At 43.2% G+C, this 72,089-nt stretch overlaps 1 long non-coding RNA gene across 1 annotated transcript; it reads right to left on the reverse strand.

Moving 5' to 3' along the window:
- Positions 1-10,167: 10,167 nt before the first annotated feature.
- Positions 10,168-27,136, reverse strand: LOC123492601. The gene is made up of 3 exons (XR_006661808.1): positions 27,124-27,136; positions 26,593-26,594; positions 10,168-10,255 (listed from the first exon to the last, which is right to left on the reverse strand). It is a non-coding gene; the product is annotated as an uncharacterized LOC123492601 (long non-coding RNA).
- Between the last annotated feature and the right edge of the window lie 44,953 nt (positions 27,137-72,089).

The raw sequence follows: 72,089 nt of genomic DNA on the forward strand, positions 1-72,089 counted from the left end.
GGGACATATTGGACCAGTCCCTGCTGACCGAGTTCCATCGGGGTCATCCTACGCACCCTGCTCCGCGTCGTCCTGGTCGTCCCCGAGGCCGGGGTCGGCGCACGGCTGGAGCCGCGCGTCAAGGGGGGGGTACTGTCACGGTTTCGGCCGAGGCTGCTCCTCCTCCTTGTTCGGGCAGGCTTCGGCGGTCGTCGTCTCCGGAGTACTAGCTGCCACCGTTCGATGTTTCATGTTTGTTTGGTTTTGTCTGTTTGTAACACCTGTCCCTTGTTAGTGTTTGATTGTGTTCCCTATTTAGTTTCGTCATTTGGGTCAGGTGTTATGTGTGATTATTTTTGTCAGCTGTTCGTGTTCATGGGATTTTGCTCTCTTTCTGTGTATTTTTGAGAGTCCGCACTGCGTGCGCTTTTCCTTGTTTTACGCACTGTGTTGTGTGCGTTTTTGTCGTTCTTGCCTCCCGGTTGGGTTGGCTATTTTCTCCTGTTTGGAGTTGTTTTGCACCACTAAAAGACTGTTGACGAACTCTTGTGTGCCTGCGCTTGATTCCCTACACCACATCCACACTCAGCGTTTGTGACAACGGTGTAGGAATTACAACACTTTTTAAGGGACCAAAAGTAATTGGACAATTGCCTACTCAGTTGTTCCATGGTTAGTCCCTCATTAGTTCATTTACAGGTAAGCAGATAAAAGGTCTAGAGTTGATTTCAAGTGTGGCATTTGCATTTGGTATCTGTTGCTGTTAACCCTCAATATGAAGTCCAAAGAGCTGTCACTGCCAGTGAAGCAAGCCATCATTAGGCTGAAACATTTAAACAAACCCATCAGAGAGATAGCAAAAACATTAGGTGTGGCCAAATCAACTATTTGGTACGTTCTTAAAAAGAAAGAATGCACTGGTGAGCTCAGGAACACCAAAATGCCTGGAAGACCACAGAGAACAACTGTGGTGGATGACAGAATAATTATTTCCCTGTTGAAGAAAAACCCCTTCACAACAGTTGGCCGGATCAAGAACACCCTCCAGGAGGTAGGCGTATCTGTGTCAAAGTCAACAATCAAGAGAAGACACCAGAGTAAATACAGAGGATTTACCACAAGATGTAAAGCCTCAAAAACAGGAAGACCAGATTTTGCCAAATAAAATCTAAAAAAGCCTGTACAGGTCTGGAACAACATCCTATGGTCAGATGAGACAAAGATCAACTTGTACCAGAATGATGGGAAGAGAAGGGAAGGAACTGCTCATGATCCGAAGCATACCACCTCATCTGTGAAGCATGGTGGAGGTAGTGTTATGGCGTGGGCATGTATGGCTGCCAATGGAACGGGTTCCCTTGTATTTATTGATGATGTGACTGCTGACAAAAGCAGCAGGATGTATTCTGAGGTGTTTGGGGCTATATTATCTGCTCAGATTCAGCCAAATGCCTAAAAACTCATTTGACGGCGCTTCACAGTACAGATCGACAATGACCCGAAGCATACTGCGAAGCAACCCAATTATCTTTTAAGGCAAACAAGTGGAATGTTCTGCAATGGCCAAGTCAATCACCTGACCTGAATCCAATTGAGCGTGCATTTCACCTGCTGAAGGCAAAACTGAAGGCAAAACACCCCAAGAACAAGTAGGAACTGAAGATAGCTGCAGTAAAGGCCTGGCAATCTGGTGAAGCTGGATCATCCAAACACACTCTAGCAAACTTCAGACGGGCCTGGACATGTACTGGCTTAAGCAGGGGGACACGTCTGGCACTGCAGGATTTGAGTCCCTGGCGGCGTAGTGTGTTACTGATGGTAGGCTTTGTTACTTTGGTCCCAGCTCTCTGCAGGTCATTCACTAGGTCCCCCCGTGTGGTTCTGGGATTTTTGCTCACCGTTCTTGTGATCATTTTGACCCCACGGGGTGAGATCTTGCGTGGAGCCCCAGATCGAGGGAGATTATCAGTGGTCTTGTATGTCTTCCATTTCCTAATAATTGCTCTCACAGTTGATTTCTTAAAACCAAGCTGCTTACCTATTGCAGATTCAGTCTTCCCAGCCTGGTGCAGGTCTACAATTTTGATTCTGGTGTCCTTTGACAGCTCTTTGGTCTTGGCCATAGTGGAGTTTGGAGTGTGACTGTTTGAGGTTGTGGACAGGTGTCTTTTATACTGATAACAAGTTCAAACAGGTGCCATTAATACAGGTAACGAGTGGAGGACAGAGGAGCCTCTTAAAGAAGAAGTTACAGGTCTGTGAGAGCCAGAAATCTTGCTTGTTTGTAGGTGACCAAATACTTATTTTCCACCATAATTTGCAAATAAATTCATAAAAAATCCTACAATGTGATTTTCAGGATTTTTTTTTCTCATTTTGTCTGTCAAAGTTGATGTGTACCTATGATGAAAATTACAGGCCTCTCTCATCTTTTTAAGTGGGAGAACTTGCACAATTGGTGGCTGACTAAATACTTATTTCCCCCACTGTATACTGGATTGTGGATCCGTCCAGGGATTGTGCCCCACAGTAAATGATCCTGAGCTGGCAGCCTCTATTACTTTATACTGAGGCAATCAGCAGGCCTGACCCCCCTCTCCCTCTATCTTCACACCTCTCCACCCTGTGTGTGGGAGAAAAACAGTCCTTATGTGAGACGGCAGAGGAGAGTGTATTTATGTACAGAATGTTACAGTATATGGGTCTTTCTATAAACTAGGGTATCAGTGAGGATTTCCTACACTGGACAATTATTTCATTACATTAAATTAAGTTATAAGGGGGTGTATGATTCACGTGACAAGATGGCGTATTGAACGCACAGCGGTGCGAATCACCTCAAGATAAAAACATAATATTCAATATCAGTAAGTTAGACTAAATATCAGCACTTGATATACTTGTGAATAATAACATTCAATCTGGATAATAACACAAAACAAATCATAAGGCTAGAGAAATTAATCGACAAATATTACAACAACAAGCAACACTCAAACATGATGGAGGGTAAACGAGGAGAATCAATCTCCAAGAGAAAACTCGACTCCTCGACGGATACAGATGATTTATGCTTTTCACCACTGGGACTGGTAAGTGTGGAAAGCGATCTGTTGAAGTCGATAAATGACAAACTGGGCATACTAGAGTTGGTCAGTAAGGATGTAAAAGAGTTGAAGGCGAGTCTTGAAATGAGTGACGAAAAAGCTACGATAATGGAGAAAGATTGCGATAAAGGGATTGTAATAATAAAACACATTTATAGTATTCATAGTATTTTATAAAGGGATAAGACGGTATTACAAGAAAGGATAACAATCTTCAAATATAACTAATTAGAACACAAGTACTCAATCAACATAGTGGAGATAAAAACATAGCAAACAGAAGACATAGAAGGTACAGTATGTGGGTATGTGTGGATGTATTGTGATGGAAGGTGTGGTGTGCATCTTTGTGTTTGGAAAAGTGTGGCGTTATGTGAGTGAGAAAGGAAATGATTGCATATCCCAGAACCAACGTGTGTCTGTGAATAGGGGTTGTGAGAGAGAGCTTTCAATTTTGTGCAGATGAGGGATAAACATTTTAAAATAAAGTATACATCTAATCTATTATTTTATTGTCCTATCATGATGGAACAGTCCCCAACCCTATATCCTAGACACCCACCGGAGCAACCCATACACCAAAGAGAAGTCCCCATCTGTTTTATGGCCCTGCTGTAAGTTACCTGTATGCAGCCAAAGCAGCACCGCCCCTTCAAGATTTTGAGCCTGCCTGGCAGGGTTGGTCCAACAAAGCCAGAGCCCCCTGATGGGAGAGCATAATATACAAGGAAATTCTCAAAGCTGCTAATGAGAACCTTGACGACCTTGTACCTAGCCAGTGGGGATTCCGGTGGGGTACCCCCACCCAGGTAGTGGCAGTGCTGGCAACACTGGCTGCAGTAACCCATGGGGAGGGGGTCACACTCAGACAATCAGAGAGGGGGCATATTATTGTGGCCCCGGTGGCACAAAATAAGCAAAGGTCTGACTGCTCGGAGATGCTTGGGAAAAACGGGGGACCAGAGTGTTTGTGTCTCAGGGGAAGAGGGTGGCTCTGATCTCCATCACCTAAGACTTTTTGCTCAATCTTGCATGCTTTCTCAAACAGCTGTAACTATATATGCATTCGTAAATCACGTCCTTTCTTGAGTTGGGCTCTGGGATGTAACAACCGTTGAGCATCTGAGCTTATGGTTGATTGTGGAGGAAAGGGGCTGAGTGTGTTAGAGTATGTGTGTGTGTGTATCCCACATCTGTTGCAAGGGGGTAAGGATGTTATGGAGAATATAGGATGAACCACAATAATTGTTTGCTAAAATAAGAATTGCTTGACAAAAATGTAATGTAATACAATGGCGATCCGGGTTATAGATAACAATCCTTCGCATGAACTGCCGACATTATTACGTATATTAATTGATAATGATGGAAATTAAGATATGCAAGATTTGAATAGATATGTATTTTTAATAGTTAATAATAATAATATATATATATATATATATATATATATATATATATATATATATATATATATATATACATATATACAGTGGGGGAAAAAAGTATTTAGTCAGCCACCAATTGTGCAAGTTCTCCCACTTAAAGATGAGAGAGGCCTGTAATTTTCATCATAGGTACACGTCAACTATGACAGACAAATTGAGAATTTTTTTTCCTGAAAATCACATTGTAGGATTTTTAATGAATTTATTTGCAAATTATGGTGGAAAATAAATATTTGTTCACCTACAAACAAGCAAGATTTCTGGCTCTCACAGACCTGTAACTTCTTCTTTAAGAGGCTCCTCTGTCCTCCACTCGTTACCTATATTAATGGCACCTGTTTGAACTTGTTATCAGTATAAAAGACACCTGTCCACAACCTCAAACAGTCACACTCCAAACTCCACTATGGCCAAGACCAAAGAGCTGTCAAAGGACACCAGAAACAAAATTGTAGACCTGCACCAGGCTGGGAAGACTGAATCTGCAATAGGTAAGCAGCTTGGTTTGAAGAAATCAACTGTGGGAGCAATTATTAGGAAATGGTAGACATACAAGACCACTGATAATCTCCCTCGATCTGGGGCTCCACGCAAGATCTCACCCCGTGGGGGTCAAAATGATCACAAGAACGGTGAGCAAAAATCCCAGAACCACACAGGGGGACCTAGTGAATGACCTGCAGAGAGCTGGGACCAAAGTAACAAAGCCTACCATCAGTAACACACTACGCCGCCAGGGACTCAAATCCTGCAGTGCCAGATGTGTCCCCCTGCTTAATCCAGTACATGTCCAGGCCCGTCTGAAGTTTGCTAGAGTGCATTTGGATGATCCAGAAGAGGATTGGGAGAATGTCATATGGTCAGATGAAACCAAAATAGAACTTTTTGGTAAAAACTCAACTCGTCGTGTTTGGAGGACAAAGAATGCTGAGTTGCATCCAAAGAACATCATACCTACTGTGAAGCATGGGGGTGGAAACATCATGCTTTGGGGCTGTTTTTCTGCAAAGGGACCAGGACAACTGATCCGTGTAAAGGAAAGAATGAATGGGGCCATGTATCGTGAGATTTTGAGTGAAAACCTCCTTCCATCAGCAAGGGCATTGAAGATGAAACGTGGCTGGGTCTTTCAGCATGACAATGATCCCAAACACACTGCCCGGGCAACGAAGGAGTGGCTTCGTAAGAAGCATTTCAAGGTCCTGGAGTGGCCTAGCCAGTCTCCAGATCTCAACCCCATAGAAAATCTTTGGAGGGAGTTGAAAGTCTGTGTTGCCCAGCGACAGCCCCAAAACATCACTGCTCTAGAGGAGATCTGCATGGAGGAATGGGCCAAAATACCAGCAACAGTGTGTGAAAACCTTGTGAAGACTTACAGAAAACATTTGACCTGTGTCATTGCCAACAAAGGGTATATAACAAAGTATTGAGAAACTTTTGTTATTGACCAAATACTTATTTTCCACCATAATTTGCAAATAAATTCATTAAAAATCCTACAATGTGATTTTCTGGATTTTTTTCTCTCATTTTGTCTGTCATGGTTGACGTGTACCTATGATGAAAATTACAGTCCTCTCTCATCTTTTTAAGTGGGAGAACTTGCACAATTGGTGGCTGACTAAATACTTTTTTCCCCCACTGTATATATATATATATATATTGAGGTGAGAGCATTGGAAATGCTTTTGGCGGTTGAACTGCTTCTGTTTTGTGGGTGGCACTGTGTGCTGTTTACGAAGGATGGGTCCTGGCCTCTCGGGGGGCCTAGCAATCCGGGGGGACAGGGGTGGTATGCCGATCACTGGGATGACGGCCCAACTTGGGATGGGGAGGGGCTTTAGCGGGGGAATAGTGGAGAACAATTGGAGGGTTACTTAGTAGCAATGCAAATATCATGGTACAGCTATATGGACACTCAATCGCTATGGTATTTTTTATTGGTAAATTTACAAACATATATTATGATGAATAGAAACATGTATCTCATTATGGTAAGTGGTGAAATAAGTATAGCCAGTTATACTTGTAATGGCTTAGCAGTTAATAACAAAAGAAGAACAATATTTACATGGCTCAAAGTGACGGAATATAATATCTATTGTTTACAGGAAACTCATTCAACAATTCCAGATGAAGTTGTGTGGAAAAAGGACTGGGGGGGGGGGGGGCAAATAATGATTATCCACACTTCTTTGACAATATACAGTGAGGGAAAAAAGTATTTGATCCCCTGCTGATTTTGTATGTTTGCCCACTGACAAAGACATGATCAGTCTATAATTTTACAGTTTTTCTCAATTGTTTACACACAAATACTGTACTTGAGACACAATGACCACAACATGTAACTCATGCACCAACCCCCTGAACCAATTCTGCTAAACTACAAGCACAATTCCGGCTTTACACTCAAATTGCAGTTCTACAACACACTTTTTTCAAAACACTACACACAAATCTTTGCATTTGGCACAATTTTCATGCAGAAAATCTCTTGTTTTTCACAATGAACACACTGCCATTCAAATATGCACACTGACTCATCACATGGGCAAACACCCGTCACACAGTTTTACAATTAGCAATCAGAGCTTTAGCATAAAAGGGCAACAGGTGAGCTCTTCTGTTTTGGAGCAATGGATGCCAACATTGGAAACAGAGGCAGAGCCAGAGGAGTGAGAGTAAGAGGAGGAGGACGGGGAGGACAAGGACGAGGACGAGGACGAAGAAGGCCAAGGACCGTAATCTCTGATGAGATCCGAGCCACTTTGGTTGATCATGTGGTCAACCATGGTCTAACAATGAGGGAGGCTGGGCAAAGAGTACAGCCAAATTTGAGCAGGTACACTGTAGCATCCATCATCCGGACATTCCGAAATGGGAATAGGTAAGAAATCTACTCTCACTAGAAAATTGCAGTACTGCATATCAATACAGTACTCAATGAGTACAGTATTGCCTGTGGACTGTTCTGTAGGACTGTAAAAATAAAGTATGTTTCAAGTATTTGGGAAATGTATTTCTACTTTGTATTTACAGCATTTTACTATTTGTTTGGCAGAACTGAAAGATTACCAACACAAGGTGGTCGGGAACGTGTTCTGTCTCCTGAACAGGAAACTGAAATCATGAACATCGTCCTAGAAAATAACGCCATAACATTACGGCAAATACAAAGAAAAATAATAGAAAACAATGAGAGATTTCAAAATATTGATAGGGTAAGCTTATCAATACTCTACCATGTCTTGCGCAGAAATAATCTCAGGATGAAGCAGGTCTACAGGGTGCTATTGTCACACTCTGGCTCTGGGGACTTTATATGTTGAGCCAGGGTGTGTAGATTCCGTGTGTTTATGTGCTGTGTTTTGAGTGTCTAGTTGTTCTATGTCTATGTTGGCCAGAGTGGCTCCCAATCAGAGGCAACGAGTGTCAGCTGTTGTGGGTTGTCTCTGATTGGGAGCCATATTTAAACTGTATGTTTTCCCTTGGGTGTTGTGGGTTTTTGTTCCGTGTTCGGTCATTGTCACTGAGGACTTCACGAGTCGTTTATTGTTTTGTTATTTCGTGTGTATGCTTTAATTAAATAAAGGAAGTATGTTCACTACTAACGCTGTGCTTTGGTCCACTCCTTCATACGACGTTCGTGACAGAAAAACCCACCATAAAAGGACCAAGCAGCGTGTCCAGGAGCAGGCAGACTGGACATGGGAGGAAGCGCCAGGAAAGGAGATGGAGAGGCTGGCGATGGCCCAGGTGGGCAAATCGTGGTCCTGGGAGGACATGCTCGGGGGCAAGGGACCTTGGGGTAGGATTAAGGCCCTGGCGAGAGAGGAGCAGCGGCGTCAGCAGTGCCATCGTCGGACGGACGAGAGGCACCCCCAATAATTTTTTAGGGGGGGGCACACGGCATGGGCGACTGGGCAGCAGGAGGCTGCCACAGGGCGAAATGGGAGACGAGGAGAGAAGGCCACCGGGTTACGGGAGCCATTGGCGAGAGGAGGAAGGAAGTTGTAGAGGCACGGCGAGAGGTACTGAGGTGTATTGCCAGTCCGGTCCGGCCCGTTCCTGATCCCCGTTTAAGGCCAGTGGTGTGTGTTCCCAGTACGGTCCGGCCTGTTCCTGCTCCACGCACCAAGCCTACGGTGTGCGTCGACAGCCCAGCCCGGCCTGTCCCTGCTCCACGCACCAAGCCTACGGTGTGCGTCGCCAGCCCAGCCCGGTCTGTTCCTGCTCCACGCACCAAGCCTACGGTGTGCGTCGCCAGCCCAGCCCGGCCTGTCCCTGCTCCACGCACCAAGCCTACGGTGTGCGTCGACAGCCCAGCCCGGCCTGTTCCTGCTCCACGCACCAAGCCTACGGTGTGCGTCGCCAGCCCAGCCCGGCCTGTCCCTGCTCCACGCACCAAGCCTACGGTGTGCGTCGACAGCCCAGCCCGGCCTGTTCCTGCTCCACGCACCAAGCCTACGGGGTGCGTCGCCAGCCCAGCCCGGCCTGTCCCTGCTCCACGCACCAAGCCTACGGTGTGCGTCGCCAGCCCAGCCCGGCCTGTCCCTGCTCCACGCACCAAGCCTACGGTGTGCGTCGCCAGCCCAGCCCGGCCTGTCCCTGCTCCACGCACCAAGCCAGGGGTGCGAGTCGTCAGCCTGGTTCAGCCCGTTCCTGCCACTCGCACCAAGCCAGGGGTGCGAGTCGTCAGCCTGGTCCAGCCCGTTCCTGCCACTCGCACCAAGTCAGGGGTGCGAGTCGTCAGCCTGGTTCAGCCCGTTCCTGCTACTCGCACCAAGCCGGGTGCGAGTCGTCAGCCAGGTCCGGCCCGTCGCTGCTCCACGCACCAAGCCAAGGGTGCGAGTCGTCCAGTCCGGGTGAGGCCCGTTCGGCTCCACGCACCAAGCCAGGGGTGCGTATCATCAGCCCGGTCCGGTCCGTTGCTGCTCCACGCACCAAGCCAGGGGGGCGCATCGTCAGCCAGGTCCGGTCCGTTCCTGCCTCACGCGCCAAGCCAGGGGTGCGCGTCGTCAGTCCGGTGCCTGATCAGGTACCGGTCAGCTGCTCCACAACGGAGCGTAAGCAATCCGCTCCGTCGATGTCCAGTCCAGATCCAGCCAGCGGGGTCAGACCGGACCAGGGGCGCTACGGGGGAATTATGGAAGGGTGGTGGTCAAGCCTGGAGCCGGAGCCGCCTCCGAGGAGGAATGCCCACCCAGCCCTCCCCTGTTTGGGTTTTGTTGAGGCGCGGTCGCAGTCCGCGCCTTTGGGGGGGGGTACTGTCACACTCTGGCTCTGGGGACTTTATATGTTGAGCCAGGGTGTGTAGATTCCGTGTGTTTATGTGCTGTGTTTTGAGTGTCTAGTTGTTCTATGTCTATGTTGGCCAGAGTGGCTCCCAATCAGAGGCAACGAGTGTCAGCTGTTGTGGGTTGTCTCTGATTGGGAGCCATATTTAAACTGTATGTTTTCCCTTGGGTGTTGTGGGTTTTTGTTCCGTGTTCGGTCATTGTCACTGAGGACTTCACGAGTCGTTTATTGTTTTGTTATTTCGTGTGTATGCTTTAATTAAATAAAGCAAGTATGTTCGCTACTAACGCTGCGCTTTGGTCCACTCCTTCATACGACGTTCGTGACAGCTATTTGAACGCAATTCAGAAAGAGTCAAAGAATTGCGATATAACTATGTGCAAGTGAGTCCTATACAATCCCACAATTGATGCATACTCTCTTTTTGTGGATTCAACCTCACAAAAAGACGAAAGAGGGGAAGGAATATCATCGGCCAGCGTGCCATTGTTCAAGTCCCTGGCCAGCGCGGAGGGAACATCACAATGTGTGCAGCGATTACCCACCACGGCGTCATCCATCACCATGCTACCCTTGGCCCCTACAACATCGCCCATCTGATCACATTCCTGGACACCCTACACAACACACTCATTCCACCAGAGTAGATGGCCCAGAGCAGCTCAGGTACGTTGTCATTTGGGACAACGTAAGTTTCCACAGGGCTGCTCTGGTTCGTAACTGGTTCACTGCCCACTCACGCTTTTTAGTTGTTTATCTCCCTCCATATTCTCCATTCCTCAATCCTATCGAGGAATTTTTTTCTGCCTGGAGATGGAAAGTGTATGACCGAAATCCACAAACGCGTATACCTCTTCTCCAAGCTATGGAAGACGCATGTGGAGATATAGCAGCTGATGCTTTTCATGGCTGGAATCGCCATGCTAGGCGATATTTCCCCCGCTGCTTGGCCAGGGAAAACATTGCTTGTGATGTGGATGAGGTGCTGTGGCCAGACCGCAACAGGAGAGGATGCAGCATTGTTTTTTTATTGTATTTTTTAATTTTGTAATTTTTTTTTACTGTAACTGTATATATTAAATTCTGTTTTGTATGTAGACCAATGTATGTGCAAAAATGAAATATATTTGTTACCGTGTATTTGTGTGTTCTGAGTATAAAAACAATATTCTCAAATATTTTACAACACACTTATGTATGTACTGTCTGTAGTAATGGCAACACTGAACCAAAAAAAGGCCTAAGTCATTATGATGAATGGAGAAGAAGTGTTTTCCATTCATCATAGTGTTTTACATTGAGCACATCAGTGTTCAACTGGTTCTTAAAAATGTCTATCTCATCTCTGCATGTCTGGCAGACATATCAATATGGATGACGGATCACCACCTCAAGCTGAACATCGGCAAGACGGAGCTGCTCTTCCTCCCGGGGAAGGACTGCCCGTTTCATGATCTCGCCATCACGGTTGACAACTCCGTTGTGTCCTCCTCCCAGAGTGCGAAGAGCCTTGGCGTGACCCTGGACAACACCCTGTCGTTCTCCGCTAACATCAAGGCGGTGACCCGATCCTGTAGGTTCATGCTCTACAACATTCGGAGAGTACGACCCTGCCTTACACAGGAAGCGGCACAGGTCCTAATCCAGGCACTTGTCATCTCCCGTCTGGATTACTGCAACTTCGCTGTTGTCTGGGCTCCCTGCCTGTGCCATTAAACCCCTACAACTCATCCAGAATGCCGCAGCCCGTCTGGTGTTCAACCTTCCCAAGTTCTCTCACGTCACCCCCGCTCCTCCGCACACTCCACTGGCTTCCAGTTGAAGCTCGCATCTGCTACAAGACCATGGTGCTTGCCTACGGAGCTGTGAGGGGAACGGCACCTCCGTACCTTCAGGCTCTGATCAGTCCCTACACCCAAACGAGGACACTGCGTTCATCCACCTCTGGCCTGCTGGCTCCCCTACCTCTGCGGAAGCATAGTTCCCGCTCAGCCCAGTCAAAACTGTTCGCTGCTCTGGCACCCCAATGGTGGAACAAGCTCCCTCACGACGCCAGGACAGCGGAGTCACTCACCACCTTCCGGAGACATTTGAAACCCCACCTCTTTAAGGAATACCTGGGATAGGATAAAGTAATCCTTCTACCCCCCCCTTTACTCCAACCCCCCAAAAAAAATAAATAAATAAATAATAATAATAATAATAATAATAATAATAATAATAATAATAAACATTGTAAAGTGGTTATCCCACTGGCTATAAGGTGAATGCACCTATTTGTAAGTCGCTCTGGATAAGAGCGTCTGCTAAATGACGTAAATGTAAATGTAATGTCTATTCTTATGATGGTTTGTGTGTGTCATTTGAAAACAAAATACCATTTTGATAAGAAATAACATTGTTTTGAATGTAAAGTTTCATTTTGCTGGAGAATTGAGGGGTTTTGCCCATTGTGTGTGTGTTTTTTGATTTGTGTGTAGAGTTCTGAGAATATGAGGCATGCTTTCAGAAAATGTGTGTAATCAATCGAGAAAAACTGTAATAGTAGGTTTATTTGAACAGTGAGAGACAGAATAACAACAAAAAAATTCAGAAAAATGCATGTCAAAAATGTTATAAATTTATCTGCATTTTAATGAGGGAAATAAGTATTTGACCCCTCTGCAAAACATGACTTAGTACTTGGTGGCAAAACCCTTGTTGGCAATCACAGAGGTCAGACGTTTCTTGTAGTTGGCCACCAGGTTTGCACACATCTCAGGGGGGATTTTGTTCCACTCCTCTTTACAGATCTTCTCCAAGTCATTAAGGTTTCGAGGCTGACGTTTGGCAACTCGAACCTTCAGCTCCCTCTACAGATTTTCTATGGGATTAAGGTCTGGAGACTGGCTAGGCCACTCCAGGACCTTAATGTGCTTCTTCTTGAGCCACTCCTTTGTTGCCTTGGCCGTGTGTTTTGGGTCATTGTCATGCTGGAATACCCATCCACGACCCATTTTCAATGCCCTGGCTGAGGGAAGGAGGTTCTCACCCAAGATTTGACGGTACATGGCCCCGTCCATCGTCCCTTTGATGGGGTGAAGTTGTCCTGTCCCCTTAGCAGAAAAACACCCCCAAAGCATAATGTTTCCACCTCCATGTATGACGGTGGGGATGGTGTTCTTGGGGTCATAGGCAGCATTCCTCCTCCTCCAAACACGGCGAGTTGAGTTGATGGCAAAGAGCTCGATTTTGGTCTCATCTGAGCACAACATTTTCACCCAGTTCTCCTCTAAATCATTCAGATGTTCATTGGCAAACTTCAGACAGGCCTGTATATGTGCCTTCTTGAGCAGGGGGACCTTGCAGGCGCTGCAGAATTTCAGTCCTTCACGGCGTAGTGTGTTACCGATTGTTTTCTTGGTGACTATGGTCCCAGCTGCCTTGATATCATTGACAAGATCCTCCCGTGTAGTTCTGGGCTGATTCCTCACCGTTCTCATGATCATTGCAACTCCACGAGGTGAGATCTTGCATGGAGCCCCAGGCCGAGGGAGATTGACAGTTATTTTGTGTTTCTTCCATTTGCGAATAATCGCACCAACTGTTGTCACCTTCTCACCAAGCTGCTTGGGTCTTGTAGCCCATTCCAGCCTTGTGTAGGTCTACAATCTTGTCCCTGACATCCTTGGAGAGCTCTTTGGTCTTGGCCATGGTGGAGAGTTTGGAATCTGATTGATTGATTGCTTCTGTGGACAGGTGTCTTTTATACAGGTAACAAGCTGAGATTAGGAGCACTCCCTTTAAGAGTGTGCTCCTAATCTCAGCTCGTTACCTGTATAAAAGACACCTGGGAGCCAGAAATCAATCAGACAGGTTTTTACATGGACGATACATTGGAGATAATATAAGGCAAGTACTGGAAACAATAGAACACTATGAAAAATCTGGGAAACCAGGCCTGCTATTCATAGCAGATTTTGAAAAGGCATTTGATAAAGTACGACTGGAGTTTATATATAAATGCCTGGAGCATTTCAATTTGGGAGAATCTCTTATAAAATGGGCTAAATCATGTATAGTAACCCTAGGTGTAAAATAGTAAATAATGGCTATTTCTCAGAAAGTTTTAAACTGTCAAGAGGAGTAAACAAGGTTATCCACTATCGGCATATCTATTTATTATGGCCATCGAAATGTTAGCTATTAAAAATCAGATCCAACAATAATATCAAGGGATTAGAAATCCAGGGCTTAAAAACAAAGGTGTCATTGTATGCTGATGATTCATGTTTTCTTTTAAATCCACAACTTGAATTCCTCCACAGCCTCATAGAGGATCTAGATACATTTTCTAACCTCTCTGGATTACAACCAAATTATAATAAATGTATTGTATTACGTATTGGATCACTAAAAAATCAAATTTTTATAAAATAGTCTGATAGTGATGTGGATATACTCGGAATACATATCCCAAATGAAATAAATAATCTCACTTTTAATAGAAAGTTAGCAAAAATAGATAAGATCCTGCTATCATGAAAAGATAAATACCTGTCTATTTGTGGGAAAATCACACTGATTAACTCTTTAGTATTATCCCAGTTTACCTATTTGCTTATGGTCTTGCCTACGCCTAGTGAACAGTTTTTTAAATGATATGATTAAAAAAGATTCAATTTTATTTGGAACGGCAGGCCAGACAAAATTAAACGGGCCTATTTATATAATGAATATGAATTCGGAGGACAGAAATTGTGAAATATTAAAGCATTAGACCTATCACTAAAAGATTCAGTTATACAAAAGTTATACTTAAATCCAAACTGGTTCTCTAGCAAATTAGTAAGATTGTCTCACCCCATGTTCAAGAATGGCCTTTTTCCCTTTATTCAGATTACAACCTATCACTTTCAGTTATTTGAAAAGGAAATCAATTTCAATTTAATCCTCCAGAAATGACAGAACAAATAATGCAACAAATATTGTGGTTAAACTCAAATATATTAATTGATTTAAAAAAAAGGTATAATCTAAACTATATCATAGGTAGGACTGTTGGAGTTATGTCCCATATGCAGCTAACAGAAACATATGGAAATGTCTGCTCTAACCAAAATTACAATCAAATAATTGCAGCATTACCTCAAAAATGGAAGAGGAATGTGGAAGGGGGAAAAAAGTAAGGAACTTGTCTGTCAACCCTGCATTAAAGAACATAATTGGTTAAAGAAAATTGTGATAAATAAAAAAGTATAACTGGTTTCATTTAAGGACCAACGGATTGACAGCCATCCCATATAGATTGCAAAATAGTTGGGAAGAGATTTTTGACGTACCGATTCCATGGCATAGTGTTTACGAACTGATATGCAAAACGACGCCTGATTCAAAACTTAGAGTTGTTAAATTTAAATTATTATACAAAATTCTTGCTACCAATATAATGTTATTTATATGGGGGATACAATCTTCTCAGCTCTGCAGATTTCGCTGCGAAGAGACAGAATCATTAGATCATTTGTTTTGGTAATGTCCATTTGTGGCTTGTTTTTGGTCACAGGTCCAGGAATGGCTGAAGGACTGCAATATTTACCTGGAGCTAACCCTGCAGAGAGCACTACTGGGTGATCTGAAAAGTCATAGTCAATCAATCAATAATATAATAATACTTTTAGCAAAAATGTTTATTTTCAATGTACAATCTGCAGAAACAATGAGAATAGAAGGGTTCAAAACTTTTGTGAAACATCACAGCACAATTGAAAAATATATGGCAAATAAAAATCCAATGTGGATGGTGTTAAGAGATAGATGGGAGGTGTTGAATGGAGCTGAAGGATGGGAATAATAACAACTAACAACAACTAATAACAGCAAGATAACTAATGTAGGGCATACTGTGTCCATAATAAGTATATAGGTTATAGGTTGAAAGCTTTTGTGAAGGAGCACAGTTGGAGAGATATTGCATATAGAAGCAAACCGGATGGACTTCATGAAAATGATCAGAGAGGTTGAGGGTAGAGGAAGTTCAGGAGTAAAAACAAACAATTACAATTATTGTAAAATTGACTGTGTCCATAAAATGTATATAGTATGTATAAGCTGGAAGTAGAGGCCTAAGCGTTGTTGTTCAATAGTTTACTCCAATTAGGGAAGGGGTGGTGGGGTTGGAAAGTAATAAAGGGAGATATATTTTTTTAAAGGATATGTACAGTTTAAGTCGGAAGTTTACATACACTTAGGTTGGAGTCATTAAAACTTGTTTTTCAACCACTCCACAAATTTCTTGTTGACAAACTATCGTTTTGGCAAGTCGGTTAGGACATCTACTTTGTGCATGACACAAGTCATTTTTCCAACAATTGTTTACAGACAGATTATTTCACTTATAATTCACTGTATCACAATTCCAGCTGGGACCATAGTCACCAAGAAAACAATTGGTAACACACTACGCCGTGAAGGACTGAAATCCTGCAGCACCCGCAAGGTTCCCCTGCTCAACAAAGCACATACGTATACAGGCCCGTCTGAAGTTTGCCAATGAACATCTGAATGATTCAGAGGAGAACTGGGTGAAAGTGTTGTGGTCAGATGAGACCAAAATCGAGCTCTTTGGCATCAACTCAACTCGCCGTGTTTGGAGGAGGAGGTAGCTCAGCTGGTAGAGCACGGCGCTTGTAACGCTAAGGTAGTGGGTTCGATCCCCGGGACCACCCATACACAAAAAAAAAAAAAAATGTATGCACGCATGACTGTAAGTCGCTTTGGATAAAAGCGTCTGCTAAATGGCATATTATATATTATTATTATAACACCATCCCCACCGTCAAACATGGAGGTGGAAACATTATGCTTTTGGGGTGTTTTTCTGCTAAGGGGACAGGACAACTTCACCGTATCAAAGGGACGATGGACAGGGCCATGTACCGTCAAATCTTGGGTGAGAATCTCCTTCCCTCAGCCAGGGCATTGAAAATGGGTCGTGAATGGGTATTCCAGCATGACAATGACCCAAAACAACAAAGGCAACAAAAGAGTGGCTCAAGAAGAAGCACATTAAGGTCCTGGAGTGGCCTAGCCAGTCTCCAGACCTTAATCCCATAGAAAATCTGTGGAGGGAGCTGAAGGTTTGAGTTGCCAAACGTCAGGCTCGAAACCTTAATGACTTGGAGAAGATCTGCAAAGAGGAGTGGGACGAAATCCCTCCTGAGATGTGTGCAAACCTGGTGGCCAACTACAAGAAACGTCTGACCTCTGTGATTGCCAACAAGGGTTTTGCCACCAAGTACTAAGTCATGTTTTGCAGAGGGGTCAAATACTTATTTCCCTCATTAAAATGCAAATCAATGTATAACACTTTTGATATGTGTTTTTCTGGATTTTGTTGTTGTTATTCTGTCTCTCACTGTTCTAATAAACCTACTATTAAAATTATAGACTGATCATGTCTTTGTCAGTAGAAAAACGTACAAAATCAGCAGGGGATCAAATACTTTTTTCCCTTTTGATTTGTCAAAATTTGCACTAAGAATGGCATATTAAAGTTACTAACTGAATATTGTTGTTGTATAGGTGGAGTTATGGGCCAATTTGCATATATTACATTTTATTCCTCTAAGTACACATGGTGTACTGCATTAAAATCTTTTTTATTTTAGTTTAAAACCATTTCGAAATGTTTATCCCAATGTCACACATTGGCCCCATTATTTATAGAAAGACCCATATATGCTAGAATGTGTTTTATGGTTGTGTAACAGTGCATTGCAGTATTATATGTTCGTGAGAGGCAGTAGAATGGTGTGTGTATAGCTATGTGTATGTGACAGAGCACTGTGTTTCGACAGCAGGTGTCTCTGCTCTCTACAGCTGTGTCTAAATTACTTTTGTTAAGATACTTTGGTCTTTGACCTCCCTGTGATTCCCTTCACATCCCTGAGGGTTGGGAGGGAAAGGGTACGGTAGTCCCACACCCTCTACTCTTTATGAAGAAAGTGTGTGTGTGTGTGTGTCTTTGTGTATCTGTGTGTGTGTCTCTGTCTGTGTCTTTAGCTGTTTTATATGTGTTTGTATGCATTGCACACATGTGCCGCATTTCCTTGTTATTGTTTGTCATCCTTTGTGTGTACATGAATAAAGCAGAGGAGAAAGGAGGGTATGAAATTACAGCGATCTAATAAATGAATTCATTGCGCATGAGACCACGCTTGATTTCCATTTCCATTTCCGTCACTTACGCAAGTCAAATCTTTATAAAGTACACCAGTTAGTTGTAAACCTTACAGTCGTATCACAATATGGTGACATAAGGTGACATAAGACCCCCAAAAATAGTTGTCATGTGTTTGAACATGGTTCAGAATCCTTTGCCTGAACAGGTTGCCTATATTGTTAATGTTGTATCTTTGGCAATGCACGTAGGAAAATGAAGGAATTACCTTTAATAATAGCTTAAAATGAATTGAATAGATGTAATAAATAATGCACATTCCAGTCCACTTAACCAAAGGCTGTATCTCGTAGGAGTGATGAACGCTGAATATACAGTGGGGAAAAAAAGTATTTAGTCAGCCACCAATTGTGCAAGTTCTCCCACTTAAAAAGATGAGAGAGGCCTGTAATTTTCATCATAGGTACACGTCAACTATGACAGACAAAATGAGATTTTTTTTTTCAGAAAATCACATTGTAAGATTTTTTTAGGAATTTATTTGCAAATTATGGTGGAATATAAGTATTTGGTCAATAACAAAAGTTTCTCAATACTTTGTTATATACCCTTTGTTGGCAATGACACAGGTCAAATGTTTTCTGTAAGTCTTCACAAGGTTTTCACACACTGTTGCTGGTATTTTGGCCCATTCCTCCATGCAGATCTCCTCTAGAGCAGTGATGTTTTGGGGCTGTCGCTGGGCAACACGGACTTTCAACTCCCTCCAAAGATTTTCTATGGGGTTGAGATCTGGAGACTGGCTAGGCCACTCCAGGACCTTGAAATGCTTCTTACGAAGCCACTCCTTCGTTGCCCGGGCGGTGTGTTTGGGATCATTGTCATGCTGAAAGACCCAGCCACATTTCATCTTCAATGCCCTTGCTGATGGAAGGAGGTTTTCACTCAAAATCTCACGATACATGGCCCCATTCATTCTTTCCTTTACACGGAACAGTCGTCCTGGTCCCTTTGCAGAAAAACAGCCCCAAAGCATGATGTTTCCACCCCCATGCTTCACAGTAGGTATGATGTTCTTTGGATGCAACTCAGCATTCTTTGTCCTCCAAACACGACGAGTTGAGTTTTTACCAAAAAGTTCTATTTTGGTTTCATCTGACCATATGACATTCTCCCAATCCTCTTCTGGATCATCCAAATGCACTCTAGCAAACTTCAGACGGGCATGGACATGTACTGGCTTCAGCAGGGGGACACGTCTGGCACTGCAGGATTTGAGTCCCTGGCGGCGTAGTGTGTTACTGATGGTAGGCTTTGTTACTTTGGTCCCAGCTCTCTGCAGGTCATTCACTAGGTGTGGTTCTGGGATTTTTGCTCACCGTTCTTGTGATCATTTTGACCCCACGGGGTGAGTTCTTGTGTGGAGCCCCAGATCGAGGGAGATTATCAGTGGTCTTGTATGTCTTCCATTTCCTAATAATTGCTCCCACAGTTGATTTCTTCAAACCAAGCTGCTTACCTATTGCAGATTCAGTCTTCCCAGCCTGGTGCAGGTCTACAATTTTGTTTCTGGTGTCCTTTGACAGCTCTTTGGTCTTGGCCATAGTGGAGTTTGGAGTGTGACTGTTTGAGGTTGTGGACAGGTGTCTTTTATTACTGATAACAAGTTCAAACAGGTGCCATTAATACAGGTAACGAGTGGAGGACAGAGGAGCCTCTTAAAGAAGAAGTTACAGGTCTGTGAGAGCCAGAAATCTTGCTTGTTTGTAGGTGACCAAATACTTATTTTCCACCATAATTTGCAAATAAATTCATAAAAAATCCTACAATGTGATTTTCTGGATTTTTTTTCTCAATTTGTCTGTCATAGTTGACGTGTACCTATGATGAAAATTACAGGCCTCTCTCATCTTTTTAAGTGGGAGACCTTGCACAATTGGTGGCTGACTAAATACTTTTTTTCCCCACTGTATGTTGGTTATGTATAAACAATAAGGAAAATGAGAAGTTGTGAGAATTATCTTTCTAATGAGAGAGTGTAGTGTATCTAATTGCAGAGGCCTTGCTGCTTTCTTCATCACTGAGTGGCCCTTTCATCTGAATGATCAACTGTGATGGAAATCTCTTGATTTAGGAGTTGTTCTCTCTCTCTCTCTCTCTCCCTCTCTCCCTCTTAAAGGTTGCTTGGACACTAGTTCACAAGGACCAGGCATACTGTGTGCCTGGGTGGACAATAATCAACAACCTTTTTCTGTTGAGAGATGTAGTAGACATCGCTAGGATGTACAGTGCCTTGTAAAAGTATTCATCCCCCTTGGCATTTTTCCTATTTTGTTGCATTACAACCTGTAATTTAAATTGATTTTTATTTGGATTTCATGTAATGGACATACACAAAATAGTCCAAATTGGTGAAGTGAAATTAAAAAAATAACTTGTTAAAAAAAATTCTAAAAAAGGAATAATGGGAAAGTGTTGCGTGCATATGTATTCACCACCTTTGCTATGAAGCCCCTAAATAAGACCTGGAGCAACCTATTACCTTCAGAAGTCACATAATTAGTTAAATAAAGTCTACCTGTGTGCAATCTAAGTGTCACATGATCTGTCACATGACCTCAGTACATATATTCTGAAAGGCCCCAGAGTCTTCAACACCACTAAGCAAGGGGCACCACCAAGCAAGCGGCACCATGAAGACCAAGGAGCTCTCCAAACAGGTCAGGGACAAAGTTGTGGAGAAGTGCAGATCAGGGTTGGGTTATAAAAAAATATCAGAAACTTTGAACATCCCACGGAGCACCATTAAATCCTTTATTAAAACATTGAAAGAATATGGCACCACAACAAACCTGCCAGGAGAGGGCCACCCACCAAAACTCACGGACCAGGCAAGGAGGGCATTAATCAAAGAGGCAACAAAGAGACCAAAGATAACCCTGAAGGAGCTGCAAAGCTCCACAGCGGAGATTGGAGTATCTGTCCATAGGACCACTTTAAGCCGTACACTCCACAGAGCTGGGCTTTACGGAAGAGTGGCCAGAAAAAGCCATTGCTTAAAGAAAATCCATGTGGGAGACTCCCCAAACATATGGAAGAAGGTACTCTGATCAGATGAGACTAAAATTGAGCTTTTTGGCCATCAACGAAAACACTATTGTTGGCGCAAACCCAACACCTCTCATCGCCCCGAGAACACCATCCCCACAGTGAAGCATGGTGGTGGCAGCATCATGCTCTGGGGATGTTTTTCATCGGCAGGGACTGGGAAACTGGTCAGAATTGAAGGAATGATGGATGGCGCTAAATACAGGGACATTCTTGAGGGAAACCTGTTTCAGTCTTCCAGAGATTTGAGACTGGGATGGAGGTTCACCTTCCAGCAGGTCAATGACCTTACTGCTAAAGCAACACTTGAGTGGTTTAAGGGGAAACATTTAAATGTCTTGGAATGGCCTAGTCAAAGCCCAGACCTCAATCCAATTGAGAATCTGTGGTATGACTTAAAGATGGAACCCATCCAACTTGAAGGAGCTGGAGCAGTTTTGCCTTGAAGAATGGGCAAAAATCCCAGTGGCTAGATGTGCCAAGACATACCCCAAGAGACTTGCAGCTGTAATTGCTGCAAAAGGTGGCTCTACAAAGTATTGATTTTGGGGAGGGGGGTTGAATAATTATGCACGCTCAAGTTCTGTTTTTTTGTTTTATTTCTTGTGAAATATTTTGCATCTTCAAAGTGGTAGGCATGTTGTGTAAATCAAATGATACAAACCCCCCAAAAATCTATTTTAATTCTAGGTTGTAAGGCAACAAAATAGGAAAAATGCCAAGGGGGGTGAATACTTTCGCAAGCCACTGTATGATCAGGATCTGGGATTATTTTCTATAGATCAAGAAAAAGCTTTTGATTGTATGTGTCATGCCTATCTGTTTAGGACCATGGAAGCTTTTGGCCTGGGTAGTGGGTTTAGATCATGGGTCAAGCTATTGTAGTGCAGGGCTTCCGGTATGGTACATTTGGGGGAGTGGGTTGAGCCGGCCAGTCCCAGTTAGGAGAGGGATTAGGCAGGAGTATCCACTCTCAAGTCAGTTCTACTGTCTAGCCATAGATCCACTGCTGTGTATGCTGAGGGAGAGGCTGCAGGGGATGTCAGTTCCGGGGGCAGTTGGTGGGGAGTCGGTTTCAGTGTCGGCTTATGCTGATGATGGAATGGTTTGTCAAGTGGCAGGGAGATGTGGAGGACGTTAGCAGGGCTTTGGTGTTGTTTGAGCGGGCGAAATCAGCTAAGGTGAATTGGAAGAAAAGTGAGGGTCTGATTATGGGGAGATGGGCCAAAGCAGGATGTCCTAAACTTCTTGGGGGGCTACAATGGGGCAGAGTTGGGATGAAGTTCCTAGGGGTATTTTGGGGGTCCTCAGAATTTCAGGAGAGAAACTGGGAGGGGCTGGTGGTACAGGTTGCAGCTAAATTGTCTAAATGGTGGTGGTTGTTGCCACTGATGTCTTTCAGGGGAAGTGTCCTGGTCACTAACAACTTGGCCGCTTCAATGCTCTGGCACAGGTTAATGGTGTTGGCCCCCCACAGAGTCTCGTCAGACAGCTGCAAAAGTTACTTGTCGACTTTTTTTGGTCAACACTGGACACGCGCAGCAGTGTTACACCTGCATTTGCATGAGGGGGGACAAGGGCTGGTAGACATTGGGTCCAGAGTTGCAGCTTTCCATCTACAAGCTACACAGGGACTTCCATACCAGCAGGGGATGTGCTGGAGAGACACTGCATGGGCTATTCTAAGGAGGGCAGGGGGCCTTTGATACGACAAGCACTTGTTCCTTTTGGACCTGGAGCAGGTCGGTATGTCAACCATTACCCCGTTCTACCGCACTGTGCTTCAGGCGTGAAAAGAGACTAACTGTTCACAGAGACGTTTCTCGGTCAGGAGCTTGGATAATGGAGGAGCCACTGTTCCACAACCCACTCATCCAGACCAGAGTGCTGACCTCTGCAAGCTTGCGAGCTAGACTTGTGAGAGTGGAGTTGGGTGACCTGAGAGAGGAGGCTGGGTGGAAATGGCAAAGGCTTCTTCCAAAAAGTCATCCAGGCTGATAAGTTTAGTGTAGTCAACATGCAAAGGGACTGTCTAGGTAATTACTTGTTGGGGCAGGCAAAAATGTATGTTTGTAAGACCAGGAAGCATCAGATGCAGGGGACAGGGTGTACGGACCCCAGAGCTATGCTGCTGGGGCTGGTGCGGGCTCAGCTGACACTGGAGCATACTACTGTACTCTGGTGAACCCCCTGGGGGAGTTTGCAGAGGTCAGCCGGGGAGGACGAGGAGGGGGGTTTGGTTTGAACTTTTTAGGTCCATTACAATGAAGAAAAGATTGTGCTTTTAATGATGTAACTATTGGGCCAATAAAGGTATTTTTTCAAATAAAAAAATATATTTCTCGCTCCCCTCTCTGTTCCTCTGTTTGGCCTTTAACACTCCATCTCCTCCCTCCAACAGGAAGAGGAAACAAGGTGGGGTTAACACTTAAGACAGTAATCACACCTGCATCCCTTAGAGTTGTCTCCCTGGGAAACTTAATATCTGTCTCTCTGCTAGCTCAAAGTGAAGCCAACTTGTACCAGTAATTGCATAGGGATCCAGAGGGACGGTTGTAAAGAGAAGAACTGTAGAGTAATATACTTTTGGATGAGAGATAGAGTGGAAGCTCAGCTACCACCAACTGACAGATTGCTACAGTGCATTCGGAAAGTATTCAGTTCCCTTCCGTTTTTCTACATTTTGTGACGTTACAGCCTTATTCTAAAATGGATTAAATAAATGTTCTCATCAATCTACACACAATACCGCATAATGACAAAGTGAAAACAGGGTTTAAGAAATGTATGGACATTTATGAAAAAAAAATAGAAATACCTTATTTACATAAGTATTCAGACCCTTTGCTATGAGACTCGAAATTGAGCTCAGGTGTATCCTGTGTCCATTGATCATCCTTGAGATGTTTCTACAACTTGATTAGAGTCCACCTGTGGTAAATTAAATTGATTGGACATGATTTGGAAAGGCACACGCCTGTCTATATAAGGTCCCACAGTTGACAGTGCATGTCAGAGCAAAAACCAAGCCATGAGGTCGAAGGAATTGTCCGTAGAGCTCCGAGACAGTATTGTGTCAAGGCACAGATCTGGGGAAGGGTCCCAAAAAATGTCTGCAGCATTGAAGGTCCCCAAGAACACAGTGGCCTCCATCATTCTTAAATGGAGGAAGTTTGGACCACCAAGACTCTTCCTAGACCTGGCCGCCCGGCCAAACTGAGCAATCAGGGGAGAAGGGCCTTGGTCAGGGAGGTGACCAAGAACCCGATGGTCACTCTGACAGAGCTCCAGAGTTCCTCTGTGGAGATGGTGTGGTAGAAATATTTAACTCAAAAGTATCTCTAAAAAAACCGGAGCTTTTGAATTCAGAATATACTTTATTAAAGCGCAACAAAGCAGGGCTGGTCCATGGAGCAACTTCCTGACCTGACTCGGAGCTCTCTTTTTATACAGACACAATGCATAGTCATGCTCATACAACCTACACAGTTACTCCATTATATGTACATGATTAACATCCTTCGGTGTCACATGTTGTTTACCCTCATAGATATCATCCTGACTAACTTACCCTCTAAATACACCTCCGCTGTCTTCAACCAGGATCTCAGCGATCACTGCCTTATTGCCTGTGTCCGTAACGGGTCCGCGGTCAAACGACCACCCCTCATCACTGTCAAACGCTCCCAAAAACACTTCAGCGAGCAGGCCTTCCTAATTGACCTGGCCCAGGTATCCTGGATGGATATAGATCTCATTCCGTCAGTAGAGGATGCCTGGTTGTTCTTTAAAAGTAATTTCCTCTCAATCTTAAATAAACATGCCCCTTTCAAAAAAATACAGAACTAAGAACAGATATAGCCCCTGGTTCTCCTCAGACTTGACTGCCCTTGACCAGCACAAAAACATCCTGTGGCGTACTGCATTAGCATCAAATAGCCCCCGCGATATGCAACTTTTCAGGGAAGTTAGGAACCAATATACACAAGCAGTTAGGAAAGCAAAGGCTAACTTTTTCAAACAGAAATTTGCATCCTGTAGCACTAACTCCAAAAAGTTTTGGGACACTGTAAAGTCCATGGAAAATAAGAGCACTTCCTCCCAGCTGCCCACTGCACTGAGGCTAGGAAACACTATCACCACCGATAAATCTACAATAATCGAGAATTTCAACAAGCATTTTGCTACGGCTGGCCATGCTTTCCACCTGGCTACCACTACCCCGGCCACCAGCTCTGCACCCTCCGCTGCAACTTGCCCATGCCCCCCGGCTTCTCCTTCACACAAATCCAGACAGCTGATGTTCTGAAAGAGCTGCAAAATCTGGACCCCTACAAATCATCTGGGCTAGACAATCTGGACCCTTTCTTTCTAAAACTAGCCGCCAAAATTGTCGCAACCCCTATTACTAGCCTGTTCAACCTCTCTTTCGTAACGTCTGAGATCCCCAGAGATTGAAAGCTGCCGCGGTCATCCCCCTCTTCAAAGGGGGTGACACTCTAGATCCAAACTGTTACAGACCCATATCCATCCTGCCCTGCCTTTCAAAAGTTTTTGAAAGGCAAGTCAACAAACAGATCACCGACCATTTCGAATCCCACCGTACCTTCTCCGCTATGCAATCCGGTTTCCGAGCTGGTCATGGGTGCACTTCACCCACGCTCAAGGTCCTAAACGATATTATAACCGCGATCGATAATAGACAGTACTGTGCAGCCGTTTTCATTGACCTGGCCAAGGCTTTCGACTCTGTCAACCACCGCATTCTTATTGGCAGACTAAATAGCCTTGGTTTCTCAAATGACTGCCTCGCCTGGTTCACCAACTACTTCTCAGATAGAGTTCAATGTGTCAAATCGGAGGGCCTGTTGTCTGGACCTATGGCAGTCTATGGGGTGCCACAGGGTTCAATTCTTGGGCCGACTCTTTTCTCTGTGTATATCAATGACGTCGCTCTTGCTGCTGGTGACTCTCAGATCCACCTCTACGCAGACGACACCATTTTGTATACATCTGGCCCTTCATTGGACACTGTGTTAACAAACCTCCAAACGAGCTTCAATGCCATACAACACTCCTTCAGTAGCCTCCAACTGCTCTTAAACACTAGTAAAACTAAATGCATGCTCTTCAACCGAACGCTGCTTGCACCTGCCCACCCGACTAGAATCACTACTCGGACGGGTCTGACCTAGAGTATGTGGACAACTACAAATATCTAGGTGTCTGGTTAGACTGTAAACTCTCCTTCCAGACTCACATTAAGAATCTCCAATCCAAAGTTAAATCTAGAATCGGTTTCCTATTTCGCAACAAAGCCTCCTTCACTCATGCTGCCAAACATGCCCTCGTAAAACTGACTATCCTACCGATCCTTGACTTCGGCGATGTCATTTACAAAATAGCCTCCAACACTCTATTCAGCAAATTGGATGTAGTCTATCACAGTGCCATCCGTTTTGTCTCCAAAGCCCCATATACTACCCACCACTGTGACCTGTACGCTCTTGTTGGCTGGTCCTCACTACATATTCGTCGCCAAACCCACTGGCTCCAGGCCATCTATAAATCACTGCTAGGCAAATCCCCGCCTTATCTTAGCTCATTGGTCACCATAGCAACACCCACCCGCAGTCTGCGCTCCAGCAGGTATATCTCACTGGTCATCCCCAAAGCCAACACCTCCTTTGGCCACCATTCCTTCCAGTTCTCTGCTGCCAATGACTGGAACAAATTGCAAACATCTCTGAAGCTGGAGACACTTATCTCCCTCACTAACTTTAAGCATCAGTTGTCAGAGCACCTTACCGATCACTGCACCTGTACACAGCCCATCTGAAATTAGCCCGCCCAACTACCTCATCCCTATATTGTTATTTATTTTGCTCATTTGTACCCCAGTATCTCTATTTGCACATCATCTCTTGCACATCTATCATTCCAGTGTTAATACTAATTGTAATTATTTTGCACTATAGCCTATTTATTGCCTTACCTCCATAACTTGCTACATTTGCACACACTGTATATATATGTATTTCTGTTGTATTTTTGACTTTGTTTTGTTTTACCCCATATGTAACTCTGTGTTGTTGTTTTTCTCAACTGCTTTGCTTTATCTTGGCCAGGTCGCAGTTGTAAATGAGAACTTGTTCTCAACTGGTTTACCTGGTTAAATAAAGGTTAAATAAAAAAATATATATAAAAAAAAAAACTCACGAGGGCTACTTGCGTTTCTCTAAATGGGGCCTCTGTCTCTTGTCTCATTATATTGGTGGCGTGACTCAAGAAATTATATACATACGTACGTTAAAGAACAATCACACTCTGTATTGACTATATTCACTATCCAGGCATGCATTTGGAGTACAAAGTATCAATCATGTTCATTCTGTTTTATCCTTATCATTTCATAACACATTATAAAACATATCAATTAATACTTAAACATGGTTTACACATGTCATGTCCATAACCCATTCTCAACCACATACATTTAAGCCTTTCCCAACAGCCATCCTCCCAGGACCTTGAGCCACTATGGTTTTTCCTTGTGACTATGTGCATGTGGCTATGTGTGTCAGGTCATAAGCACAAACAAGTGGCAACACCAGTTTCATTGTTACTCCTATCTCCACACAGCTACAACGAGAAACAACATGGGTCTACACAGGTCTTTCTCTGTTCCTGAAGTTTTATCTCCATCACATGTAATTGACATACCCAGACCAGCTGCAGGGAGCTAGAGGGAACCGTCCATTATCAGAAGCACAGCATTTGCACTAAAGAAATATCTCTGCTCTGTTTTAACCCTTTAATTGGTTCTTAATCCATAAGCATTTAAGGCATATAGGCGTTTCATTCTACAACATGCATAATTAATATAATTGGTTTTTATGTTGTCCACCCCTAACTGAGATAGAGTAGTTAACCAAAAATTCCCCACAATGGGAGAATCTTCCAGAAGGACAACCATCCTTGCAGCACTCCATCAATCAGGTCTTTATGGTAGAGTGGCCAGATGGAAGCCACTCCTCAGTAAAAGGCACATGACAGCCCGCTTGGAGTTTGCCAAAAGGCACCTAAAGATCACGTCTGAAGGAAACCTGGCACCATCCCTATAGTGAAGCATGGTGGTGGCATCATCATGCTGCGGGGATGTTTTTCAGCGGCAGGGAGACAAGTCCAGATCAAGGGAAAGATGAACGGAGCAAAGTACAGAGTGATCCTTGATGAAAACCTGCACCAGAGCGCTCAGGACGTCAGACTGGAGCGAAGGTTCACCTTCCAACAGGACAACAACCCTAAGCACACAGCCAAGACAGCGCAGGAGTGGCTTCAGGACAAGTCTCTGAATGTCCTTGAGTGGCCCAGCCAGAGCCCAGACTTGAACCCGATCTAACATCTCTGGAGAAACCTGAAAATAGCTGTGCAGTGACGCTCCCCAACCAACCTGACAGAGCTTGAAAGGATCTGCAGAGAATAATGGGAGAAACTCCCCAAATACATTTACATATACATTTTAGTCATTTAGCAGACGCTCTTATCCAGAGCGACTTACAGTAGTGAGTGCATACATTTTCATTAATCACTACTTGTTTTTGTAAGAAGTGGAACTCTATTCCACATCAGGTAACTGATACAAGTAGTAGAATCAGATTTTTTAAAAACAGGTAAGTCCATCAGTGATTTCTGAGTGTATAGTTATATTGATTGTTGTATTGTATACATTCAAGATCAACTTACAAATACAGGTGTGCCAAGCTTGTAGTGTCATTCCCAAGAAGACTCGAGGCTGTAATCGCTGACAAAGGTGCTTCAACAAAGTACTGAGTAAAGGGTCTGAATACTTATGTAAATGTGATATTTCCGTTTTTTCAAAAAAACTGTTTTTGCCTTGTCATTATAGGGTATTGTGTGTAGATTGATGAGGGGGAAAAAAACAATTTAATCCATTTTAGAATAAGGCTGTAACGTAACAAAATGTGTAAAAAGTGATGGGGTCTGAATACTTTCTGAATGTGCTGTATTTATAGACTTGTTGCACTCTATAGGATGGGACACAACCAAGAGTTTGAATCATGTACTGTAAGATGGAGGCAAATTTCAATTTTACATCCAAGCTCAGTTGTATACTTTTACAACATGTTTCTTTACAGCTTTCGATAACTGTGGGGTGTCTGTGCCATGTTTTTCTCCCTCTCAGGTGAAGCATCTTCACAGCTGGAAGAACATCACAGAACATCACCATCTGACTCCCCCAGCTTTCATCAACACCCTATGTGTTCAGCCACACACACACACACACACCAGTTCAACCCCATATTACGTGCTCCCCCCTCTTCATTCATCATTAGCCACTGGACCCCCTTAGCTGCCCCTCGTCATTTGGGTATTTTTCCATAATCACTGGCAAGTCTAATTAGTCCCAACGTGCCTCTGAGCTGCTCCTGATGAGAAGAGAAGGTAGCACTAGAGGGCTGGAAAGAGAGAGGGAGGAAAAGAGAGAGTGAGAGGGGTGGAGAGAAATGAGAGATTAACAGAGAGTGAGATGGTACTGGAAAGAGACATGGAAAAGAGAGAGAGAGAGAGAGAGAGAGAGAGAGAGAGAGAGAGAGAGAGAGAGAGAGAGAGAGAGAGAGAGAGAGAGAGAGAGAGAGAGAGAGAGAGAGAGAGAGAGAGAGAGAGAGAGAGAGAGAGAGAGAGAGAACAAGAACGAGAGATGGAGAATTACATAACATCCACACTTCTTCCCTGTAGACATATCATTATCAGGGTCACTTTCGCTATAACAAAAGGTCTTCCTCTTAATTTGTTTCCAGAAAAACACAACCGTGAAACACTCATACTCACTGCTCTTTCGTTGCTTCTACAAACAATAACTCTCAGAGCACAATCACAGCATAATCCATGGTTTCCTAAACCTGGTCCTCGGGACCCCAAGTGGTGTAAGTTTTGGTTTTTTGAATCAGCTCTGTAGTGCAAGGCAAAAACCAAAATGTGCACCCCATGGAAGCATGTTCCACATAGTAACAACGATGATTAAATAAGTACTGTCTTCCTTACAATTTTTTTTTTTACATTTTAGTCATTTAGCAGACGCTCTTATCCAGAGCGACTTACAGTTAGTGAGTGCATACATTTTCCATGCTGGCCCCCCATGGGAATCGAACCCACAACCCTGGCGTTGCAAGTGCCATTCTCTACAGGAGGCCCTGTACTTGTTTGTCTGCAGTCACTATGGAGGAGGTGTGTCATTTGTGAACCATGGGAAGGTCAAAGAATGTCAAATCCCTAGCTTCTTGAGAAGTTAATGTTTATTTGTCAGCATTAACACATTTTACTGAGGGAAGCCTCCAGAAATGAGTCCCCTTGGAACCATTACCCAGAGTTATCGTTGGGGTCAGATGACCCATTCAGCAGGGTGAATCGACGCATGGAGGTGTGACACCAGTTTCCATTGTGAGACATTGATTCTCCTTGGTGTAATTTTTGCTATGTTCTTTCCTTTAGTTTTGGGTGCCAATAGGGCTGTGGCGGTCATTACATTTTGTCAGCTGGTTATTGTCATACAAATGACTGCCGGTCTCTTGGTAATTGACCACTAATTAACATAAATATGTTTAGCATTTCCAGGCCTCCACATACAAGCCGCTGATGTGTGCCTTTGGAACATCTACATTTAAAAAAGTCTAATAAATCCATTTAATATAGTACACCATCACAATATTCCATTATTTATTTTAGGCAGGTCTAAAGAAACATGATATGAAGAAAATGTATTTCAGAAGAACCGAATATGAGTCACCTACTGTATGTTATTTGGCTACGCGCCATGCCATATGCTGTAGGCTTGTTAATTTAGCAGACAAGATATGCTTATAAGTCCCGTGCCATTATTTTATTTTATTGTAAGAATAATATAACAATATAATTAATCTTAGCTGAAAACAATAGAGTGGCTGTATTGGAGGGGGAGTGGTTTCACTTCATTCGATAGCTAGAGGACTCCTGATATCTCCAATATTTTTTCTGTCCAGTAATCTGTTGTCTAGTACTGTCTTTTTTCTAGCTAGGGACATCTACTTTAAGTGATGCCTGTCTTCCCAGTAGCCTACTTGGTGTGTGAACTGCTGACTGCTCATAATTTGCAGATTATTATTGACACATCAACCAGGATCAAGGGGCAGTGCAATTTGTGACTTGTTTTGGTAATCAGTGGCTGTATTGGATGGGAAGTGGTTTCTCCTCTACTAGGCAATCAGCAATTAGTACAGGGAGGTGTGCTCTTCACCTCTGCTAGGCAATTAGCAATTAGTGTTAGTACTTCATTCTTACCTGGTTTCTCAGCGTCAGCTGTAAGCGGCGGTTGTGTCGCCGAAACAAAGACGGTTCTACCGAGTTCTGAGAGGAAGGCTCCACACCACTCTCTCACTTGAGCATCTTACCTAGTTATTTTCTGATTATCTAATTGTGCTCTTTTGTAGCTTTGGCACCTATGTGTGTGTGTTTTCTATCCCAGTTCCTCTCCCTGTAGGCTTTACAGACGCTCCCCACCCCTTGGCTTCAACCCTTCTAATTTAGTGTACCCTGTGTGCACAACCCATGTGGAATTCCAGGTCTCTGGCAGCATTTGCCGATCTACGGTCAAGAATGCAGAGTTCATTTCAGCCTATGCTGCCCTTCAGTCCCTTTACTTTTTGGCCCTGACGGAGACATGGATCACCCCAGAGAACACTGCGACTCCAGCTGCTCTCTCTTCATCTGACTATGTTTTTTCTCATAGTCCAAGAGCATCTGGTCTTCGCGGTGGTGGCACACGTCTACTCATTTTTCCTAAGTGGAGATTTTCTATTTTCTCCCTCTCACCTGTCCATCTCCTCATTTGAATTCCATGCTGTCACTGTCACTTGTCCACTCAAACTTAACATTGTTGTCATCTATCGCCCACCAGGAGCCCTTGGAGAGTTCCTCAATGAACTTGACACCTTGATAAACTCATTTCCTGACGATGGCTCACCGCTCTTCGTACTTGCTGACTTTAATCTCCCAACATCTGCCTTCGATTAATTTCCCCTCCTTGCCTCTTCTGACCTCACCCTTTTCCAATCCCCTCCAACTCACAAAGCAGGCAATAGGCTTGACCTCCTCTTTACTAGAAGCTGTTCACCTACTAATCTCACTGCAACCCCCCTTCCAGATCTCTGATCACTACTTTGTTTCCTTTTCTGTCTCCCTTTCCTCCAACCACTCAGCCCCTACCCAGATGGTCATGCGTCGTCGCAATCTTCGCTCTCTCTCTCCCACTACTCTCTCCTCTTCTATCCTATCATCCCTCCCTTCTGCTAAATCCTTCTCCCTCCTGTCTCCTGATTCTGCTTCTTCGACCCTACTCTCCTCCCTTTCTGCATCCTATGACTCGCACTGTCCCCATTCCTCCCAGCCTGCTTGGCCCTCCCCTCCCCTCCTGCTCCGTGGCTGAGTAACTCATTGCGAGTTTACAGAAAAGGGCTGTGGGAAGCTGAGCAAAAATGGAGGAAAACTAAACTTCCGGAGGACCTATCATCCTTTCACTCCCTCCTCTCTACCTCTGTATCTGCTGCTAAAGCCACTTTCTATCACTCTAAATTTCAAGATTCTGCCTCTAACCCTTGGAAACTCTTTTCCACCTTCTCCTCCCTCCTACCTCCCTCTCTGCTCACAACTTTGTCAACCACTTTGAAAAGAATGTTGACAACATCCGCTCCTTATTCACTCAGCCTATTGAGTCAACTGGTCCCACTCACACAGAACCTGAAACCCTACCTCTTCAAAGAGTGTCTTAAATAATCCCCCCCCAATAACTTTCCTGAACCAAGACTTGCCCTTTGAAATCGAAACATATAGTGGGGAGAACAAGTATTTGATACACTGCCGATTTTGCAGGTTTTCCTGCTTACGAAGCATGTAGAGGTCTGTAATTTTTATCATAGGTACACTTCAACTGTGAGAGACGGAATCTAAAACAAAAATCCAGAAAATCACATTGTATGATTTTTAAGTAATTAATTTGCATTTTATTGCATGACATAAGTATTTGATACATCAGAAAAGCAGAACTTAACATTTGGTACAGAAACCTTTGTGTTTCGGGTCGTTGTCATGCTGGAAGACCCAGCCACGACCCATCTTCAATGCTCTTACTGAGGGAAGGAGGTTGTTGGCCAAGATCTCGCGATACATGGCCCCATCCATCCACCCCTCAATACGGTGCAGTCGTCCTGTCCCCTTTGCAGAAAAGCATCCACAAAGAATGATGTTTCCACCTCCATGCTTTACGGTTGGGATGGTGTTCTTGGGGTTGTACTCATCCTTCTTCCTCCAAACACGGCGAGTGGAGTTTAGACCAAAAAGCTCTATTTTTGTCTCATCAGACCACATGACCTTCTCCCATTCCTCCTCTGGATCATCCAGATGGTCATTGGCAAACTTCAGACGGGCCTGGACATGCGCTGGCTTGAGCAGGGGGACCTTGTGTGCGCTGCAGGATTTTAATCCATGACGGCGTAGTGTGTTACTAATGGTTTTCTTTGAGACTGTGGTCCCAGCTCTCTTCAGGTCATTGACCAGGTCCTGCCGTGTAGTTCTGGGCTGATCCATCACCTTCCTCATGATCATTGATGCCCCACGAGGTGAGATCTTGCATGGAGCCCCAGACCGAGGGTGATTGACCGTCATCTTGAACTTCTTCCATTTTCTAATAATTGCGCCAACAGTTGTTGCCTTCTCACCAAGCTGCTTGCCTATTGTCCTGTAGCCCATCCCAGCCTTGTGCAGGTCTACAATTTTATCCCTGATGTCCTTACACAGCTCTCTGGTCTTGGCCATTGTGGAGAGGTTGGAGTCTGTTTTATTGAGTGTGTGGACAGGTGTCTTTTATACAGGTAACGAGTTCAAACAGGTGCAGTTAATACAGGTAATCAGTGGAAAACAGGAGGGCTTCTTAAAGAAAAACTAACAGGTCTGTGAGAGCCGGAATTCTTACTGGTTGGTAGGTGATCAAATACTTATGTCATGCAATAAAATGCAAATGAATTACTTAAAAATCATACAATGTGATTTTCTGGATTTTTGTTTTAGATTCCGTCTCACAGTTGAAGTGTACCTATGATAAAAATTACAGACCTCTACATGCTTTGTAAATAGGAAAACCTGCAAAATCGGCAGTGTATCAAATAGTAGTTCTACACTGTATATGGGCTGCATTATGCGACTTTTGACTATTTTGAAAAAGTAGGAAAATAAAATTGTGCTCTGTTCCTTGCCTCATGCTACACACCCTGTTCTCTCAAGTTGCATATAGAAATGTTTGTCCTTATAAGAATACTTATTTCACGTCATGCATCAACCACTGTTTGAGGAGCAGGCAATCTCTCGCTGCACGACAGGTGATATTCCGCCCAAACTCTGTATGCCATGGGCTCTCCAACCATGTTCCAAATTTGGGAAACCAAGTAAAATCAAACATGGATAGTAACATGTTTTCACAACAAAACATACTTAATTAAACTGTTGACAGCCCCTATCTCTGCACACTTGAGAGAGGGAGAGAGGAGGAGCTGGATATGCATGGTGGTGAGATATTCTGTAGCTAAAGGTAATGTGTCAGCCTATTAATTATGAAAATATAAAAAATCAAATACAAATTCACTATAATAGTAGGCTAATTAATTTTGGAGTATAGGCTAGACCAAATATCTACCAAAGACATCTTAAATCTATGTCATTTTTTTGTATGTTTTTCTGCCGTGCATAATATGCATTCTTATGCACTCTGGAAATGCGTTGGTGTTAGGCTATTAGGACATGTATTGTATAACGGCACAATCATTATTTTAATGTCGTTTTTTTGGGGAGCTGGGCTCATATACGCATATGCATCAGCTCTAATACGGATATGAGTGTTCTACATGCAACATCTTAAATGCTTTGAAATAATCTTCACCTTAGAAAGCGTTGGCCATTTCGTTGTTTGGCTTTGAAACAACATTCACAACGACCATGTTTTCCACTCAGTTTCAACCTATTGTTGAACTTCTTCAAATTGATCACCACAGTGAGGTAAAAAAAAATGTAGCCCAACGGTGAGTTTTAAAAGCATGATACTGTTTTGATGGTAAGTGTTTGTGATTGTCGGTCGCATTGATGTCAGTGGTTTGAGGGACAATAGAGCACTGAGTACCAGGCCATTAGTGACCTGATGGTTGTTAGCGAGTTGGGTACTACCAACGCATGTCCAGAGTGCATAAAAGGAGATTACTGTGACTCAACAGTGGAATTTGGTTGCTGTCATGACTCATGACTGCCTGTGTGGCGATAATACGCCACCTTAAAAGCCCTGGTTGCCAATGCCATTTCAGTTCATCCAAAACAGGAAATAAATTGAGCTATTGAACACATCACCAATATTGACATTTTTCATGTAGAATCCAATGTTTTTATTGGTGAATTGCAATGGAATTTACGCCAACCCTCTTGCCCTTGCTTGGTGATGGGAAGAAAACTAAACAGAAAATAATGGAATTGAAGAGAAGCGAGGAGAATAGAATAACAAAAAACAAGGAAATGCAGTGATAAAGGTGGTGGGGAAAGAGGGGGGGACTGTTTGCCATGATCAAAACAGAACGTCAGTCAGTCAGTCAGTCAGTCAGTCAGTCAGTCAGTCAGTCAGTCAGTCTCTCTCTGTCTCTCTCTCTCTCTCTCTCTCTCTCCTGATTCAGCATGGCCACGCACACACATGGAGCACATGCTCACACAATCCATTTATCAACAACCCCCCGCCTCTGTCTCCCTGCCACACAAACTCACACGGAATAGTGTGACGCACAACGCATATCTGCCTTTGATAGTGCGCCCTGAGCTCTGAAGCCCGACATAATGAATAAACATATGTTCTTTGCATTAGCAACAATACCACAAGACATATCACACCAAAGGGAAAAAGTGTCATCGTTATTCCATGTACAGTAAACCTGCAGGATTTGTGGTGTTCTGTGTGATACCACAGTCAGTGTGTGATGTACATTGCTCCCCCTCACATGTTGTTATTCCACCATTTAATCCTTGGCATGCATCTTCTCTATTCAAATCATCTGTTTTCACTCATTTGCCTCGCAATTTGTTGACATTGCATGAGAATATGCACACAGTAAAAAAACGCTACCACTCCTAATATCTTATTCTGACGGCATCCTTTCTGTCCGATACTCTGGGGTTGAAAATATCAGAGCTCTTGACAGATGCTTTCCTGACATGCATCAAGTGATACTGTGGCTCACACGCTCTGCATCTTAACCCCAAGATTATAGAGAAAATAAATCACCACCACATAATCATAAAATAACCCTGAAGCCCACACTGTACTGTACTATTGAAGACAGAAGCAGCAGTGGGCTCTGGCTCTCTGGGTCTCTAGCTCTCCGCATGTTAGTGGTTAGCCTAGCTTAGCCCAGGTCTACCAGGGACACTACCAGGGATGATAGCGATTAACGATGCGCGTCGTGACAGGAGTCACTGCAGTTCCTCTCTGTGCTTAAGAGCTATGCCTGCTGGGATTAGTGACTCAGGGAATTTCTCTAGTGTCAGAAAGCGGGATCGTTTCCTAGCGTAAACATGCCTCTCTTGGACAGATGCACATTTAAATCTAGTCCCCCTCCCATCCTCCCCCACCCCACCCTTCTCCCAATATGGCAGCTGGGCTAGCAGTACACACGCACACAGCAGCAGTGAGGGAACGAAAGTCTCCACAGAAAGATGAGGTTAGACAGTTGGATTAGGTAGCGAACATAATACTCATAAACGTCATGGACATATGGACTGGGGCAGGATGACAGCAGAGAGAGAAAGAAAGAAAGAAAGAAAGGGCTGAGTTGGCGGGGTTGCCTTGGTTTGACACGGTTGTGTGGAGCCTGAGAGGAGGCTCTCCAGCCGCTCTCCTCCAGAGAGCCTCTTCTCTCCCAGTTGTTCCCCAAGGCAGAGTGCTGCTGACTGGGCCACTTCACTTGCCCACTGCCCCCTAGGGCGTCCACTTCTGGAGCCTGCATTAGTTAACGCAGCTGGACGTGACACCATGCAGCTCCCAAAACACACAGGCAGAACACACACAGACACACACACACTCATGCTATAGTGTCTCATACACGGACTTAGCGCTCATACACAGAGTTATTTATACACAGTTATTAACATCAACACACTCTGACTCATGAACACACACAGATCACATATACACCTTCAAACACACAGTGTCACTTACATGCACGCTCACACACACACACACACACACAATGCAACAGCCCTGCAGAGCTGGCTGCTGTCTCAGAGACCTGTTCCAGGCCGGGGCCTGACGTTTTCCCTCCTGATGCCCAGCGCTGCTCGCGCATGCCACTTCCCCTAGCTGTATAGCATCATGTAAACACTGTATCCTCTCACAACAGCCACACTCATAGGGCATTGGCAGTAGGCACCATAGAACCCATCAGTCTAGTGTCCCTGTGTTGTACCCCCTCCTCCTCACCTCTTTCCCCTCCTGGTGTGAAGCAGCTGTGGACCACCAGGGGGCCGGCATACATGTTCCACTCCATCATCATGTGATCATCACATGCTTACCCTCCTGTTCTGTATCTACTCTACACCAAATGCCTTTGTAGCTCAGTGACTGCATCCTGTTTGATTGTTTGTTTGTGATTATTCTTCCCTCGCTTTGGGCTGTTATTGCTCTTGGCTGATGGCTCATTGAGTGAGAGAGCGGCTGATGATGAAGTGTAGTTAAAACACACAGGGCAAAAGGTGTGTGTGTGTGTGGGGGGGGGGATATTGACATTGGTCTCCCCTCCAGCTTTCCTTTCCCCTGTTTTTCATTCAGGATGTTATATAAAGCCATTGAGAATGTGAGGCGGTGGGAGTGTGACTGGGTGTGTTTGTAGAAAGTCTGATGGCTGGTATTACCCAGTCTCCATGGATGAGGGGAGGTGGAAACGCTGAGCAGAGATATTAGATGTTAGAGTGAGCATTCATAAAGATCACTCACACAGGTACTCTGTGTTGAGGCAGGTGAGGGGGGAGAGCACAGCTTTTCATAAAGTGATGTTTAGGGGTCCAGGCTGTAAAATGCAGTGTGTGAAAGGGGTGTTGAGTGGTGTGTTTACCGTGGTCGGTTGTGTGTGTGTGTGTGTGTCTCTGCCCTGAGCCAAAGGGAATCCTCAGAAAGCAGTGACATGGGGGAGAGGAGAGAGACCGGTTTGGCCTGCTTTAATCCCTGAATCCAATCCCAACTTTTTTTTTTTTGTATATATTTTTTTACTTGTTGACAGTCCACACGCGCACACACACACACACTGGAGTGGAAAAGCTGTCTTGGTAGAATACATAGTGCAGGCATTTTTTCTTCTCCCCTTCATCAAAGCTGAGAAACACATCATGGTTTCCAACATTAATCACTTGTATTAGTCGATGTAAGCACACTGTATGATAAATCTGTCAACTCTCTATGAGATTTCTTCCTGTATCTACTGTAGAATGTGCTGACTCATTGAGGTTGTATTGTTGCTAAAGGGCACTGATAAACAATGACAAACATATTGTAACAGCAGGGTAGGACCGGGCTGTTGTCATCCCAGCATTAACAACATAGCTGGTGGCTGCCACTACTCTATGTGCTGACTCCTCTAACAGTCAGAAGAGGACAGGACAAATGCTGGAGTATGGAAAATAGAAACAAAATAGACTGTCTAGAGGGCAACTAAGCATCCCTGCCCATGTTTATTCACCTGCTCAAATAAAGAAGAGGAATTCCAATTTGTTTGGGTATAAAAACGGGTCAGGGGTCAGGGTTTACTGGTTAGACCCATCTACTGACTGGGATGTGAGTGATAACAGGAGTTGGAAATGGGCTGTCATATACTGTAGACAGAGGGGCTAGTTGAAGGTGAATCTGCACCCTCGATGCATACAACCTTGCATCACATATTGCGCATTAAAGATACTAAATTGGGAATCAAAAGCTAAATAATATATTAATTAGCCTTACATAATACTACATATTGAAAATAGATGGGATAAGTTTTTCTGAGTCCTTCATTTTTAAAGATGTAACCTGGAGCATGCAGCTGTTATTTCCACTGCTGAGTGAGTCAACGTTAGCCATCGATTTGAGCTTGTATTGAAGCTTAACCTTCCACAGGCACTTCTGCATCTCTCCACAGCAGATCACACAAAAACAGTCCAAGAATGATATTTTGTAACTAAGAGGTAAAGAATGAGAGGGAGAGAGGTAAAACAAAACAGAGAGAGAAACTTGGATACCTGACTTTGTTATATCTATTAAACAACCATACTCAAGGCAAGTGTTTAGTGCTTACAGTTGTATTTGCTGCTAACAAATGATGATAATCTCCATTCAGAACAGCCTCTGTACTGGCCTTAAAACCAATCCCATGGCAATGAAATTGAAACTAGCGTTATTGTATTTTACACTAATTCACTGACTCGTGTACAGATTGTATCATACACTGAGTGTATCTAACATTAGGAACACCTTCCTAGTATTGAGTTGCAACCCTAATATGCCTAAGGCAGGCTAGCTAGACAAGCCAGTCAATTTACCCAGTCAATTACTGTAGAAAAACAGAGAACTTCCTTATTGACCTGGCAAAAAAAGATGCCATGCCTGAAGTCAAAATGACTCCACTGCCTAATAATGCAATCTCTATCATTCACCATAATGTATGTCTCATTTTCAGTCCTTTGATGTCACTTTAAAACTACTAGACCACTTCAGAAAGTTCTCTGTCCAGCCTCCTATCTCATCCCATGGTGGTAATTGGTCCGGTGCTGATAATTACCCAGAGGCCACCACTGGGTGACATGACAGGCTGTCTAATGACACAGGGTGTTCTACTGAGCGGGGTCTACTCCCTGCACCCACACACACACACTAATGAGGAACATGGACCCTGTCTGAGACCAGCCCAGTCTGGCTGACAGAGTCACAGAGGAGGAATATCAGGTAATATCATAGGGATGTTATGATGTGCAGTCACCAAACTCAGCCCCCATTAGAAAGGTATACAGTAGGTATCTATGCAGCAAAGTGGGACATGTTTTTTGGGATGTCCATTCACTCAGAAGTGCACAAGGTTTGGGACTTTGACACATTTGACACATACATATTACATATCATTACATATTATGTGGGAGCATGGAATATGTACTGTTACCTTACTCATGTTCCATTTATTATTCAGAGGCATTCAGAGTCATATTTGGGGACAAGGATGACATTCCAGATGTGTGATGAGGTGGTGTTGAAGGAGTCATGCGCAGGAGGGTAAATCACAGAACAACATGCTTCAATCCGCAAAATACAGGTTTACGCAGAACTGCGTCAAACACACTCCAGGGCACAAAACAGGTGCACTGGAAACTACAAGGCGCACTGGAAACTACAAGGCACACAGCAAAATACTCCCGTCGAACAAAATACACGAGCTTCACTAACCTTCACAATAAACATTCACCCACAAGGACAAGGGGGCAGAGGGAACACTTATACACAGACTAATTAGGGGATTAGAATCAGGTGTGTGTGATAACGAGAAAAGACAATTGTGATGATGATTGGGGCGGCAGTGGTTAGTACTCCGGTGACGATGAACGCTAAAGCCTGCCCGAACAAGGAGGGGAGGCAGCCTCGGCCGAAGTCGTGACAAGATGTGTCAATTTAAAGAGTGAGAGCTTAAGTTTTAGGGATCATATTGTTCTAGCTAGGGTGTCATTAGAGGCCATGGTGTAGTTCATTATATTGTAGTCTTTTTCTCCTCCCTGCTGCTGGCTGGGGTATTCCAGCTCATGTGATGTTGATGAATGGCCACAACCCCATATATCTCTTCCTATCCCTTCCCCTGATAGATATTTGTGAGCTGAAGAAAAAATCAAATCAATCATCTAATCTCCTGCTCTTATTCTCCACATACCCCACTGCTCACTTTGTGCTCGGCTCAGCAGTGTACTTTACTGTATGTATGTATGTGTGTGTGTGGGTGTGTCCTTATGTGCGTGTGTCCGTGTGTAGGTTTCATGATTTCCATGGACTTGTGTTTTCAAATATTATATTGTGCACATGTCAAAGCAGGAAACTGTGTGACAATGTATTCAATGTTTTAGTATTCAGTTGCTTCAGCAGAATTCTACTCCAGAGAACCTTTAACAGTTCACCTATCTTGCTTTTCAGCTTGTTTTTTTATGATTTGATGTATTGACAAGCAAAAGGGCACTGCTCTCAGATCGCGTAGCTGTAATTATGGTTGAATTGAGTGGTTGAGAGAGGTTATTCTTTGTTTACACTGAAATAATGGGCTTCTTCTACACAGATTTCCCAAAGCTATAGCTAGCTCTCTCTGTTGCTGTTAACACCTCAAGTACACTGCCAATTCCTGCTTAAAGACATGCTCCGGAACATTGGCGACTACTGAGTATTTTTTTAAACCTCCAGCTTTGGGCTGGATGTGTCAATGTATAGTTCAACAATACATAATCTATGAGCAGAATTATTGTTTTACCTCAATTAGCCTTGAAATCCCTACTTTGAAAACGACTGTTTTTCTGGAAGCTGTGATGCGCCATTTTCCCTACATTTTCCCCCATGTGGGCCAGACCCATAGCAATTCGAGTTCTAGCCAATGAGCTTCAGCCCCTTGCATTAAAGTGACAGCTAGCAAGATGCAAACACAGCAGAGCAAGAGAGAGAGAGCAATGACGTGGTGCACATACAGTTGAAGTCGGAAGTTTACATGCACTTAGCTTGGAGTCATTAAAACATGTTTTTTAACCACGCCAAAACTATAGTTGGTTAACAAGAAATTTGTGGAAAGTCGGTTAAGACATCTACTTTGTGCATGACACAAGTACTTTTTCCAACAATTGTTTATAGACATATTATTTCACTTATAATTCACTGTATCACAATTGCAGTGGGTCAGAAGTTTACATACACTAAGTTGACTGTGCCTTTAAACAGGTTGGAAAATTCCAGAAAATGATGTCATGGCTTTAGAAGCTTCTGATAGGCTAATTGACATCATTGAGTCAATTGGAGGTGTACCTGTGGATGTTTTTCAAGGCCTACCTTCAAACTCAGTGCCTCTTTGCTTGACATCATGGGAAAATCATAAGAAATCAGCCAAGACCTCAGAAGAAAAATTGCAGACCTCCACAAGTCTTTTTCATGCTTGGGAGCAATTTCCAAATGCCTGAAGGTACCACGTTCATCTGTACAAACAATAGTACGCAAGTATAAACACCATGGGACCACGCAGTCGTCATACCGCTCAGGAAGGAGACGCGTTCTGTCTCCTAGAGATGAACGTACCTTGATGCGAAAAGTGCAAATCAATCCCAAAACAACAGCAAAGGACCTTGTGAAGATGCTGGAGGAAACAGGTATAAAAGTATCTATATCAATAGTAAAACGAGTCCTATTTCAGCATAACCTGAAAGGCCGCTCAGCAAGGAAGAAGCCACTGCTCCAAAACTGCCATACAAAAGCCAGACTACGGTTTGCAACTGCACATGGGGACAAAGATCGTACTTTTTGGAGAAATGTCCTCTGGTCTGATGAAACAAAAATATAACTGTTTGGCCATAATGACCATCGTTATGTTTGGAGGAAAAAGGGGGTGCCTTGCAAGCCGAAGAACATCATCCCAACCGTGAAGCACGGGGGTGGCAGCATCATGCTGTGGGGGTGCTTTTGTTGCAGGAGGGACTGGTGCACTTCATAAAATAGATGGCATCATGAGGAAGGAAAATTATGGGGATATATTGAAGCAACATCTCAAGACATCAGTTAGGAAGTTAAAGCTTGGTCGCAAATGGGTCTTCCAAATGGACAATGACCCCAAGCATACTTCCAAAGTTGTGGCAAAATGGCTTAAGGACAACAAAGTCAAGGTATTGGAGTGGCCATCACAAAGCCCTGTCCTCAATCCTATAGAACATTTGTGGGCAGAACTGAAAAAGCGTGTGCGAGCAAGGAGGCCTACAAACCTGACTCATTTACACCAGCTCTGTCAGGAGGAATGGGCCAAAATTCACCCAACTTATTGTGGGAAGCTTGTGGAAGGCTACCCGAAACGTTTGACCCAAGTTAAACAATTTAAAGGCAATGCTACCAAATACTAATTGAGTGTATGTAAACTTCTGACCCACTGGGAATGTGATGAAAGAAATAAAAGCTGAAAGAAATCATTCTCTCTACTATTATTCTGACATTTCACATTCTTAAAATAAAGTGGTGATCCTAACTGACCTAAAACAGGGAATTTTTACTAGGATTAAATGTCAGGAATTGTGAAAAACTGAGTTTAAATGTATTTGGCTAAGGTGTATGTAAACTTCAGACTTCAACTGTATCTGCACCTATGTGAGGTAGTACACAATTTTCGAGGGGAACACTTTTAGCTCATGAGTGCTACTTTAAGAGCTATTGGCATAAGTATACAAAAGTACCGAAGATTATCTGTAACCTCAAATCAAATCAAATTATATTGGTCACATACACATGTTTAGCAGATGTTATTGCGGGTGTAGCGAAATGCTTGTGTTTCTAGCTCCAACAGTGCAGTAATATCTAACAATTCACAACAATACATGGACACATCTCTGCCTATCAGATCGCCTGAAATCAAACACTGGAGTGAAAGCTCGGCATGGCAGAGGCATAACTGACCACATTATGCAAACATTGCATGTAGATTGGTGGGCTCTTCAAAGACAGATTGGTCCCACCGGAGCTCATAGTATCACGGTTACTCCCCCCTGCTTTGGCTGGTGAGGGCCAATAGAGAAACATTGGCCCTGAGTAGTAGTCTGGATGGAAGAACAGAAAAGCAGCTATGTGTCACACTCAGCCCATCAGGCCCACTGTAACTTCCTCACCATCCCTGTTATTCTTAGACAGTGGGTGCAGGAAGAGAGCAGTGGGCATGGGAGGCCTTCCCTGGGGATTTGTCTCTGACACCACACAGAGACGGAGAAAAGGCCAGAGCAATGAGACTGTCAGCCCCACTTTCTTAGAGTTGCTTCAGGTCACCAGCTCCTTGGTCACAATGTTCCTGTCCTCACAGTGCCCTTGTCCCTTCCAGTCAGGCTGCCCTCCAGAGTTAGCATGCGATCGGTGACTGTGATCCTCCAAGAAAGTCGCAGGAGAACTCAGATAGGGGAAGATCCCCCTGTTCTCTTGAGTGAAGGGTGTCCACCCACTCTGCCCAGTGGGTGAAAACGCGCTTTGGTGATGAAATTTCAATTTTCACTATGTTATATTTTTCTGAATAGTTCAGTGGGGTCTTTCTCTAACATATCATTAACATTATAACAGGAAAGTTGTATTTTGTAACCTAATACATCCGATAATAAGCATCGAGCTCTGTTGACATAGCGGTCCAGATTTTTTATAAAAACCTTTGAGGATTTTACATTTTGTGGTCAGCGTCTTCAAAGTTATTTTCTGTGGGTAGCAAAAAGCAAAATTAGCATGACACGAGCTGAATTAAATGCAAAAGGCTTTGAAAATAAAAAGCTTGATATACGCTCTGTGCTCCGTTGACATTTCACAGAGATAATCTTGTTTTTGTGAGAAATCTTAGAAAAAGAACAGGAATTTCGAATTAATATGAAAAGCGTATACTGAATGTCATGTCTCAAAATCGATATCCATCTTAACTCTAAGTTATTTTATGTCCTGCGGATTCCAGAAGAAAGATGATGAGTTCAATGGGAAAGTTTGCCTTTCAAGTAACCAGTAGCCTTAATTCTTGCACAGAATGCAGCCTAGCTGATGCAATGCAATTTTCCTGACACAGTATTTGACCACTTTTTTTCTTTGGCCTCCATTGATTTAGTCACCCTAATTTTGGCCATCCTACAAGGGTAAAAACTCCAATAACTTTTGAACAGATAATGATAGAGACATGAGGTTTGGACCATTGGTTTTCTTAAAGGATTATCTAAATGATTTTATTTTACCTATTGGTCAAACGATGTGTTTTTGATTGGACACCCTATTGAGTGACACCCCTCTCCTTGTCACAAACAGGGCCTGTTGGTAGAGCATATAGCTTCTCCAAGGTCAGAGCAGAATAAACCAGCAAGTAGCTTCACAATAGAGGCTCCAACATTAATCCATTGAAGCAGTCAGCATGCTCTTCCTCTCCCTGGCCTGATCATGCTCATATTGATGGTGATAGCAGAGCACAATTTCTATAGACGAATTTATGCGGCCCCATACTTAATACTTCCAAAATAACTATGCAACAAAGGGGAGAAGGAGCCGCAAGGACCAAATCGATGCATAATTTATTCAGCCCTGCAGCTATGCAATTGAGAAACCTGCTCTCCAGATTTTGCTTCTCCAACGTGGTGTTTATATAATTAGTTAAAATTAGGGTTTCTGATGAACGCAGTCACCCTGACTGGCACTTGAGATAGCTGCACCATTATGAGAAGGTCCAACTGCTACAACAACAGGATTCAGGCTGAGCTAGACAAAATAAAATAAGAAGTAGTGTAAGTGAGTAGAAGGAACAGTTTTCTTCGTCTGCACAATCCCTCCATGGTAATGGTATTGGTAATGATACCCATCGACTCTGTCGATGACTCTTATGCACTGAAGATGCAATTCGAATCATCCTGTTATCATTACTCATCATATAATGTTTATGTGTGTCTCTCACACTTATTCTCCCCACTGCCCACTGCCCACTCTGATCAGCAGAGCGTGTGTGTGTCCATGCATGTGTCCTTGTGTGACTCTACACTTCTGTTTACTCAGACGATCCAGGGGCATGTCTTGTCCACTCATCTCCTTGTCCTATCAGGGTCCATTATGTCTGTTGGCTGTGAAAGGCGCTGAGTGATGATAAGTTCATCTCAGTCATCAGTGACACAGTGTCTGCTCCCCAGGGTACAGTATTCACTGTCTTTAAATGAGACAGCAGCCCAGCTAGCACATACCGTTCTGAGAACCATATGATTCTTAGAGCTTGGTGAGAGTGTGGTTGTCCTATGGTTATTTTGCATACAATCTTCCCACAATGTTCTGGGAATGGTGCAAGATACCCAGCTAGCACATAACGTTCTAAAAACCATATGTTTCCAATTTCAGTACTTCAGCATAACATTTTGTACAGGTTTCCTTATGGTTCTATTTAATTAAAGTTATGTTCTCAGAACATTCAGAGAATGGTAAAAAACAATGTTCTTCTGTGGTAATTTCAATACTTCAGCACAACATTTTCTGCAGGTTTCCTCATGGTTCTATTTAAAGTAATGTTTTCAGAACATTAAGAAAACTTTACATAAAAACCACAAGAAAACATTAGTAACATTCAAAGAACGTTGAAATTAGGTCTATTTAAATAGACTAAAATGAACAGCTTTGTATGAGTTAAAAAACATGGCATGCTAGCTCCATGCAGTGGACTAATTCCATGGATAGAGAACAGAAAATCATAGGTTTGAATCTCACTGACGCCGTTCCACAATAGAAAATACATGTTTTTGCATGATTAACACTTAAGGAAATTGAATTTCCATGTGTCCTATCTGTGCTTGGAGTTCAAAGAAGCATGCAGCGTGACGTCCTTTACAGTTGTGCAGTGACCCGGATCTACATTTGCGCTGGGGTTGCTTTTGAGTAAGTTTGAGGAGTAAATGTAGCACATGGGGATGTGTGAAACGTACTCCTCAGCCTGAAGTGTCCCCACTTGCGCCACCGAATAGCTAGCTTTTTGTGTGGCGCCGACTGGTTAAATGCTCCAGGAGGGCGGTCACGTGTGCTAGCAAGGTAGAGGTCCTGGGTTCAAGCTTCGGTGTGAGACAAATCAGGAGCTAAGCAAGCAGCGTGATGTCCTTTACAGATGCACATATAGCCCGGCAGGCCTATGCTAAAATCAAAGTCTGAAGCCCCAGTAATGTATTAATAATTTTAACACACTGGGCCACACCAAGAAGGAGAGGGCTGGCCTTAGCCCTGCTCAAAGGATGACTAACCTTAAGATTTTAGTCATTTAGCAGACACTCTTATCCAGAGCGACTAGGGTTAAATGCTTTGCTCAAGGGCACATCAACAGATCTTTCACCTAGTCGGCTCGGGGATTCAAACCAGCGACTTTTCGGTAACTGGCCCAACACTGTAACCTGCTAGGCTACTTGCCGATGGAGGATCTGGTGGGAGTTAAGTCATTCACTGCGCTCTTATAGACCTTGGCTAAAAGCATAACACATTTTTACTGTAAAAAACGCCAGCCTGACTATGCAAAGCATTGCATAATGTCCCTTAATGCTGAGTGGCATAGTGTCTGACGTTTTGGGAAGTGTGTGAAATTGTTTGCTTTGAGATCCGGTTGGTCATGGCTTTGTATTATTCCTGCTTGCGACACTGTGGGCCTTTGATGAACATATTTCAGCATCTCCGTGGGCCGAGAATCAGCTTTTGTAAACATAACAAGTATTGCCTACAGTATACACCCGCGGTGGGGTTAGAGTGAGGCCTCCTAAGATTAAAATACATCTCTCCGCATCCCTAAAATAACGCAAGGATGCAGCAAAGGATGTCTTCTAGTGAACCTATCGGCTTATGAAATAAGAGGTACAGGTGTAATCATTGATTGTTAGCGTTGAGCTATATGTACGTGCTCTCCTCTTTGTTGTTACATCATTCTTGCAGTTTGAAGCAGTGCCAATGCACAGCGTTCTCCAATCATGTAAATCAGGGACGGGCAATTCTAGTCCTCAGGGGCCTGATTGGTGTCACATTTCTGCCCCAGCCCCAGCTAACACACCTGACTCCAATAATCAACTAATCATGATCTTCAGTCTAGAACGCAATTTGTTTAATCAGTTCTGTTTGCTAGGGATGGGGAAAAAGTGTGACACCACTCCGGCCCCCGAGGAGTTGCCCATCCATGGAAAGGATGCACATTCATCAGTAGCCTGAGACTGCCGCCTGGACATAATTGATGCAAGCAGCCATGTCCGCTATTCTACTATGTTACATGTATTACATTTACATTTTAGTCATTTAGCAGACGCTCTTATCCAGAGCGACTTACAGTTAGTGAGTGCATACAGTTTTCATACTGATGGTATGTAAGATCTGTGCTTTCTACACTACTTTTTGACATGCCTTTTTGGATTTAAATATATTCATGTATTTTGAAAGGGGTTGCACAATTTTGCTGACAAAACACAAAAGAGAAAATATGCTGGAAAAATAGGACCTTTCACTGTAAGATCACAGTTCCCATGAGACTTAGAGAGTGTAGAGCAACATATCAAGGTCCCTGTTGGTTTACAAAGTCTCATGGGAACTGTGCCCTTACAGTGAAAGGCCCTCTTTTTCCAACATCTCTTCTCCTTTCTGTTTTGTCAGTTTGGGGGACTGAGAGGAGCGGGTGAGGGATCACTCGCTGACAGCACCATGGTAACAGTTACCGTGGAGCCAGGGGAAGCAGGGTCGGGGCATAGAGATCCTATTAAATTCGAATTCTATGGGTCAGAGCTCCTTTAGAAAACAGAGCTTGTTCCAACAGCGGGACCCGTGGGACCTACTGATTGCGGTTGCTAAGGTCATATACACTTTATTAGGTACACCGATCTAGTACCGGGTCGGACCCCCCTTTGCCTCCAGAACAGCCTGAATTCTTTGGGGCAAGGTATCGGAAATGTTCCACAGGGATGTTGGTCTAGGCTGACGCGATGGAATGCCGGTACATTAATGCTGCGAACAGCACATTCCATCTGATCCCAAAGATGCTCTGTTGGGTTAAGGTCTCGGGACTGCGCAGGCCACTCAAGTGAACTGAACTCACTGTCATGTTTTAGGCAATGTTTTTCCACTCCTCAATTGTCCAGTTTTGGTGATCGCGTGCCCACTGGAGCCGCTTCTTCTTGTTTTTAGCTGATAGGAATGGAACCCGGTGTGGTCGTCTGCTGCAATAGCCCATCCATGACATTGATCGATAAGTTGTGGTTTCCGAGATGCCGTTCTTCACATCACGGTTGTACTGCACTGTTATTTGTCTGTTTATGGCCCGCCTGTTACCTTGCACGATTCTTGCCATTGTCCTTCGACCTCTCTCATCAATGAGCTGTTTTTGCCCACAGGACTGCCGCTGACTGGATATTTTTAGTTTGTCGCACCATTCTTGGTAAATCCTAGACACTGTCATGCGTAAAAAGCCCAGGAGGCGGTCGTTTCTGAGGTACTGGATCCGGCGCGCCTGGCACCGACGATCATAGTCGCTTAGCTCACTTGTTTTGCCCATTCTAACGTTCAATCGAACAGTAACTAAATGACTCGATGCCTGTCTGCCTGCTTTATATAGCAAGCCATGGTCACATGACTCACTGTCTGTAGGGGCAATTCATTTTCGTTAACGGGGTGGTGTACCTAATAAACTGACCAGTGAGTGTATGTACTCACCAATCACATGCAGCAATATAGGTACTCCCCAAATTTACTGTAACCTGTGATTTGCTAAAACACTCATATGCAGTGAGCACAGGTGTCAGACCAGGGATGATACACAATGGGCGTGAGGATTATTTTTATTTGCTCCTGCTAACAATAAACCAAAGATTAAGCCTAACCAATTCCTGATAAGCTAAGCTTCTGAGTTTACTAAAGTCCATCGTCTCACCTCTACTCTTGATCTATAATCCTGTTATTATGTCATTGGGCTTGTTTGTTTTTGTATCGCATTTTCTATTTTTTCCATCATCACTTTGTAAAATAGAGAACGAGCTACAGTAATTGCCCTCATTTTGTGTTTAATAACGCAGCCAATCAAATAAAAGGGGCAGCAGGTTTTTGAACTTTTTGAACTGACAGAGGTAGTAAGGATTAGGGTCCATTAAGAACCATTAAAATTAAAAGGAAACCCTTTTTGGATTTTGAGCACGGCTCAAACCACTCCATTATCATGCTCTCATCATTTGATGCACACTCAAAGGAACAAATGAAGAGAGACAGTACATACTTGTGTTACAGGAGGGGGTCACAGTTCCGGAGCGACCCACTAGGTGTCATCCTCCGACAACCTTAGACACCTCCTCACTCACAGTCAGGACTAATCATCATCCTGTTGGTGTCACCTGTGTCTATCGGTTTGCCTGTGTATTTATGCCCTCACTTCCCTGTGTTCCCTTGCTCAGTTTTCTCTGCTAGTTTCTTTATGTCCAGCAGTACTACTCAGTGTCTGATCGGAGATCTATGTACAGGTACTTGAGAAGTGTTCTCCCTGTTTCGTTATTTGTTTCAGTCTCAGGTAGTATTTTGTATTTTGGCTGTCAGCCGGTTTTTGGAGACTTATTTGCTCCGCCTTTCTTTTATCATGATAAGTCCGTTATTTTGTATTTTGGCTTCGGCACCACCAGTAAAGATCCTTGTTTCACCATCTCTGCCTACTGCCTACTGTATATCCTGCACCGCACCTGGGTCACACCTCACCCCAACCCTTACACTTATGCAAAGCCAACCTAAATTAATTTGTCTGTCACAATTACTGGTTAGAAAAAAGTTGACCAAGGAAATAATCGGGATTGCGCACGTTTAAAAAAGAAAGGCTTGACTGAACTTGGTATGGTTAAGAATAGACTTAAAGGATTTCCCTATAGGATCGTTAGGTTAAGGGGTTATCTCACAATCTCCCTCCTTCAACAGACCAATCAATATCTCACAATGCTTAGAGATCTTTACTATCCATAGGATCAAATCTGAACCTCTGTGGATAATTATTGGATTTAACAGGTTTCTTCATATGGATTTAACTACCACCATTTTTATTCAGGCTTGTATTATGTTTATGCCTACAGTGCATTCAGAAAGTATTCATACCCCTTGACTTTTTCCACATTTTGTTACGTTACAGCCTTATTCTAAAATTGATTAAATTGTTTTATTCCTTCATCTATCTACACACAATACCCCATAATGGCAAAGCAAAAACTGTTTTTTAGAAATTGTTGCAAATTTTTGACAGAAACATAAACGGAAATATCACATTTACATAAGTATTCAGATCCTTTACTCAGTACTTTGTTGAAGCACCATTAGCAGCTATTACAGCCTCGAGTCTTCTTGGGTATGATGCTACAAGCTTCGCACACCTGTTCTTGGGGAGTTTCTCCCATTCTTCTCTGCAGATCCTCTCAAGCTCTGTCAGGTTGGATGGGGAGCGTCGCTGCACAGCTATTTTCAGGTCTCTCCAGAGATGTTCGATCGGGTTCAAGTCCGGCTCTGGCTGGGCCCCTCAGATACTTGTCCCAAAGCCACTCCTGCATTATCTTGGCTGTGTGCTTAGGGTCATTGTCCTGTTGGAAGGTGAACCTTTGCCCCAGTCTGAGGTCCTGAGCACTCTGAAGCAGGTTTTCATCAAGGATCTCTCTGTACTTTGCTCCGTTAATCTTTCCCTCGATCCTGACTAGTCTGCCAGTCCCTGCTGCTGAAAAACATCCCCACAGCATGATGCTGCCACCACCATGCTTCACCGTAGGGATGGTGCCAGGTTTCCTCCAGATGTGACACTTGGCATTCAGGCTAAAGAGTTCAATCTTGGTTTCATCAGACCAGAGAATCTTGTTTCTCATGGTCTGAGAGTCCTTTAGGTGCCTTTTGGCAAACTCCAAGCAGGCTGTCATGTGCCTTTTACTGAGGAGTGGCTTCCGTCTGGCCACTCTGCCATAAAGGCCTGATTGGTGGAGTGTTGCAGAGATGGTTGTCCTTCTGGAAGTTTCTCCCATCTCCACAGAGGAATCTGGAGCTCTGTCAGAGTGGCAATCGGGTTCTTGCTCACCTCCCTGACCAAGGCTCTTCTCCTCTGATTGCTCAAATCAAATCAAATTGTATTTGTCACATGCACAGATGTAGACGTCACCGTGAAACGCTTACTTACAAGCCCTTAACTAACAATGCAGTTCAAGAAATAGAGTTAAGAAAATATTTACTAAGTAAACTAAAGTAAAAAAATATATAAAATAAAAAGTAAAAAAATAAAATAACATTAACGAGGCTATATACAAGGGGTATCGGTACAGAGTCAATGTGCGGGGGGTGGGTCAATGTAAATAGTCCGGGTGGCCATTTGATTAATTGTTCAGCAGTCTTATGGCTTGGGGGTAGAAGCTGTTAAGGAGCCTTTTGACCTAGTCTTGGTGCTCCGGTACCGCTTGTCGTGCGGTAGCAGAGAGAACAGTCTATGACTTGGGTGACTGGAGTCTGACAATTTATTGGGCCTTCCTCTGACACCGCCTAGTATATAGGTCCTGGGTTGCAGGAAGCTTGGCACCCGTGATGTACTGGGCCGTACGCACTACCCTCTGTAGCGCCTTGTGGTTGGATGCCGAGCAGTTGCCATAACAAGCGGTGATGCAACCAGTCAGGATGCTCTAGATGGTGCAGCTGTATAACTTTTTGAGGATCTGAGGACCCATGCCAAATCTTTTCAGCCTCTTGAGGGGAAATAGGTGTTGTCGTGCCCTCTTCACGACTCTCTTGGTGTGTTTGGATTATGATAGGTCCTAAGTGATGTGGACACCAAGAAACTTGAAGCTCTTGACCCGCTCCACTACAGCCCCGTCGATGTGAATATGCTAAATTTGTACTGTATAAGTACTGTATGAGTAAATCAGTATGTATGTGCTTACGGTGACGTGTGATAAGGGAAGAGGATTTGCTGGGTTTCATAGGAAAATCATTATTTTTATAACATTGTAACCTCTGAATTGTGTGGAGCTTTTGCAGAAGAATAGGGTTCTTTATGTAGCTTCACTGTATGACTTGAAGTTTTGGGGAAAGGCCTTGAGGAAGCTATATAGGACACTGTTATGATTCTGAGCTTCTAACACTCGCCATTAAAGAGGTGCATTGTTTCAATTGTACCACCCTAAAGCTGTGGTGTGGTGTTGCATGAATTGACACCGGCTCCAGCATGCAAAAAACAGATCCCCCTTGCCCTGTGCTTAACCCTCAAATTACTGTAGACAGATCGGCTGAACTCTATATAGTAACCTTGCACTGCTATAGTTTGTGCACCTATGCGTGTATAAGTCTCTAGTGTGTACAATAGAACCCTCTCAGTTTTAAGAGCAGAGTGGAGATGGGCTTCCAACAGAGACAGGTAATCGCCAGTGCTAACTCAAAAGTATGTCTCTGTATACAATGATTAGCACAGGAAGGACAAACACGACAGGCCATTCAATTATGCGTCTAGCTGTGAGGAGGCAATTTATTTTCCACTTTCCCTTCTCAAATGTCCACTCTTCTCGGCTTATTCCACTTAGTGTTACTAAGAATTCATCTCTCAGGCCCATCTCTACCCAAAGGAGTAGTCTCCACCTAAATCAATTTGAGTTGTCTGTAACTCAGTGCATGTTTTTGCACCCTCCACACCAGGATCTAGTGTGTCTTCCTATACTGTCCTATAATGCAGGAAAGGTTTGTAAGACTGTACAGTTTCCTCATGCAGTCCTGTGCTCTAGCTTTAATCACTAAGCACTTTTGTGAACCCAGTATCTCCCTGAGAGAGAGGTTTTCACAGCCAGCCAGCCTGTGGGAGCAGGCGTGACAGCTCTCATGAATTAGTGAGGACACCACTAAACACCAAACCATTCTGCACTGCTCTGTTCCATCAGTGTGTGTTCACTTCTGCTGTGTATGCACGGTTCAGTGTAATCATACAAAGGCTATATGAGGAAAGGAGGTCATCTAACCCCTGTAATAAACATTCACCACCAATTGCTGATAATTGAAGAATGTGTTTTGCTTTCAGTGTATATTGATGTGTTTTTGATGGGTATTGATGTGTATGCAGGGCTCATCTGAGAAATAGACATTGCTCTCAGCATGACTCCATGTCAAAATAAAGGTTAAATTTAAAATTAAAATAAATTAAAAATACTGCTGTTTAATTAGGCATTTCGTGTTTGTCCTGTTTGTAGGGATGTGTCTGTGTGTATGAGCTTGATTGAGTGAAAGTTTTGTGTGATAACATTTATGTGTGTAGAGAACTCACTTGAGAGAAAGGATGCTTCCATCCATCTGTGCTTGCATGTGTGTGAGTGTTGTCTTCTATGATGCACTACCACAAGCTCCTCAGCCCGCCTGTCATCTATTTTAGTGTCCCTGTATTTAATAGACTTTATCATCAGAGAGAATATGTGCTCCACTTAGAGGCTGTCAGCAGTGTGGCTCTTTATAATCAGACACATATTCCGCCTCTCCTGTTCACTTATGACTCATCACCATCACATCTCACCTCAGCAAAATGAGAGATTAATTGACTTACTGCTCCATCTCTTTGTCAGGAGCCTTTTCCCCTCCACTCAAACTTATTCTCTTCTCTCTTCTCTCTCCTGGTGCTACAGACCCATTGTGAAGGAGGGAGTGGGTGGTAGGTGATTGCTACAGGAAATGAAAATGACACCTATCTCAGTTCTGTTCCTCTCTCTTAATTACGCTTTTAATGTGGGCTAATCGTCTTGACACGCAGGTAATCATCAGGGGCGTTCACTCTACTTCTTAACTTTTAAACCTGGCCCCCAGGTACTAGTGAATAGCCGAGACCCTCAGATCTAGCTCCTTCTTAATGTTGTCTCGTTTCACCCAAGCATGATCTTTCTAAGCCCTGGATAATGGTGCCTGTCAGAGTTCCTTCATTCGAGATGAGGTAAAGTTCCCTCTTTTCTCTGTGATTAAGCCATTTTCCGCTGCAGTCTGGAGATTAATCTGGCCCATTCTCTGTGTGAACTTCCCTCATCTGCCCAACAAAACCTGCCAACTTCCTCTTTATCACGTCTCCAAAACTTCTGATGACTTAAGTGAAAGTCGATTTGTTAATGTATAGTCCTATTTTGTGTTAATGTCTCATTTTCCCAAGGTCTCTTGAGTCTGTCCTGAGCAGCACATCGAATACATCCTGAAGCCTTGGTTTTGAATTGATGCAATAATGAGCATAAGGGAATTGCGACATCCCATTTCTGAATGAGGCTATAGTATGGATGTTCTTTTTAAAAAGTGTAGCTTAGCATAATGTGGTTGTTTATTTTTAAGGTTCTCTCATAACTTGTTCATAATGAGTTCACAATGACAAACATTTCAATAGGCCCCTTGTAAGATATGTTATTCAAATTATCTGCAAAAAACAGCAGTGGTGGTTAAATACACTAACCAAATGAAATTATGTAATATCAAGGCTAAGCAAACCCCATTGGGTTCCTGTATATTTCTCCTTTAAATCTTGAAGTTCACTGGAATGGTTGGCAGGGCAGCATTGCAAGCATGAAAAGCCTTTTCCGATCAATAATCCCATCTGTAGCCCTGTAGGCATGAATTGAAGGTCTGAACATTTTCTCCTTGTACTGTAGAGTAAAGAGAAGCACTGAATAATGTCTTATAGTGTCACCAAGAATACAAATAGATTTTCTTTAAAGGTCAGCCAGAGTGTGTGAGGTGAGATCACATAAGACAGGACTGTTTGTTTGGTTGGCAAAGGCTAAAAGCTAAGGCTACACTCTCTTTTGTACATTTTGTCTAATCTTGATTATTGTCCAGTTGTGTGGTCCAGTGTTGCAAGGAAATAACTAGTTAAGTTGCAGCTTGCCCAGACCAGAGCGGCACATCTTGCTCTTCATTGTAATCAGAGGGCTGATATAAATACTATGCATGCCAGTCTCTCTTGGCTAAGAGATGAGGAGAGACTGACTGCATCACTTATTTTTATAACAAACATTAATTTGTTGAAAATCCCAAATTGTTTGCATAGTCAACTTACACACAGCTCTGACACACACACTTACCCCACCAGACATGCCATCAGGGGTCTTTTCACAGTCCCCAAATCCAGAACAAATTCAAGAAAGCATACAGTATCATACAGTGAGGGAAAAAAGTATTTGATCCCCTGCTGAAATTATAAGTTTGCCCACTGACAAAGAAATGATCAGTCTATAATTTTAATGGTAGGTTTATTTGAACAGTGAGAGACAGAATAACAACAAAAAAATCCAGAAAAACGCATGTCAAAAATGTTATAAATTGATTTGCATTTTAATGAGGTAAATAAGTATTTGACCCCCTCTCAATCAGAAAGATTTCTGGCTCCCAGGTGTCTTTTATACAGGTAACGAGCTGATATTAGGAGCACACTCTTAAAGGGAGTGCTCCTAATCTCAGTTTGTTACCTGTATAAAAGACACCTGTCCACAGAAGCAATCAATCAATCAGATTCCAAACTCTCCACCATGGCCAAGACCAAAGAGCTCTCCAAGGATGTCAGGGACAAGATTGTAGACCTACACAAGGCTGGAATGGGCTACAAGACCATCGCCAAGCAGCTTGGCGAGAAGGTGACAACATTGGTGCGATTATTCGCAAATGGAAGAAACACAAAATAACTGTCAATCTCCCTTCGGCCTGGGGCTCCATGCAAGATCTCACCTCGTGGAGTTGTAATGATGAGAACGGTGAGGAATCAGCCCAGAACTACACGGGAGGATCTTGTCAATGATCTCAAGGCAGCTGGGACCATAGTCACCAAGAAAACAATTGATAACACACTACGCAGTGAAGGATCTGAAATCCTGCAGCGCCCGCAAGGTCCCCCTGCTCAAGAAAGCACATATACAGGCCCGTCTGAAGTTTGCCAATGAACATCTGAATGATTCAGAGGAGAACTGGGTGAAAGTGTTGTGGTCAGATGAGACCAAAATCGAGCTCTTTGGCATCAACTCAACTCGCCGTGTTTGGAGGAGGAGGAATGCTGCCTATGACCCCAAGAACACCATCCCCACCGTCAAACATGGAGGTGGAAACATTATGCTTTGGGGGTGTTTTTCTGCTAAGGGGACAGGATCAAAGGGACGATGGAGGGGCCATGTACCGTCAACTCTTGGGTGAGAAACTCCTTCCCTCAGCCAGGGCATTGAAAATGGGTCGTGGATGGGTATTCCAGCATGACAATGACCCAAAACACACGGCCAAGGCAACAAAGGAGTGGCTCAAGTAGAAGCACATTAAAGTCCTGGAGTGGCCTAGCCAGTCTCCAGACCTTAATCCCATAGAAAATCTGTGGAGGGAGCTGAAGGTTCGAGTTGCCAAACGTCAGCCTCGAAACCTAAATGACTTGGAGAAGATCTGCAAAGAGGAGTGGGACAAAATCCCTCCTGAGATGTGTGCAAACCTGGTGGCCAATTACAAGAAACGTCTGACCTCTGTGATTGCCAACAAGGGTTTTGCCACCAAGTACTAAGTCATGTTTTGCAGAGGGGTCAAATACTTATTTCCCTCATTAAAAAGCAAATCAATTCATAACATTTTTGACATGTGTTTTTCTGGATTTTTTTGTTGTTATTCTGTCTCTCACTGTTCAAATAAACATACCATTAAAATTATAGACTGATCATTTCTTTGTCAGTGGGCAAACATAGAAAATCAGCAGGGGATCAAATACTTTTTTCACTCACTGTATAGAGCCATTATTTCATGGAACTCTGTTCCATCTCATATTGCTCAAATAAACAGCAAATCTGGTTTAAAAAAACAGATAAAGCAACACCTAACTGCACAACGCCTCTCCCCTATTTGACCTAGATAGTTTGTGTGTATGTGTAGGCTACGTGTGCCTTTAAAAAAAATGATTTAGTTCTGTTCTTGTCAATTAATGTTCTGTATTATGTCATGTCTCATGTTTTGTGTGGACCCCAGGAAGAGTAGCTGCTGCTTTTGCAACAGCTAATGGGGATCCTAATAAAATACCAAATACCTTGGCAGTCATTCTAAATGCAGGTTGTGGGAGATTTAAAAGTTCAATTTCTTTGATATCCTAACTCTGGCTGGATTCCAATAGGAATTGCATATCACTTTGCAAGCCAGCATAATGTAACGTAAAGCTACAGAACCATGTCTCTGTCACTAGCAAACATAGTCATGGGTGGTATGTGACATAGAAAAAAAAAATATATATATTTCTTTACTTATAACTCTAAAATCCATTTGAAAGCACCCTGGGAAATAGGAAAATAAGTATTTACACTGTACAGTGTTAAAACAACACCCAATGACATTTTTAGAGGTACAGTACCAGTCAAAAGTGTGGACACACCTACTCATTCAAGGGTTTTTCTTTATTTGTACTATTTTCTACATTGTAGATTAATATTAAAGGCATCAAAACTATGAAATAACACATGGAATCATGTAGTAACCAAAAAAAGTCTTAAACAAATCAAAAATATATTTTAGATTTTAGATTCTTCAAAGTAGCCACCCTTTGCCTTGATGACAGCTTTGCACAGTCTTGTCATTCTCTCAACCAGCTTCACCTAGAATGCTTTTCCAACAGTCTTGAAGGAGTTCCCACATATGCTTTTCCTTCACTCTGCCGTCCAACTCATCCCAAACCATCTCAATTGGGTTGAGGTCGAGTGATTGTCGAGGCCAGGTCATTTGATGCAGCACTCTATCACTCTCCTTCTTGGTCAAATAACCCTTACACAGCCTGGAGGTGTGTTTTGGGTCATTGTCCTGTTGAAAAACAAATGATAGTCCCACTAAGCGCAAACAAGATGGGATGGCATATCACTGCAGAATGGTGTGGTAGCCATGCTGGTTAAGTCTGCCTTGAATTCTAAATAAATCACAGACAGTCTCACCAGCAAAGCACCATCACACCTCCTCCATGCTTCACGGTGGGAACCACACATGCGGAGATCATCTGTTCACCTACTCTGCGTCTCACAAAGACATGGCGGTTGGAACCAAAAATCTCAAATTTGGACTCATCAGACCAAAGGACAGATTTCCACCAGTCTAATGTCCATTGCTCATGTTTCTTGGCCCAAGCAAGTCTCTTCTTCTTATTGGTGACCTTTAGTAGTGGTTTCTTTGCAGCAATTCGACCATGAAGGCCTGATTCACGCAGTCTCCTCTGAACAGTTGATGTTGGGATGTGTCTGTTACTTGAACTCTGTGAAGCATTTATTTGGGCTGCAAATTCTGAGGTTGGTAACTCTAATGAACTTATCCTCTGCAGCAGAGGTAATTCTGGGTCTTCCATTCCTGTGGCGGTCCTCATGAGCCAGTTTCATCATAGCGCTTCATGGTTTTTGCGACTGCGCTTGAAGAAACTTTCAAAGTTCTTGACATTTTCCTGATTGACTGACCTTCATGTCTTAAAGTATTGATGGACTCGTTTCTTTATGCTTTTTGAGCTGTTCTTGCCATAATATGGACTTGGTCTTTTATCAAATAGGGCTATGTTCTGTATACCACCCCAACCTTGTCACAACACAACTGATTGGCTCAAATGCATTAAGAAGAAATTCCACAAATTAAGTTTTAACAAGGCACACCTGTTAATTGAAATGCATTCCAGGTGACTACCTCATGAAGCTGGTTGAGACAATGTGAAGAGTGTGCAAAGCTGTCATCAAGGCAAAGGGTGGCTATTTTGAAGAATCTCATATATAAAATATATTTTGATTTGTTTAACACTTTTTTGGATACTACATGATTCCATGTGTTATTTCATAGTTTTGATGTCTTCACTATTATTCTACCATGTAGAAAATAGTAAAAATAAAGAAAAACTCTTGAATGAGTAGGTGTGTCCAAACGTTTCCCTGGTACTGTACATTTTTGCCAAATGGTTTTGTCACTGTGGTGGTACCCTAAAAAGGCACATGTTTACCTTTTCCAAAGGTGTGCCTTTTGCCTTTACTGTCTTGTCCCCTAAGGTACACTATTGGCTCTTTTAAGGTTTGAGATACAAGGGTACAATTACAGAATGTTCCTATAACTAAAGGTACAAAGGACGTACCTTACATGGTACAACTACAGTGGCAAGCGTTTGTGCCCCTTTAAGAACAAATCTAAACCTTTATATCTGAGAGCATAAAGTACGTTCAGCACACGTGAACAGCACACATTGCTACTGGCTGTGGAGCTACTGTAGTATTACGAAACCAAACAACAACAACCAATACACATCTGTACCTGTGATTAATGTCTCTCTTGTGTCTCTCATTTTGAGATAAGTACAAACTGCATTTTAGGAAAATGTGTGGGTGTTTATTATAGGGATGTTTTGTGCAAGTTCTGAGTAAATGTGTATCTGATCCAATCTAACTCATAAACCGGTTGGGACACGGGAGAATGAGATGCATTTGTAAACTTTTTAAAACCTGAGAGATACAATCTTTTGTGAGGGAGAACAAAACCTCAAACAAACAAGAACAGAGCATCTGGTGGCAAATGGAAGTATTTACTACAGGTTGGTCCCACTATATTTTCTCACGCTTCTCCCTAAGACCAGCCAATAACATTCTTATGAATGCTACTGAGGATCGGTATGTAGATTTCATGTTACCCTGGGGAGATGGTGTGTTCACAGATAGAGAACTGATGTAGATCAGTGGTGAATGGTGGTTTTATCAGTAGCCTGCTGGAAACCCATTTTCTATTTCAGCTGGTTGATGGGTTGCAGGTCCATTGTTGACTGTTACACCTTGTTGTCTGATTTCCATGTGAAGATATGGAAGGAGCGCTGGAAGCAGAAGCGTGAAATGGGGTGTAGCATGTTGTCTTCACTCTCGGAGCTGTCGGGTCTCTCGAATCTGAACTGGCACGGGTCTGTTTGGGTTTGTTTTTCCACAGGCCTTTTCGGAACGGGTCTGACTGTCCTCGGGTCCATTTGGAACGGGTCTCTGTTTAAAACAAATCATATTTATTCATATCGGGTCCGGTGGGAAAGCCACAGATCCATTTCGGGACAGGTCCAACTTTTAGTTTTGTTTTGCGTCTCGCCCTCTTTGGTTTTTCCTTTTCATGGTTTGAGTGTGAGTAGTCATATAGGCCTATTGGTAATTCTATTATATTGCGGTAAACACAACATTAACTTAATTTGTCCAAAGAAAATGGCTCAAGAGAATGAAACAAAACACTTGTTGCATAGCCTATTTAAAGAACTGGTTTAAACCTTTAAAAAAGTGCCAACAAAGGCAAATGCCTACCGTAGGCCTATCCAACAAATGACAGCAATAGGCTAATGCTATTTATTTTACAACAGGCCTATTTTTAACCTTCAACTAAGTATTGCACAAAATTAAAAAGACAGTTTGAAATTAATTTAGCCAAAGAAAATGTATCAACAAAATGAAACCAAACACTTTTTGCATATATAAAGAACTGGTTTAGATTCTTAAATAGGCCTACAATAATAATAATGATATAGAATAATAAAAATAATAATAATGATAATAGTAATAATAATGATGATAAAACGAATGATAATAAATACAAAAATAAATACATCAAAATTACATCAAACCTGAATAGCGAGTTGCACACACAGTCATTTGGCCGCGCCAACGTTCTACTCATCTTTGTCCTCTAAAACTTGTCCCTGAGGACATTCTCCTTGTAGGCTTCTTTTCACTATACTCTTTCTCCTCTAACTTTAAAAAAAACGTAAATGATAAAGGCCTCTATCTTTGCAATCAACAGTAGCCTAGGCCAAGGCTCCTTTCACTCGCTCTCTCTTCTCAGCAGCAGGCGCACGTGACGTGAGCAGCCAGAACCAGTTTCAGCTGGACATAAGCTATATGTTTTATTGAGTTGCAATTGGCTGACACAGATAACAAGCTCACGCAGTTCTCATCGACTCGCACATAAAATTAACAGACGATAGGTCCAGTCTGTAAATACATTTTAATTGCACATACCTGAGACTCGTGGCAATTATATCAGACCCCAGAAAAAAGTCAGAATTTAGGAGCTGGACATGTTCGGGTCCCGAGTCGGATATTGACATTTCGGGTCTGTTGGTCCAGTGAAGACCTCTGACATGGAGTATGACACTGAGCACACAGCGTGTTTAAATGACATGCATATTGAAGTGCTCCAGCTTGGTGGATCTTGCTCTTGAGTGATACAACCCTTCAAAAGAATCTGCAGGTTGATTCCTTTACATTCTTATCTGCCATGGGATCTGTGACAGTCAGACATACTGCACACACATTATGACGGCACCTCTTCAAGTGAAATTTCAGAGCACCTGCAATCTATCTATTCTACCTCTGCTTTTGAAACTGCCAGGCACATCCCACTTCCTCTCCAAAGCAATACATTTAAATTTGAGAGCTTGCAGATCAGCACTGCTGTTGTCATCAAAAGGTGAGGGGTCAGTCAGTGAATTGAATGCTTTGCGTGCTCAGGTTGGGAGTAGGCTTCTCTCTCGGTACATGTGCTACCCATTTCAGCAACACAGGTCTCTAGCTCAGTGATTTGGATTCAAAGGTAATTACACAGGCTGGTCTCATATACTAGATGTAACATAGTCAACGAAAATCCAGGACACTCAAATTAGTATGATATGTTGCGTTTGTTATGTTTACATAAGACAGAAGGTTACTTAAGGCAAAAATGAAAGGAGGGTGGTTGGTCGGGGTGGATGGGTGGGCGCATAACGCAAATGTCTAACAACCCCACGGTTGCGTGTTTCAATCTCATCACGGACAACTTTAGTATTTTAGCTTATTAGCACCTTTACTACTTACCTATTTTTAGCTACTTTGCAACTAATTTACTTAGCATGTTAGCTAACCTTTCCCCTAACCTTAACCTTAACCCTAACCTTAACCCCTAACCTAGCTACCATTAGCCACCTAGCTAATGTTAACGTTAGCCACCTAGCTAACGTTAGCCACAACAATACGTTAGCGTATTGCAAATCCGTAACATATTGTACGAATTGCAATCTGTAGAATATCATACCAATTGTAATTCGTAACATATCATACAAAATGAATGATGGACATCCACAATTTAATACATACCATACCAAACGTAACATATCATACTATTTTGGATATCCCAGATTTTCGTTAACTATATTATGTTTACCCCTGAGTCCAGGTTGAATTACATAGTTTTCCACTGCTTTTGAAAATGTTCTTTACTGTAAAGAAAATGACAGCAGTGTTATGCATAAAACAAACGCTTAGTAGGTAGGCAATTTTCACAGTGTCTCATTTTCTAATACAGTAGTAGCCTATCACTGTTAGGTAATGGTAAATGCAATTTTAATATTCTGAAGGCCTCTGTATTTCAAAGTGGCCCCCCACTGTCTCTATCATGGTGTGTCTGGACTGAGGAGCTCCTATATATAATACTGTGTGAGCGTGCTTGAGAGTGTGTGTGAGTGTGTCCTTTGTCTGCGTGCTTGAGAGTACTTGTGTATGGGTGCGTGTGTACATGTCCTGTATAATGAGAGAGCCTTTTGCGTCCTTGCCATCGGCCAATCATCCACTGGCCACACCATCACCACCGGTACCCTGTGTCGTCGGAAATGAGAAAGAGCCTGTCTCCTCATCTCCGTCATCTCTACATTCACGGCGGTGGGCATCTCTGCACATGACAGTACACAGCTGTGAGTGAAGCCTACGTCCAGATCTCAACCCCCCCCCCTCTCTCTCTGTAGCTCACCATCTCTCAGTCCTGTCCTTTATTAGGACAGATGATAATCATAAAGATTGTATTATTAAGACGTGCGTTATTTGGTAGTGTAGGCACACTTGACTGAAGATAGTGAGATTTCATTCACAGCCTCACCAACAGAGGCTACCCTTACAAAAAACACATGTCATATTTGCAGTTTCGCATGTTGAGCTTAAATTTCACGTGAAACCATATTTTCACATATATTAAATGTTGAGTTCACATGTTAACACCACCTTTCCATATGTGAGGAGAATAACATATTTTCACTTCACATGTGAATTGCGATTTAACATGTGAAATTTGTGGTTTCACATGATAAAAATGTTCACATGTGAGAACCCAGTTTCACATGTGAATTTTTTTTACGTGAAAATCTGTTTCTCATGTGGAATTGCAAGTTCACATGTGAAAGTGTTTCACGACACTGTAAATTTGAGTAACTTTTGTACCATTTAAAAAATATATATAATAATGCAATTTAATAAAATGCCTCCCTTTTTCCTGCAATTTTCCCTATCTTTGGTTATGTTTTGGCACATTCATTTCAACAACATAGCACCCTTGATGGTTTGCCTCTGAAGCTAAGCAGGGTCAGTCCCTGGATGGGACACCAGATGTACTATAGCTGGAAGTGGTGAAAATAATAACGTTAAAAAAATAAACAACTGAAAAAAAAAATATCACTTGAGGGAAAACCTGCTGTGAAAATTTCATGTGAATATATATTTTTTTAAATATGTGAAAACCATGTGTTTTTTCATGCAATTTTTTTCATTTTGTTTTCTTGTAAGGGTAAGAAAGACAATTAATTAGACCACAGAGTGAGACAGTCAGGACCGGCACCGCTGCCAAGTCTGACAATTCATTTGGGATTACCTTATGGGAAGGAAGGAAGCATATTTCCCATCGTATCGGTGCTTGTAAACCGAGGATTTTTGTTTGAATTCTACTGTATCAGAATGATCTATCTGCGTGAAAATTCCTCCTTTGTTTCTGATCAGTGTTTTTTTATTTGACATTTTAGTCATTTAGCAGACACTCTTATCCAGAGTGACTTGCAGTTAATGCATTCATCTTCTTAAGTGCCTCAGCAGGCGACCTCCAGCAAAAGCATGTTGAGTGGAAGTCTCAGTGTTTGTGACATGTTCCCATAGGGGCTGGAGAAGTGTCCTGCAACGCTGTCTAGATTGGTGACAGACTCTCCCAAATGGACACTGTGCACGCTAGACTGCTGACTTTGGGGCTTTTGCAGCAGTCCAATGGCGCACCACACAGACCCCCACAGGGGAATAGGAAGTGTCCGTTTCACTATTTCACTGATATGCTTACTGACGGCCACAGTTAGACCTCCCTGGGATGCTGGGATGTCAGGACGGTCATTGAGATGAAACTGCGGCTTCACAACCTAACAGGGTGAGACAATCCCATCAATGCCTTTAGAAAGATGGGAACTATGTACATCTAAAATCATGCATTACTGTTAGAAATGCTGACAGTGTATCAAATAAAAGTCAGTTCATAATCATCTGTGAGAAAGCTGAGCCATGGATGTCATGGTTGGCATTATACACTTTCATCATTCACTATCCTCTAAAGCAGGGATTGGCAACTGGCAGCCATTAATTACATTTTTTATTTAGGAACTCAGACGGGGTCTCAATGTACTGTTGCAAGTTAGAATAGTAGAATACACAAGGTGCAATTTAAAAATGTGTTTTTGCATCAGCAGTTTTTCTCTTGTTATGTCAGTCACTAAAAGTCAGTCAATTAGCCCATGTCAGCTAAAATATTTTAGATTGCTAAGTTAGTTTTGCGGCCAGCTATCTACATTTGTTATCATGATCGAATTACAGATCGAATTGATTTTGTTAGTCAGTCTCACTCAGAAATCATATTAAAAACTGCAAACATTTCTCTCCACCCTATGGCAAAATGTGTAGAATTGCATGAAATTAGTGATAAAATTGCTAAATCTTCTCTACACCCCATGGCAAAATGTATAGAATTGTAGCAAACCTGCTTTAAAACTGTAACATTTTCTCTACACCCCATGGCAAAATGTGTAGAATTTACGAAATTAACTCTAGAATGGGGGGGGGGGGGAATACGCAGCACCGCAAGAAACTGCGGCCCCTCTTGAGTTCCGATTTTTTTGTGGCTCCCACCCCCATCAAAGTTGCCCATCCCTGCTCTAAAGCCACCCTAACAGATCATCCTAGAACCATATTAGTATTGAATGAAATGGAATGTCTGCATGGAACACATAAAATGGAGGTAGAAATGGAGGTAGATTAGAATCGACCATGAGACTGCAGACATCTTCACACATTTGATATTGTACATGACCTTCAACATCGTCCTTGTCCTTTGCAGAAAAATGGAAGATGGAGCGGTTTTGAAATCTCAGCAGTATTTCCCATTCTTCTTTCAAAATATTGCAAATAACAACAACTGACTTTTCGTCTGTTCCCCCAGATTGCTTTCTGTATATACTGTATGTTGAATAATTAATGAATGTTTACTTTCAGATACCGCTGGAACTATTGATGTGAGGTAAATTGCTGTTGATAGATGTTGGCAGAAATCTCCAAAAGCTCTCTATATAAATCACTTTGTTGTCAACAACATCGATAATTAAGCTTTGAGTGCAATATCTCAGGGGCTGCTGCACACAAACTAATAGACACTCTGCCCTTCAATCAAAACCAATGGCATGTCTCTACACTTTCACAATCATAAAAGAGATAAGCTATCTATCAACTCAAGAATATGTCTCTTCACCCATATCAACACATAAAAGTCACGCATCTTAAGTTACTCCAATAAACACAAAAACTCTCATCACTTGAAAAACAACACTAACAATGTATCAAATCTCGAAATAACAACGCATGGAGCATTTATTCAAACCAACACAATTCATAAGTCTTTCTTCAACAAGAGTGATTTCCTTTCTCTCACATTAAGCTGGCAGAGAGAGCCAATGGAAAGGCTTTCTGTTTGTGTGACAGTAAAAGCAAATCCCTGAGTGTGTTTGTTTGCAGTCTCAACACCTCTCCTGTGGAGGAATGCCCTAACCACTGTAATTAAAGATACTGTGGCTTTCCTCTCTCTCTCCACTGTGGAATTTCATACTCTTCCCCGTCCTCTTCTTGTGCTTCTCGCATTCTCTACTCTTTCTCCTTTCATATCCTCTCCCCTATGTCTCTCCGTAGCCTTCATCCCCACCTGGCTTCACTTCTTCTTCTCTTGGCTGTCTTCACCACTTTGTGATTCCTAAAGACAGCCTAGAGACTTCAAAATACCTGATTGACATTGGCTCAATGAGCCATTGCAGGATTCTGAAATGTACTAGGATTATGATATGATGAATACTGTATCTATCTGCTGAAAACGTACATCCAACCAGAATCTTTTGGGATTTTAGTGCACCAGTGATACTTCTGCCCTGTGATGGTACTGACTACTGAGGTAATGAATCAGGGATGACAGTCATGTCCCCTCTATAGATTACATTGGCTTTTCATGTTAGAATTTTCTCATTTACGCAAGGAGTATTGCCGTTTTGGTGTTAGATCCAACGTGTGTCAGGTGAACTGTGTAAGGCAACACATTAGTGACAACAAACAGACGCTATTTTCACAACGATGAACGATTACCTTAATTTAACCAACCAGAGAAATTATGCCTATTGCACCAACATACAGAATCTAAACGTGTTGGTTATGGAATGTGGTTATTTTAAAGTATTGTTTAGGTCTTAACATCAAGACATGGTTTTATCATTGAGTGTCGTGACGCGTCAATTCTAGGCTTATTCTAAACTTTAAGAAAATTCACATTTGTTAAAGCCGTCAAACATGTAATGTTAATTCTATGTGCTGTACTTAAAAACCTGTTGCTTGTGTGGCCATAGCACTATATTTTATACAATAGTCAAATCAAATCAAATTTGATTTGCCACATGCGCCGAATACAACATGTGTAGACATTACAGTGTTAAGTAAAAAAAATTTAAGCAAATAACTAAAGAACAGCAGTAAAATAAAAAAAACTGTAGGGAGGCTATATACAGGGGGGTACCAGTGCAGAGTCAATGTGCGGGGGCACCGGCTAGTCGAGGTAATTGAGGTAATATGTACATGTGGGTAGAGTTAAAGTGACTATGCATAAATAATAAACAGAGTAGCAGCAGCGTAAAAGAGGGGGGTGGGGATGGGGGTAATGCAAATAGTCTGGTTAGCAATGATTAGCTGTTAAGGAGTCTTATGGCTTGGGGGTAGAAGCTATTGAGAAGCCTTTTGGAACTAGACTTGGCGCTCCGGTACCGCTTGTCGTGCGGTAGCAGAGAGAACAGTCTATGACTAGGGTGGCTGGAGTCTTTGACAATTTTGAGGGCCTTCCTCTGACACCGCCTGGTATAGAGGTCCTGGATGGCAGGAAGCTTGGCCCCAGTGATGTACTGGGCCGTACGCACTACCCTCTATAGTGCCTTGCGGTCGGAGGCCGAGCAGTTGCCATACCAGGCAATGATGCCACCAGTCAGGATGCTCTCGATGGTGCAGCTGTAGAACTTTTTGAGGATCTGAGGACCCATGCCAAATCTTTTCAGTCTCCTGAGGGGAATGGGCTTTGTCGTGCCCTCTTCACGACTGTCTTGGTGTGTTTGGACCATGATAGTTTGTTGGTGATGTGCACACCAAAGAACTTGAAGCTCTCAACCTGTTCCACTACAGCCCCCGTCGATGAGAATGGGGGCGTGCTCAGTCCTCTTTTCTTTCCTTTAGTTCACAATCATCTCCTTTGTCTTGATCAGGTTGAGGGAGAGGTTGTTATCCTGGCACCACACGGCCAGGTCTCGAACCTCCTCCCTATAGGCTGTCTCATCGTTGTAGGTGATCAGGCCTACCACTGTTGTGTCGTCAGAAAACTTAATGATGGTGTTGGAGTCGTGCCTGGCCATGCAGTCATGGGTGAACAGGGAGTACAGGAGGGGACTGAGCACGCACCCCTGAGGGGCCCCCGTGTTAAGGATCAGCGTGGCAGATGTGTTACTCACATCGGCTACGGAGAGCGTGATCACATAGTCATCCAGAACAGCTGGTGCTCTCATGCATGTTTCAGTGTTGCTTGCATAGAAGTGATTTAGCTCGTTTGGTAGGCTTGTGTCACTGGGCAGCTCGCGGCTGTGCTTCCTTTTGTAGTCTGAAATAGTTTTCAAGCCCTGCCACATCCGACGAGTGTCAGAGCCTGTGTAGTACGATAGAATCTTAGTCTGGTATTGACTCTCTGGTTCGTCGGAGGGCATAGCGGGATTTCTTATAAGCGTCCGGGTTAGAGTCCCGCTCCTTGAAAGCGGCAGCTCTACCCTTTAGCTCAGTGTGGATGTTGCCTGTAATCCATGGCTTCTGGTTGGGGTATGTACGTACGGTCACTGTGGGGATGACGTCATCGATGCACTTATTGATGAAGCCAGTGACTGATGTGGTGTACTCTTCAATGCTATCTGAAGAATCCCGGAACATATTCCAGTCTGTGCTAGCAAAACAGTCCTGTAGCTTAGCATCTGCATCATCTGACCACTTTTTTATTAACTGAGTCACTGGTGCTTCCTGCTTTAGTTTTTGCTTGTAAGCAGGAATCAGGAGGATATAATTATGGTCAGATTTTCCAAATGGAGGGTGAGGGAGAGCTTTGTACGCGTCTCTGTGTGTGGAGTAAAGATGGTCTAGAGTTTTTTTCCGTCTGGTTGCACATTTAACATGCTGGTAGAAATAAGGTAAAACGGATTTAAATTTCCCTGCATTAAAGTCCCCGGCCACTAGGAGCACTGCCTCTGGATGAGCATTTTCCTGTTTACTTATGGTCTTATACAGCTCATTGAGTGCAATCTTAATGCCAGCATCGGTTTGTGGTGGTAGATAGACAGCTACGAAAAATATAGATGAAAAGTCTCTTGGTAAATAGTTTGGTCTACAGCTTATCATGAGATACTCTACCTCAGGTGAGCAAAACCTCGAGACTTCCTTAGTATTAGATTTTGTGCACCAGCTTTTGTTTACAAATATACACAGACCGCCACCCCTTGTCTTACCGGAGTAAGCCGTTCTATTCTGCCGATGTAGCGTATATCCCATCAGCTGTATGTTGTCTATGTCGTCGTTCAGCCACGACTCTGTGAAACATAAGATATTACCGTTTTTTATGTCCCGTTGGTAGGATAACCGTAATCTTAGGTCATCCAATTTGTTCTCAAATGATTGAACATTGGCTAATAGGATTGATGGAAGAGGCAGTTTACTCACTCGCCGTCAGATCCTTACAAGGCACCACGACCTACGTCCACGATATCTCTCTTTCTCTCTTTCTCATACGAATTACAGGGATTTGGGCCTTGTCGGGTGTCTGTAGGATTTCCTTTGCGTCCGGCTCGTTGAAAAAAATATATTCGTCCAATACGAGGTGAGTAATCGCTGTCCTGATATCCAGAATCTCTTTTTGGTCATAAGAGACGGTGGCAGAAACATTATGTACAGAATAAATTACAAATAACGCGAAAAAACACACATAATAGTACAATTGGTTAGAGGGCTGTAAAACGGCAGCCATCTTCTCCGGTGCCACTTCAAGTCTATGTTGAACTTAAACCACTGTCATAATATTGCCCTGAATGATGTTGATGCCTGTCAAGTACACAAAGGCCTTACTATGTCCTGATGTGTGACTGCTAATGGGTATAATCCTGTTTTCATACTTTATTAGAGTCTGTAATGCTCTAGTAAACACAGAGGCCATTGTTTTGAGATGCTTAGATTCTGTAGATAATCATACGAACAAGGAAGTGCGATGCTTCTCACATGGCTTGGTTTGACAAGTCAGTCAAGCACTCAAGCATGTATTTGAAAAGCGATTAATGGCTTTTTTTCTTCGGCGCTATAATTTGTTCTATTCAGATAAGAGCACCAGACACGTTAGAAAGGATGCCAGTTTTGCACCGCCGTCTCAGGTGCCATCTCCTGCATAGTGCTTTTTTCATCATCAATAATGTTGCGTTTCTGTCCAAATAGCTTTTCTCATAAGACAGATTCAGAGTTTTTCTTCTGAATGAAGAACATAAGAAGAAACAGGGGGAGGGATGGCAGCACTGACTCTTCAGCTTGGAGAGGATGCTGTAGACTGTGAAATATGAAGGTCACTGAATTCACTTCCAAAGTCTGTATCTCTGGCAGAATTTCAAACAAATCGACTGTTCTGGTTTCCTCCAAGTGACGTACTCTCATCTCCCACTCCACCCAACACAGGACTGACTCAGTCTTTCACTTCCTCACACTTTTTCTCATGAGCACACACACATACACACTCCTTCATTAATACACAGTCAACTGGTTGCAGCTCTGAGCGCATCATATCCCAATCATTCATCCCTCCTTGCGTCTGACACAAGCATATTATGATTGACAACCTCTGCATAGAGGCCTTTGGGCTCTTATGGGTTTTCTCAATCAAGTTGGGTGCATTTTGTCTCTATCTACAAGGCACACTTAGCAGACTGTATACACCAGCCTATATTTCACTAAAAGAGCTTTGCCTTAGCAGGACTCTGGGAATGCAAATGTAGGCAGGTCTCAGTCTGACAGCTTTATGCTGGTTCCTCTCTCAGCCTCCGCCACAGCCACACAGGTGTACGCCTCTGAAAAGAATGAAACCGTCTGCCTTCCAATGAAAATGCATTCTGCTGGAATTTATCATGTGTCTGACATGCACCAGGTGTCTTCAACCAAGCAGAGAGCTTTTGCTGAAAATCTGCGAGGGCCCATGCATTGCAGATATAGTAGACCTTGCTTAGGCTTGCTTCGAGAATATGACTGAAATTCTTCATTGCACATTTTTGGCTTTTATAGTTGGACAGCTCTGAGCATGGCTGACTAATGTTGCGATGTAGAGAGGGTGTTAGCGAACCCCATTCTATACGTCTTTAATTAGTGCTCTCGTTAATCTAGTGCTCTATGGGCTTGTTAATTAGACTCACTCTTCCTAAGGCCGCCACGCAGCCAGGCAGAAGACGGGACCAGCATCTCTCAGAGAACTCAAATCATCTTCAAACTCTTGACCCACCTCAATTTACCTTCAGGCTTGTCCTTCTGGATGTGTTCAAGTGTGGATGTCAGAAGAAGAAGACTGACTTGATTCCTCCCATTGAACAGTGGCTACAGGCTGAGGCGTCAGTTTTGATCGTGCTGGTTACAGCCCAAGGGCTCTCTTTATGATCCATAAGTAATGTTCCTTTCTCATTACCACTCCCCCCCTCCTTATGTCATTGACCGTCTCACCGATTTTTCCCTTCCAACCACTGAATATCACAATGACAGCCGTGATGACCAGGGCCAGACTAATGC

Source organism: Coregonus clupeaformis, chromosome 1 (assembly GCF_020615455.1).
Source record: "Coregonus clupeaformis isolate EN_2021a chromosome 1, ASM2061545v1, whole genome shotgun sequence".
Classification (NCBI taxonomy): Eukaryota; Metazoa; Chordata; class Actinopteri; order Salmoniformes; family Salmonidae; genus Coregonus; species Coregonus clupeaformis.